Genomic DNA, 72,089 nt, shown 5'->3' with positions numbered 1-72,089 from the left:
AGCTCAAATCCGGGTGATAGCAAATGGTATGACCTCCAACTTCACTATGACACAAGGGGAGATTTTGACCTGGTTGGAGGTGTGTGAGAGGTACCCCATTCGGAGATCACGGGGTTACAGAAGTGCATAGGCAGGGATGGCGCTGTGAGGAACAAGAATTAGATTAGGCCTCGCACGGGGAAATAGATTGTACTTTCTCAGTCAGTGTTCAGCATGATGCAACTAATTAATATGCAAAGAGCGCCCCTATGGCATAAGACACCCTCTTTGTTACATTCTGTCATTTTTCTTCATAATCATTTTCTCTGCTCCCCTTGTAAATAGGTTAGCGTCGGTCAACAGGACCGGTGTCATTTTGTTTAGCCAACTCGTAGCACTGTTTGTAAAAACCTCCATGGCTCTGCATTTTCGCATCTCCCCGTTCTCAGGAGAAATAGCTAAACACATGTAGCGAGCAGCTGCTTCTGCTTTTGGGGCCCGTCAAGGTTGTAGGAGGGGGCCGGCCAGATAAGCACATTCTTGCAAGCGCTGTGCGGACTCTCACCGAAACTACTAGTAGGGAGTCGACCGGCGTGACCTAGCTATACTGAGCTCAGATAGACGCTTTGTGTGCCATATATGGGCATATCCCTTGCCACCTCCTGTACCAACTTGTACTTTCCATCTTAGGTAACGGTTGCAAATTGTGATAGTATATATGTGTTGACCTGACAATGTGCCAGCAGTCTCTCTGCGGTCCTCGGGGTGTGAGGTCGTTGGGAGCTCCTCTGGCAGAGTATTATTTGTTTAATAAACGCTTGAACTTTCTACACTGCCAATCGACTGATTATTGATGAAAGGTATTTAGTAATTGTGCGTATAATCCTTTGGGGGTTTGTGAAATTTCGGTACTTCAGTTGGCGACTCCGCCGGGACTCCACGTTGGGGTCATCCCTCCTTATATGGAAAATAACGGGACATTACGAAGGGTGTTCTCGGTCGGGGGGGTGGACTGACCAAAGAAAGAGGGCTGCTCCGCTTTTCCGATTGGGAGAAGCCTTGACTGCTAGTTGCCCCACGCCGGAGTCCAACGGGTGAAACCCGGAAGAACAGATCGATTGGCAGTGGAGAAATTTGCAATCAGACCTGAGTGCACCAGGTGAGTGTTTTGTCTCGTTTCATGTCGGATATCCTTCTGCATTTGGTTTTGGAATTTGGTGGTCATAGACCACGGAGATCGCGGTATTTTGAAAGGGGGTCTGATGGGGCAGTAGTTAGACTGCATGGGCGGACGCCCCTATTTGGTTTTGATAGAGATATGACTAACACGCCTAAGTGTAACTTGTGAAACGCTCACACCTGGCCGGATCGCCCTCTGAAATGCTGATGGTCAGGCTTGGGTAGCACTCGGACAGATCTGGAGCGGTGCTTGAAAAAGCGGGCTAAGCCAGCATAGTTCGGGAGGTGAACCAAGAAGGCCATTGGATGGTCGGAAGGTCGGTCTGTGGTTGTGAAAAACCTGTGTGGCTATCTCTAGGCAGCCCCTACGGTGAGGCTGTTTTGATCTTTGGTTCTTTAGACTTTGGAATATACCGGTTCTCCACAGACGAGAGTCGACGGGCTCCGTCCTTTCATTTGGGCTAGCATTGGTTCATATTGGTTTGTTTTGTCTGTATTTCTATCTGTGTTCCGTTTTCGTTTATTTGTATTCAGGATGGTCATATGACTTTTAGGGTATGAATGAGTGATTGAGTGAATAGTTGAACATGGCCATGTATGTAGGAGAGTATTGCAAATAATAACTTGCCTTTTTTCCCTTCTACAGCTACAATTAGAACAGTAGTAAAACCATGCCGTGCTTCAGTAAATTATGCTTTGGCTGTACCAGCCAAAATAGTACTAGATTAGAGGAAAGTCAGCCAGCCCCTCCGGAAGGTACTCCCAGCCATGACTTATACTGTAAGCACGGGATTGGACCCTTGGTGTTTAATCGTCTATGGCACAAGTACACCAAAGATAATGTAGAGCTGCAGTGGCCATTAACAGGGTCCTTCGATGAGAAAAAGATCAATTATTTGCAGGAACGTCTGTTCGCAAAACGCAGCAGACAGTCCATGTTCGATACCCTGAGGACATGGCAGAAAGAGGCCACCCGCAGAAGAGTGAGGGCCGAGAAATTGGTAAAAATGAAGCAAGGTCAGACCATTACTCAGAAAGCAATTGAGCATGACAAGAACCAGACCGAGCAGAACATCGAGTACCTAGATCGACAATTCCGGTTGGAGGTAGATAAGAGCTATGTTGTCTGTAAGGAAGCTGTAGATGAGATAGAGGATCTGTTGGACGTTCGCCCCCCTCTGCCATATGCTCCGCAGCGGATATACCCAGCGGTGCCTCTCACGGCACCCACAGCCCCTGTGGCGTCGGCTCAAGAGGGAGCCCCGCCCCGGGCTCCCACCGATGTGCCGGGCACCGTTGCTTCCTCTGCTAGGAACTTAGCCACCCTGATCCCAGACACACGCCACCCCTTGGGGGCAGTGGGTGTCTCCCCAACGATATTAACTATGCCTAGCCCCGTAGGAACTTCCCAGTCAGCTAGCACGACACCCGAGTGCAGGGGTCGGGCTCCGATTGGGGATCCAGAGGGCTCGCGTATTAGACGATTATTTACGAGCGGGTCTGTAGGCTATGGAGAAAAAGAAGCAATAGCTGACCAAGCAGTTAGATGGATGTACAAAGACATATACACCTTAACCGACATATGGAGTACCATGAAAGATTTTGAGCCGGTGATGCAACAGACTGCCCTGCGACACATGTCCCGATTCCTTATTGAAATCTGGGAACAGTGTTTTGGGGAGAGAGGATTAGCCCCACAAATTCTGTATGACATGAAGGACCGTGCCCATAGATTCGAATTGAGCCCAGAAGAAGTTTACAAGAATGTTGACACTCTGGTGGGTTATCGAGGCAGACTCTTTTCACGTTCCCTGAGTTAGGTTCCCAGCACCCCATGAGGGAGGTGCACCCCATTTATCATCCTGAGGTAACTGAGCTGCGTAATGATCAAAACGTAATAACACGGGACCGAGTAGAAGCCAGGTTTCAGGAACAATGGGTTTATACGCCATGGAAACGAAGTGAAGTGTTGGCTTTAAAAGCCCAACTTCCGGACCCCCGAAAGAATCCCACTGCCTATTATAAGGAATTAACAGAGGCAGCGTCCTCCGCTGTCATGACTTTAGCCGATATTGAGTTGTTTTTCGGGTTGTTGGTTCCTGTAGATATATGACGGCAAGTCCACGATACTCCCCACGCGGCCGAGTTGGGGGGCACCTGGGATGAGCTAAAAGCATGGGATCAAGACCGTAAGCCAGGGGATAAGCCGAAGGCTGAAATAATTGCCTTACCAGCAAAGATTATAGCTTATATGCATACCTTGATCCCTCCACGAAAGGTGGATTGGGATAAACTGACTGCTTGCAGGCAAAAGAAAGATGAAAGTGTCTCCGATTTCTTTACCAGATTCGAGGGAACTTTCATCGATTTTAGTGGTCAGGACCTCGCTAGCGAGGGGGGAGTACGATTGTTCGTGAATAGATTTGTAACGAATCTGATGCCTGAGATTTCGACCCGACTGCAAGCTGCCGAAAGCACGTGGACTACGTCCTCCCCTTCTATCATATTAAGCATGGCCCAGTATTACGAACACAGGGAAAACGTGAGTAAGGATAAAAATGAAAAGAAGACTAAGGATCTTAAAACTCGAGTGTTGTTGCAGCAAGTTATGAGGGGTCGAGGCACAGGGAGAGGCGCCAGAGGGCCCGGGTCCAGCGGGCCGGTCTCCAGAGGAGGAGGAGGAGGGGGTCAACCCTCCCGATGGGGACCCAATCAGTGCGCATATTGCTGACAGGAGGGCCATTGGAGAGACCAGTGTCCGTTGTTATTAGAACAGAACGGAGCTGTTCGAGGAAGGGGTCGAGGACGAGGCGGCTCAGACCGCAGTGATATGCACAGAGAAGGAGCTGTGCAGGGAGAACACGAGCGAAATCATTTCGATAAAACACGAGGCACAGGTAGGCAATACTACAATGAAGAGTATGGTTACGAAGATCAGGATAAATTCGGAGATGTATAGGACAGCCAAGGACAGAGTGGGGGGCAAGTCTTGATACCGGTTAATCAGCAAGGACCCTATGTGACAGGGGAGTTGATGGGGACCACCGATAAGTTGCTGATTGACACCGGAGCAATGAATAGTTTGGTTGCTCGCTCGTTGGTCCCAGGGGCCGCTCTGTCCGGGCAAAATAATGTTTCAGTGGGATTTTCAGGAGTTCCTGTAATCAGCCCCATCTCTCAGCCTCTCCCTTTCACGATTGGCCCGTTCACTATGGACTCTCCATTCCTTTTAACTTCCAGTGGTGGAGAGAATCTTTTGGGTTTGGATATGTTAAATAGATTGAACGCTAAAATACATTGCTCCAGATGGTGTTTATTTGACTATTCAAAATCCCGATGTAAGTACGAGACTGTGTTTTGCTAAAAAAGACCCATTGCCGTCTGAATTTGCGGGCATACCACCCAGTTTGTGGGCGACAGGAGATACGGATGTCGGTAAACTGGATATCCCTCCTGTCCGCATTACATTAAAACCCGGTGCTAGATTGCCCCGCATACCGCAATACAAGATCTCCCCAGCGGGAGAGCGAGCTTTGCTTTCTACAATACAAGACTTGATTGATAAAGGGGTGGTTGAAGAAACTGCATCAAACATCTGTAATAGCCCTATCCTGCCTATTTTGAAAAAATCTCCTGAGACCGGGGCCCCTGAAAATGTTGATGTCTATCGTTTTGTGATCGATTTACGAGAAGTTAATAAAATAGTGGTGCCCCAATTCCCGGTGGTTTCGGACATCACTACAATCCTTACTATGATACCTCCCACTGCTAAGTATTTCTCTGTCATTGATCTGAAGAATGCCTTCTTCAGTATCCCCATCCATCCTGATAGCAGGCAGGTCTTCGGCTTCTCATTATCTGGCCAAAGCTTCAGATTCTGTTGCGCTCCTCAAGGTTATACCGAAAGTCCTAGCATCTACAGCCAAGCCCTTAAGGCGGTCTTGGATGACCTGTCCTTGCCAGATGGTAGCATGCTCTTGCAATACGTTGATGATTTGTTGATAGCGTCTGACACTGAAGAGGGTTGTAAAGAAGCCACAGTTAAACGGTTGCACCATCTAGCGGACAGAGGTAATAAGGTTTCCCTGTCCAAGTTCCAATATTGTCGACAGGAAGTGACCTACCTAGGTCACTTACTATCGAAGGAGGGTAGACGTTTATCACCTGAACGAATTACTACCATTTCTAACATGCCTGTGCCTTGTACTCAACGTGAAGTCCGCGCTTTCCTTGGCATTACCTCTTATTGTCGTCAATGGATCCCTAATTTTTCTCTTCTTGCTAAACCTTTGCTACACTTAACCACTAAAGATGTGCATGAACCCCTCCCTTGGACTGATGAATGTCAATCTGCTTTTTCTTCTTTGAAATCTGCTCTGTGTTCTGCTCCTGTCCTTGGCACTCCTGACTACCGTAAACCTTTTGTACTATATGTACACGAGGTCGACGGTTGCTCGCTCTCAGTGTTGACACAGGGTTTTGGTGGTAAGCAAAGACCGTGTGCTTATTTTTCGGCCACATTGGATAACGTGGCCAGAGCACTTCCCAGTTGCCTGAGGGCCACAGCGGCTATAGCGGCGGCCATCAGGCAATCAGAAGGGCTTGTTCTAAATTCTAATTTGACGGTGATGGTGCCGCATGCTGTGGATGCATTATTAAACAAAACAAAACACAGCATCTGACAAGCGCGCGCCTCACGGGTTATAAATTGACTTTGTTTGCTCCACATGTGACCATTAAGCGTTGTGCCACATTGAATCCGGCTACACTGTTACCTCTCCCTTCGGAGGAACAGGCGAATGATGTCTATGATTGTATCTTCAGGACAGAAGAGGAAACGAAGGGAAGAATCGATCTCACTGACATTCCCTTATCTGAACCCCAAGGGGAATTGTATGTGGACGGTTCTTGTTTTAAATTAGCAGATGGCACAACGACAGCTGCATACGCAATTACCACTCTAAAAACAGTAGTTGAAACATTCCGAATACCCCATCGATCAGCCCAAGCTGCTGAATTGATGGCTTTACTACGGGCCTGTGAGCTAAGTGAGGGATTAGAGGTCAACATATTCACGGACAGCCAATACGCCTTCGGTGTGGCCCATAGTTTTGGGAGATTATGGAGGGAGCGGGGGTTTCTCACCTCACATGGTCAGAAGATACAGAATGGACCCTTGGTATTACGATTACTTGCAGCATTGACTCTCCCCAAGAAATTAGCAATCGTAAAATGTAGTGCACATAAAACAGTGGTGGATGAAGTAGGAGAGGGTAATGCTTTTGCAGATCAAGTAGCTAAACAAACAGCCCAGTCGATGGTGTCCTCTATGTATGTAAACTCCTCTGCAAGATGGGTGGGGGAGTCCGACTTGTTTAATAACACTATTGAAAGTGTGCAAGAAATTCAGAAAGAAGCAACCACAGTGGAGTTAGACAGATGGGAGCAGGAAGTAGGAAGATTGGACGAGAATAACTGTTGGGTGGATTTGACAGACAAGCAGCGATGGTTGCTGCCCAATGCTATGGTACAGGCTGTCGTCACTATGGCCCACGGACTAGCTCATGTTGGAGCTAAAGGCATTTGTGCCTTGTTGGACCCCGTTTGGAATAACCCCAATATACAGAGAACAGCTGTACGTCTGGTCCAATATTGCATGGTTTGCCTGCAACATAACCCGGGGAAAGGAGAACCTGTTCTGAGTGGGAATTTTGCACCCCCAACATTGCCATTTGAGGTGCTCCAGATGGACTACATCCATATGGAGCGCGTCAATAACTTAAAGTATGTACTGGTGGTGGTGTGCGCCTTCAGCAAATGAGTTGAGGCGTACCCTACTAAAGAAAATACTGCGCTAGCCACCGCAAAAGCCCTTATAAAGGAGTTTATCCCACGCTTCGGATTGCCTCGCTTGATCTGGTCTGATAACGGCGGGCATTTCCATGGGGCCCTTGTGCAATGTATATGCAATGGGCTCCAGATAAAACAAAAATTCCATGCAGCCAGACATCCCCAGTCAGCAGGGCTAGTTGAAAAATATAATGGGATATTGAAATTAAAGATGGCGAAAATCCAAGAGAGCACTGGTTTAAAATGGCCTGACACCCTCCCATTAGCTCTTATATCCCTGCGGGTCACCCCTCATTCACGCTCTGGCCTATCTCCCTACGAGATAGTCTTTGGGCGACCCGCTAGTGTGTGGGGCGTGCCTAGACCAAGATCATTTACTGATGTTGAATACCCTATGTTGATTGATTACCTTTATACTTTCACTAAAGAGCTTCATTCTATTCATCAGCAGGTAGCATCTGTACTGCAACCTCTGCCAGAGGGCCCCGGACATCGCCTGGAACCCGGCCAGTGGGTGCTGGTCAAGAAATACGATCGAGACTCCAGCTTGGCTCCGAGATGTCTGAGCCACACCAGATATTGTTGGCCACGCGGACGGCAGTGAAAGTGGATGGGAAACGACACTGGATCCATGTGTCGCACCTAAAAAGAATCCCTCTTCCACTTCCTTATGACCAGCGACACCCTGAAGGAATCCTGACTCAGGAGGGCGAGAGAGCTGTTGCATTTGTACCGTTCTCCGACGCTCGTGAAATCGGAGCGGAAGGAGAGATAGGGCCGGACGGGGCAGTCTCTGAAAAATCGGCAATTGCCCCTGGCCCTGTCCATGTTGATTTGGTCGGCAGCGGTCCTGACGAAGGTATTGCACCTTCCCCTTTGTTATTCCCTGATCAGGAAGTGCCCGGTCATGTCCATTACAACCTGCGGCCAAGAAAACATCACAGTACCTCAGATGACACTGTTAGGAGATAAGGAAAGACTTGGATAAAAGTAGGGTTTGCTAGTTTCTGATCTGTGGTACTGAGCGAGACACTGGACTGAACTAGTTGAGAGCTGGAACATTGATATTGTGCTCTGTTCAGAAAGAAAGACTCTGTTCTTGTCACCGGCCAGGTTGCTTGAGCAAATTCCTTTCAGAAAATCTGCATCGTGGGACGTCGTAGGATGTGTACGCTGATTAAAAGTCTGCCTGTGAGGCTTTGAAGGACACAGGGAGAAGAACCCTCTGGCAGGAAGGTATTTCTGGCCCAACTTAGTTACTTTGGACTTTTAGCTAGGAATGTACCCTTTTGGTCATCTTGTACTTGAGGAAGAATTACCTTTTGCTCCTAGGTATTTGCCTTTTTACGAACCAATGTTTTCCAGTTGGACCACACGTGTGAAAAAAGCTTTCGTAGTTACAATTGCAGTGATTTTAGCAATCTTTATGGGGTTTTTTATATACTTAGAATATAAACACCCAATGCAATCAATGATGATGTCGACTGTTGCCCCCCCGAGCATTTTATATATACTTTAGCACCCCACAAATAACGATATCGCCAGACCTATGCGAAAAATGTATTTGTAGAAATGCTGCACCAAACGCACAGCACCACCAACACCACTGACTGCTGGGTTTGTGGACTTCTGCCTTCTGTTGTACACAATCATGATCTGTTCCTCTCGTTACCTCTCTCCTATTTAGGGAGTTGTGAAGCTTGGTTCAAACTGTTTTCCGCCATGTACAATCATTATATAGAAAATTACAAGCAGTTTGTTTACACTGAGAAAGACTATAATATGATTTTAGCGTATATTAGGGCACATCAGGGATTTGACCCACAAGGCAATGGGGGACGGGATTCTTTAGATCCTCAGGCTTGTATGAACCGGTATATGGAGGTTCGGAATAGTACTTGGTTGCAGGACGAACTCTATGATTTTAATCAATTTAATTCCACCCAATATTTCCAGCTTTTTGTCGATCGAAATGTTACAAGCGTGCGCATTGTACCCATTCCTATTCTGAATACTTCCTCCGATTTCTGTGTACAAGGAATGGGGCATGTACAGGTTGGTGACAGTGTTTGTAATTATACCTATCAGATGAATATACTTAGCAGTCCACCTTTGTTGACGCCACCCAATGTGTATTTCGTATGTGGGGAAAATGCTTACACTTGGTTACCCCGTGGTTGGGCCGGGCACTGTTATCTGTCCTTCCTGTACCCACCTGTATATATAGCACCGTCTGATTATCATAGAACACATCAGTTACACTCAACGAGAGCAGTACTCAATAGGCCACGTAGGCAGCTCATAGCAACCGAAGTTGATCAAACCGACACCTCCCTGGAGCAGTTCACAGACTTCAGCAAAGGCTTGGTCCCATTCTGGGGACCGATCTTTAACAGCAGAGAAATAAGACGGTTGTCTAGAATAGTAGAAAATGTCATTAACATCACTACTGATATCATGGCCAATCTAACGGTTGAGCTTCAGGCGACCAGACTCGTGGCGCTTCAGAACCGTATGGTTTTGGACGTTATCTTGGCCTATCGAGGAGGAGCATGCCGGGTGATCGGCAGCTCTTGCTGTGTTTACATTCCAGACTCAGCCCCTACTGTTCATTTGGCCATTCAGAAGCTCCATCGCATAGCAGCAGAGATGCATGTAGACAATGGGTCCTGGTCCCTGTCTGGGTGGTTCTGGGGTCTTCTGGGTACTTGGAGTTGGAAGGTATTACTGATTTTGGGTGGAGCGGCAGGTATCGTTTTGTCTGCTGTCTCTGCCTACAGTGCGGTCCTGCGTGCGATTCATATTGTGCCTCTAGATTAACAGCGGCTGTCACCCCTTCAGCGACCCCCACCAAAGCTCAGATGCTCCAGCAGGAGGTCCATGAACTTATGAGAATGGACGAAGATCTCTTCGACGATTAGTGACCTATGTTATTAGCTTCATCACGCTAAAAGTAGGGTTTGAGGAACACGAATTAGATTAGGCCTCGCACGGGGAAATAGATTGCAGTTTCTCAGTCAGTGTTCAGCGTGATGCAACTAATTAACATGCAAAGAGCGCCCCTATGGCATAAGACACCCTCTTTGTTACGTTCTGTCATTTTTCTTCATAATCATTTTCTCTGCTCCCCTTGTAAATAGGTTAGCGTCGGTCAACAGGACCGGCGCCATTTTGTTTAGCCAACTCGTAGTACTGTTTTAAAAACCTCCATGGCTCTGCATTTTCACATTTCCCCGTTCTCAGGAGAAATAGCTAAACACATGTAGCGAGCAGCTGCTTTTGCTTTTGGGCCCCGTCAAGGTTGTAGGAGGGGGCCGGCCAGATAAGCACATTCTTGCAAGCGCTGTGCAGACTCTCACCGAAACTACTAGAAGGGAGTCGACCGGCGTGACCTTGCTATACTGAGCTCAGATAGACGCTTTGTGTGCCATATATGGGCATATCCCTTGCCACCTCCTGTACCAACTTGTACTTTTCCATCTTGGGTAACGGTTGCAAATTGTGATAGTATATATGTGTTGACCTGACAATGTGCCACCAGTCTCTCTGCGGTCCTCGGGGTGTGAGGTCGTTGGGAGCTCCTCTGGCAGAGTATTATTTGTTTAATAAACGCTTGAACTTTCTACACTGCCAATCGACTGATTATTGATGAAAGGTATTTAGTAATTGTGAGTATAATCCTTTGGGGGTTTGTGAAATTTCGGTACTTCTGCTGGGATCAAGAGGCAGACCTCAGGTCCTCAGATTATTGGGAACTACTGAGCCGAGGAATGCAGTGTTGCAGTCTCTCTCTCTCTCAAATACCCAATGGAGAGTATGTCAAATGCTAAGTAGAGCTTCCCATGCTGTGAGCTGGGGCAGCTGGGGCTAGTGGACTCCCTATATTGAGAATCATGTTTAATTGCTACAGATTACTCATGTGAAATGTGAGAGGCCAGAACAACTACGTAAAATGTTACAGAGTCCTGTCTTTCTTAAAGAGAGAAAATGAGTATAGCATGCATACAGAAAACTCATAAACTAGACTCTGAAGAGAAGAAATAAAGCTGGGTAAAAAAAAAAACATGGAGAGGCCAGATATATTTGTCTACATACTTAGTATATGCCAGGGAGGTGACTGCCTGAGGGGCCACTGGGGTACCTTTTCTGACTCGCATACTCAGAGGCGGATATGGAGGTCAGATAACTTTTCCTGCGGGGTGTCCTGGATGGGAGAGAGCCATGTATTCTCAATGTGCATGATCTCGTGGTCCACAAAATGGATGTCCCAATTGTGTGGGTGGGACATTTTAATTGAGTGGGTTGGCAGATTTTAATTGCGTGCTTGTTAGGTATCCCCTCCAAGCAACATACGAAACCGAACATGTTGGAGCCTTGAAACAAAAAAAGACATGAAAGGTGGTGTCGATATCTGGAGGGAGATCCACAGTGCAACCAGGGAATATTCATGCCGCTTTCACATAATACTTACAGCAGATCAGATTGTGGGCATTAGTGGCTTCCCTGCTTTGGAATATGATGGGAGCGACCTGGGCAGATTCCTTCACCTGGAGTTTACCTTTGGGGGGTTTGGAAGACCAAGTGTGTTGAGAGGAGCTGTTGGACAGACTGACTACCTATTTGGAGACCAACTGGGGATCATCCACTACCAGGGACAATGAGTGGGAAACTTTGAAGATACGTAACAAAGAGTATAGGCACAGGCGCACAGCGCGAGGTTGAGCAAGTTGACTGAAGGGAAAGTAATGGTAGGTTGAAGGAAAGTAAAGGTGCTCCTACAGGCGACGCAACTGTCCAAATGCGTCGACTAATAAACTGAGTTGAGTGCGCTACTTACACGTAGGCGCATCCCTGTGAGTTGGGCACACTTGTGGAGTTCAGCCGAGCTGACTCAAATAAAGCTCAATGAAAGGTTCAAAAAACCAAGTTCAATGGAAAAGTTTCATCATTTGTTGTGTTTTATAATTTCAAAGTTTCTTGTAGTATAGCGTTACATCACGCATTCAATAAATTCAACATAATCCAAATTTGTTTCAAGAAATGCTCCAATGCATTTCGGACTGTGATAGTCCTTTGTCAAGGAGCGCTGCGGGAGGATACAAAAAATGCATCTTAGATCAACGGTACAAATTAAGGTACAGTACACTGGTGCGGGTTGATGTGCTCGAAAAACATGCGTGCATGCGGGTAAAAACGGTGCGGGTTGACGTGCTCGAAAAACATGCTTGTGTGCGTGTGGAAACCGGACCCGTGTGAAAACGGGACAAGGAGGTGAAATGGAGAGTAAGAAGAAACCATAGCCTGTGACAAAGGGTGATAAAAGTAATGGAAAGGTCAGGGGAGGTTTGAAGATGTTTAAACAAATCTTACGCGTGAAGATGGTCATAAAGCGACTGTATGACAAAGGTATATGGGGTGAAACTAGCAGATCTACAAAGGCTGGAAGCTAGCTCTAAAGAGGCCCGCCTGAGAGTGCTGGAAGCCAGAAGGGCTCGGACCTCTCTATGGAATAGACAACAGTCTGACATTAAGAGATTGAAAACAACGTCTCCACATGGAAGGGGACAAGCTCAGTCAACTGTTAGCTTGGGTATTGAAGAGGGAGCTTGCTTTAAGTCACCCAGATGGGTAGCTGGTGGCATTAACAGGAGGTTATCAATTTTATATTCCGTGAAAATCTGCAACAGATGTACCGGTCCATGGACAGTGCATTAGTTGAAGCTATGGACCAGCTTGTTACGACTAGCCCCAGATGGGGATGGGTTTCGGGAAGAACTTTATCAAACTTGCTCCCCCTACTCACTGAAGGGTTATTTGAAGTCTTCAAGTAAGCTAATTAGAGGGATGCTCCCCACCCCCATGTGGAAGGGTGTGATCATGATAATGCTAAAGCGAGGCAGGGACCTGGTGAATCCCACTTCCTACAGCCCCCTGACAATGCCTAATTCAGACACTAAGGTGTTCTCCAAAATAATAGCATGACGGCTGAGATCCTTGGTGGGGAAAAATAGTACATGAAGATCAATGTGGATTTATCCATGGCCACGAACCTACACAGACTGTTCCATTTCCTACATTGTGAAAAATAAACAAGACTGGCTTGCCCTCGTGCCAGAAGGCTTTGCCAAGGCATTTGACATGCTGGACGGGATATATCTGATGGAGGTCTACAAGCGATGGGGTTTTGCTACTGCTTTCCGCAGCTGGGTGCTTTTACTATACGTGGACCCCATGGTTAGTCAGGAGTGGGTGATTTGTTTCTGTAGAAAGGGGCGTGGAGCACGGCAATCATTAGCGGTGCCCACTCCGACTGCTCGTCACTTTGGCCCTTGAACCGTTGGCGATTCAACTCCCGCAGGATATAGGTTACTGGCATAATAGGATCAGAAATTCCATGCATTTGACTTCACTTTATGCTGATGATGCTCTGTTTTATTCGATGCAACTGAGGGAATCGGTCTAAGACTACTGACCTACCTGGATAGGTTTGATAACCTCTCAGGCTTGAGAGTTAAACACAAAATCCTCTTGTTTCCGCTGAGCAATCTGACATGGTGCCCTGCGGACCAACTGCCTGATTTTTGTCTTGTTTGGGAGGTAGACAGGTTCAGGTACCTTGGGATTATGGCGACCCCGACAGAAGAAAATCAGTATAAGTATGATATGGCGAAGGTCCTGGAGGGATTACACTTAGTACGGTTTAAGAACACACCGCCATTATAAGTTCTAGGAAGATTGGCGGTGGCCAAAATGGTTTTCTATCTCGCTGCCCCTACATTGTGCAGAATTCTCTATCCCCATTGTGCCTTGAAACATTAAAAACACTAAATAAACTTTTGATATCATTGGAATGGATGAGGAAAAGCAGAAGGGTTGCCTTAGCCACACTTAAACTGGACCAAGAGGAGGGCGGGCTGGGTCTACCAGACATGCAACTCTACATCTACGCAGGACACATACAACATGTGGCAAAATGAGCCACGGCAGGTGACGGCTGGGAGAAGTGTCTACTACATGGGCACCTCCTCAATGGAGTACTGATGAACTTGTCAAAGATAGCTGGGCAGTATTCGCACACAGTAAGGAACACAGCTGTATGTCTGGGATAGACTAGTCACAAGAGTTATCCACTATTTTCTAGTTATTTGTAGCAATACAAGGTGTTACAACCCTTGACGGGCATACGAAGAGGCATGTCACTCGCATGGTGTCACAAGAGAGTTTTGCCTCACGTTAGGTGATCTATATACCGGGGACTTTATCAACTTCCAGGAGTGGAGGAAAAAAGTTTTTGTAGTATGCTAGGCCTGTATGGACTGCCTGAGAGATCTTGACTGACTTCCCAATACTCCTCCACAAACAGACACTCTTTAGACTATCCTTAATCTGGGAACAAGAGGACACTTAGCGACTCAGCTCTATATAGCCTTAAAAGCAGACAGGGTACACATGGTTTGCAATCAGAGCGGTCTGGACAGGACGAATTAGAGGAACCAATCACTGATGACAATTGAAAGAAGGCCAGTGCCCTGGTAAAGGGGGTATCTGGAAACGCAAGGTACAAATTGATTCACTTCAACTACTTTCACTGCACGTATCTCAAATCTATTAGAGTGAGCAGAATCTATCCCGGCCCACCTGTCAGAGATGTGGATCGGGGTGCGACACTTTTATGCACTTAGTGCGCCTCTGCCCAGGAGTATTGGCATATTGGTGGGAGGTGATGACACGAGTACGGAGAGTAACGGGCCTGTGGGTTGATTTGTCACCATGGTCATGCTTTCTAGGTTAGCAGAAGCCAAAAAACAGGGAAATGCAGTTCAAGTTCCAACAATTATCACTCCTATCAGCAAAAAGTTAGATAGAGATGGGTTGGTTGGGGACCAGGAACCCGATCGCTCTTTGGGTCAATGACACTACTTAGAGGCCACTGGCTGAAGAAAAGCCCATTAAATGACCCATACAGATTAAAAAACTGGCAGACGACTTGGCCAGTTGGGCAGCAACTTTGAGCGCAGTTAGAGGGGAGCACATACCCAGGCCTTCACTCTCAAGGCTCAGGTAAAGGGAGTTAAGCATGGTCCTGTTTGATAGAGTTTAGCGATGGGTAGGCAGTGAACACTCTACTGAGGAACCTGGAGACCTCCACGGACTACATGGACATGGAGCTTCAGCTATTATGTATGGCAAAGGGAGGGAGGCGCCTCGAAGGAGATTTCAGGGGGGGGGAGGAAAGGAAGGAGGGAATTGCCATGTGACACTTTTTTCCTGTATCTGAAATACAACTGTTTATTGTATGAAATAAAAAAAAAGATTTCTTTTAAAACGTGCCTGTGATCAACTGAGCTGTCTCGTCCAATGGAAAGGATTAAAGGGTATACGTGGGAGAAAAAGATGGCACATTTTTGCATTAACCGTCATGTAGAATTGAAGTGCAGACTAAAAACCCTTGGTTCAACGGAATATTGAACGAAGATAGGCGAAAATTAAGACGTGCAGAAAGAAAATGGAGACAACACCCGTCCTCCCCGGAGCTGAAATCCCTCAGAAGGATCAGAAAGGAATATAATAAAAAGATCATCAATTCAAAAAAGGAATTTATCAGATCGGAACTGGATAACGCCAAAAACAGACCACGGAAACTGTTTGCGATTATAAAGCTACAATCTGGCAAAATCTGCCCAAGGAGTCACTAAAACACAACTAAGCTGTGAGGAATTCTCAACCTTTTTCAACAACAAAGCCAACGTACTGGAAAAAGAACTTAGGATCGCTGCAGATAACCCCAACCACAATACAACATCACCACAACATGCACAGCACTCTGCGAACAATGAGACAAAAAACAAGGCATACTGGGACACGTTCACATTACTAGACCAGAATGAGGTTACCAAAACGCTCGCTGCCACTAAACCAAACAATCACTTCAACGACCCGCTACCATCAAAATGCCTAAAAGAAATCAGCCATATAATGATTCCAATTTGGACTGAAATTATTAACGCCTCACTTTCCCAAGGGGTCCTCCCAGATTGTCTCAAGACAGGACAAGTAGTCCCGATCATCCAAAAACCCACAGCAGACCCAGCTGATCCAAATAACTATCGCCCAGTGACCAACATCCCTCTTCTTGCCAAATTAATAGAGAGATGTGTACAAAATCAGTTAAGCAGACATATAGACAACTTCTCTCTATTGGATGACTGCCAATCGGGCTTCAGAACTGGCCACAGCATGGAAACAGCAATCCTTCACATAGTCGATGATGCACTTCAAGCACTAGATCGCAACCAATCTTGTCTACTCATCCTTCTGGACTTGTCATCGGCGTTTGACACAGTTAACCACGAAAAACTTCTAATCAGACTTCACAACAGGGTGGAAATTTCAGGCACTGTATTGAATTGGTTCAAATCATTCTTACAGAATAGAACTCAGAGACTCCTAGTAAACCAATCTCTTTCCCCTTCTTGCCCAAATACAATTGGAGTACCCCAAGGATCAACTCTATCTCCTTCACTGTTTAACTTATACATCGAACCACTTACAGAAATCCTACAAAATTCTAAAATATCTTACCATATGTACGCGGACGACACGCAACTTTACATCAAGATCGCGTCGCTGGAAGACACTACCATTATGACTGAGGCCCTCAAAATGTCGCTAAAATGGCTATCTTGCATCACCTCAAGCTAAACGCTAATAAAACTGAATTCTTACTCATCGCACCTCCAAAGAATCAAGCAGAAGTGAAAGAATGGTCCAAAATGATCAAAGCGTTGAACTGCACCCCGACGCTAGTTGAATCGGCTAAGTCTCTCAGAATCACACTGGATGAACACCTTGATATGAAAACCCACATCCAAGTAATGGCAAACAACGCACGCTTTCATCTGAACTACTTAAGAAAAATGAAGTCATTTATATCAGAGAACAACCTAAAACTAGCTGTGCAATCACTGGTGATCTCAAGAATTGAATATGGATGCACAACACTTGCAGGCCTTCCAAAAATCTCCACAGCTCCCTTAAAAGCATGCCTCAACGCAGCGGCTAGACTTATCACAGGATCGAGGAAATTTGACCACATCTCCCCTCACCTGAAAGCTCTAAACTGGCTACCCTACGATGATAGAATATAACAAAAAATGGCATGTATCGCCCATAAAGCGATTCATCACAACATACCCAGATATCTTGCCCAGAAAATAAAAATGGCAGGAGAAAACAGACCTGTCCGGAGTGCCAATCTGCTGATGCTGAGACCACCTATCTTCAGGAAGAAAAAAACTTAGGAGAGATCATTCTCTGATGCAGCCCCTAGAATATGGAACTCCCTTCCTGCGAACATCAGAAAGATCTCGAACACTGCAACATTCAAGAAGGAAACTAGGACGTTTCTCATGAACAAATTCCTCCAGTAGGTAGGCAATTTGCCATTGGCGACTCAACAGTGAGGGTCATTTGGATAACATACTGGGAATCATATAGATCATGACCCACAGCAAGAAGACACTGATGGCAGTCCTGCATCTGCCCTTTATATGTTCTTTCCGATATATACTATATTGTTACAGGTTACCTATGTGTGTGTTATTCACAATGCTGTTCTTACTATATACCATGTGATGTTAAGCGCTCTGATATCCAAGGGTCTAGTTTGCGCTATAGAAAACTGTTATAAATAAATAAATAAATAAACTTCCAGTAAGACTTTAGTTGAAACTCACACTAAACTTAAGCACTGAATCAAAATGTGCATTCCTGCGTAAGCATAAGTGACCCCCAAATAAACAGGTGTATACGCAAATGCAGCAGGTCAGCCATCACAGTGTTCTATTCTGACAAATGCACAGGCATTTTGCTACGGAACTTTCCGCAATAAAGCCACTTGCTGTGGTGATAGGGACATCTTTGTTGCTGTAGAAAGACGAACAAAAATAAAACTGCTCTGGTCACGGAATGATGATCAGACAGTCACAAGCAAGAACGGCCACAAACACAATAGGAACACATGATGGGAATGTAGATATATTTATTTGTGTCAAAAAACACCTTATACAGCAAAATCTTTCTTTAACATGTGTTAATCTTAAGAACAAGATTATAGTCTAAACATGGAGTGATTTCTCTCCAATGCTCAGGACAGCCAAAAATGACAACAAAGCTATGAGAATAACTACAATTAACATGACATATTCTGGGTCCAGCAAACTCAGGTCAGGACAGACAGACAGAACATACTATTCTCAGATGCCCCTAAACACCGCTCCAAGCACCCTTAATTACTGCTTCGATGGAACGACAAACAGGAACTAACAGAACGACAAACAGGAACTAACAGAACGACAAACAGGAACTAACAGAACGGCAAATAGGAACTTACATATGGATAGAAGGCTGGTCCAATAGTACTTTGGCAAAACTTTTAGCAGACTGTGGATTTGTTAAAGCAGGTTTTAACCTCCCCCTTGACATCATCATCCTCCAATACCTATGCAGACTCCTTCCCTTCCATGGTGTGTTGAGCTGTGCATACAAAAGAGCAGTTGCCCAATCACAGGGCAACAGAAAGTACTGCCGGTCTGCCCCAGCACTTGGAGGAGTTACACCCTATAGTCTGGACGCCTCTGCAACGGTTCATTGCTAGATTCCACCACAACACATTTTGTTAGAGCTTTGATGAGAAAAGCATCAACCTGGGTTAGCCCCACCTGCCCCTCTACACCCAGAGTGCATAATTCGGAGACAGCTCTTACATGATGCGCACTTCAGCACTCAAGGCCTGGGGTTCCGTGCTCATGTAAGTGTAGGCACGCAATTTGGGACAGAAAACAAATCCGGCAAAGGGTTTCTACCTGAAAAGAGGAGTGCAATTAGGCCCGAGTAGTACAGATTTACGGACACATAACTGCATTAGAGAAAAGCGAGGGGAAATTACAGGAATCTGGAGATCTGAGCAAAAAAGTAAAACTTTGGAGAAATACAATATTAACAAAAAACACACACACAAATAAGAGCACTTAAAGGAGTTGGAGGAGAAGATGTACTGTGCCAAGTACAGAAAGGAGGGCGGGGGGAGGATCACAGATCACTCAAGATATGTTTGGGAGAAATCACAGGGCCCCAGAACACTTGCACCATGTGTGGGACAAATCAAACAGCCCCAGCAAAGAATACAAAAAAAGCTACACTCAGCAACCACATGAGCAGTGCATTGGGGCAGTCACAAACAGAACAGGCAGAGGAAATCAGAGTCTTCTGGTGAAGGATGTGGGACGGACATTGCAGACATGGTATCCAGCTGCAAGGAAAGTCAGAAGACTAGAGAAGGTGTAGACACCCAAGTAGTGGATTCACAGTGCTGGACACCATTACTTTTTGTCACATTATTTCCCATGTCCATAGAAGAGGTTCGGATTTCCTTGGTCCATTAGTTGACGGACCATTTGTGTAAGAGCAATCACACCAGTGGCGATGAGAACGATGATGAGAATGAAGAGGAGCAGGGTAAGCACAAGGGCTGCAATGTTCAAGCACTTCGCAGTCGAGCCGTAACTCTGGGCACCATTCATGTCCCCCACAACCTTTCGATCCCGTGCCTGGGAAAAGAGGAAAGCAGTTAGAGCCGCAAATAAAAAACAAAGTAAATCAAGAACACTGGCAATAAACAGGCCGGTGGATGCTCAGCCAGGCATAAGTGCACTGGAGTGGACATTAAGAGGATGGGGATCCCAGCAATGCTGCTTGGGGATAGGATACTAGCTCTCCGGATGGGGATCCCAACAGTGCTGCTCAGGGATAGGATACTAGCTCTCTGGATGGGGATCCCAACTGTGCTGCTCAGGGACAGGATACTAGCTCTCTGGATGGGGATGCCAGCAGCACTGCTCAGGGATAGGATACTAGCTCTCTGGATGAGGATGCCAGCAGCACTGCTCAGGGATAGGATACTAGCTCTCTGGATGAGGATCCCAGCAGTGCTGCTCTGGGATAGTATACTAGCTCTCTGGATGGGGATGCCAGCAGCACTGCTCAGGGATAGGATACTAGCTCTGGATGGGGACCTCAGCAGTGCTGCTCAGGGATAGGATACTAGCTCTCTGGATGGGGATCACAACAGTGCTGCTCAGGGATAGGATACTAGCTCTCTGGCAGGCGATCATAGCAATGCTGCTCAGTGATAGTATACTTGCTCTCTGGATGGAGACCACAATAGCGCTGCTCAGGGATAGGATACTAGCTCTCTGGATGGAGACCACAATAGTGCTGCCTAGGGATAGGACACTAGCTATGCAACACTTCTGTTCACATTGTTTATCACTGGTGCATGGAAGTCTTGATCCTGGCACTAGTCCAGCAGGCGCTTAAATCATGGAAGAAGTCAAAGACTTTTATAGATAATACAGTGGGGATATGGTTTCAGTTGCAAGTGTGCTGTATGTGGATTCATCTGACAAATAAATAAAGATTATAACTGAGCACTAGAAAGCTGTACATCATATACTCGAAGATGTGACTAGGAGCACGAGTGGGAAAGGGGTGTGTATCCTTGGTGTTCATCTTGTAACTAGCAGGGAGGATGTAGATCCTAACACAACATGACTGTGGGATGGTGTGTGGGCCCTAACAGCAGGGAACAGGCTCTAGATCTTGCCACTTATGCACTAGGATGAGGATTCTAGGAAAAGACCACTCTGGCAGTAGGACATGGAACTGGAAATACTGGTACGATGCACTAAAGTGGATTAAAAGCAAACCCTGACACTATTGCACTGGTGTGCAGGACTGTTATTGTGTACAAAGATAGGTGGGCGTGTGGAGCCTACAACATGTACCTTGGGCATGATCATTTAAATCTAGGAATCTTTTATCGACGGGCAGGAGGGTACATACTTGAACCATGGATATTGTGACTTTTCACCAAAGTGACTTGTTGATTCGCTTTGATTTTTATTGCTTAAGAATACGACTTTTTAATGTGTAGACTCTTTTAAATGCTAATGTATGAGCTGTGGTTTAAAGACCAAATGGTCCAAATAAATTATATTTTTTAACTGAACTGAAACAACAGAGTAAATGTGCCACGCACTTTTTGCAAAGAGTAAAATACTTATATGTGGATGCCTAGGCACATAGAGAACACACGCAGAACCTGAGGGAGGCGGACTCCAATGTCAGGGTCCTGATTCACATGTGCCCATTAGCTTCCCAAAACCTTTGAATTCTTTGTCTTTCCCTCCAGGTCGAATGTACAGATAAGTACACATAAAGGGATGACGAACAACACCCAGTCATCCTTTCTTCAGTGATGCACACATTAAAAGCAGTCATCAAAAAGTAGATGAGTTAGGAACAAATAGAACACTAGACCTAGAAAAAAAAATTCTTAAACAAAGCCAATCCGAGGTGTGCATCCGGTCAGCGCTTATATCACATAGTTTGCGCTTGAGTGCCTAAGGTAGCTGCAGTGGCTTCCCTTCAGAAGATATCCAAAGGAATGCGATGCTAGAATGTCCCCAATGGTTCCTTTGTTTTACTGAAGAAGCATAACTACACCAAAGAGAAGCAGCACCTTCAACTTTACAGCATTCCAAAACGCAGGAGTCTACTCACCAGGTGACAGAAGGTCTCATTCGCCAGATCAGCCCCCACGTCAAAAGCTCTATTTTCTTTCTAATGGTTCATAGAACCAGGGGTTAAAGTCCTTGCAGCCACAGAAGAGGATTTTTAGTCAAGCCTGGGCAGCACATGCGCCGCTCTACGGGGCATGCTGTAGTTGAGTAAGTACTTGAAGCCCCGCCAATATTTTCCAATGGCTTGTCACTGTCCTTTGTAAATGCTGCCTTCTGATTCGTTAATAGGCTTCTTAGTCCTTCCTTAGTACTGCCTGGTCTTCATTAGTAACCTCCCTTGGGTACTGTCCCTTTTACTTCTGTTACACAGTAGGTCTTATTTAGTCTGTAAGCATTATTTTCTTTAACGATTTTATCCTACTGAAGGCACAACATGCTTTCCTGCAACCATCAGCACACCATGCACGTTTTCACTTTCCAAGCAGCCCGGGACAATGGTGGCCGCTTCTTTGAAGTGAAATAGGTCTCGCACTTACAAGAGAATGAGCTAATGGCATTGTAAATGACAATGCCTTTTATTTATGTTTTAATTATCAAAACAGATAAATAAAAGGCATTGTTGTTTACAATGCCAATAGCTTAAACTCTCTCAAATGTGAGACCTACTGCATTGCAAATGCTTGTTAAACAAGAGATCATAAAGATTTCCTGAGTCGCACTACGCCTGACTAAGACAGAAGGCACACGCTCGGTCTGGGAGATCTCAAAGGAGACCGCGGACTAGACCAACTGTTCACAAAGAGCTGATTGGGCCACTGAGGGCAACAGAGTCACTGCTTCTTATCCCTACTCCCACATTGGCACTGAGTGGACTGGGGGTCAAGTGTGCCCTAGGGATTCCTGAAGCGTATTGTTTAGGAGGGATGAATGACTAGCTTCCATACCAAAGACACAAACCAGGTACACTTCGCCATGTCTAGAGAAGAGAACAAATCCACTTTGCATGTATCCAAGTCTAAAAAATTTGAAGATTTCAACACTTATCGCCCGTTGGTGAAACTGCGTGGCTTAACTTGAGAATTCTAAAACTGAGACCAAACCCTTTTCGTACTTCCTATTACAACTGGAAGGAGTAACTTTCCTAGTACAACAGTGAAGAGTAGAGACAAGTCTATCTCCTGGGCTGCTACTTGAGCCAAATCATTGCCATCTTTTCGCAACACACTCTTGCTAGGAATATTACCTTCAAGTCCAGAACGTGGAAGTGATTGTTTATGTTCTTGAGTGACCACAATCGTTCAACTTTAATGTGTACAGCTCAGCACCCACCAATATTCTGAAGAATCCACTGTAATGGAAACTTCCAGAACCAGAAGGAATGAACACTGTTAAAAATGTTGGAACTCTGCAGCATCACAGCTGGTATTTTTTTTGCAGTTTTGTATAGCGCAAACCTAGTCGAAGGTATTGGAGGGCTTTACATGAGCACCATCTACATTACACAAGGACACATTACCTCACCATCCCCTCCCTCGCTTCCCTTCATTACAAACAAACAGGGGCCCTGCGGATCCTTCTGCTTTGCTATCAGCATCTGAGGCTCAGGCAATGATTGAGGCTGATGTGGACAGAGCTTTGGATGACAGAGCTAAGCTCAGGCGCAGGGGCTCCCGTCCTGATTTGGGTTCGGTGGCTTCCTCCACTGGAGACTCCTCGGCTTCAGAGACTTACTGCCCTTCCACCTCTACTGGGAAATTTGTGGAGAAATATTCAGAGAAGTCTTCTCTCCTAAAGGTTCTTTTTGAGGGTAAATTGCTGTTTGGGGATCGATTGACAGCATGATTACCAAGGCATTCAAGAATCGTAAGCACGGTCTGCTGTACAAAGGGAAGGCTTATTCTTCTCACCATCAGTACTACTATCAGAGGGACCCAGAGAAGAGGCAGACTATTCTGCAAGGGGTTCAGGCTCTTCTACTGAAAAGGGCAATTGTTCTGGTTCCCGTAGAGGAGCAGGGAATGGGTTGCTATTCGATTCTTTTTCTAGTTCAGATGGTTTACGGTGGTTCCAGGCCAGCTCTGGATCTGAAGAGAGTGAATGGATGTGTCAGGACCATTTAAGATAGTGATCTTACAGTCCATAATTCCCTTGGTCGGATTTACGACTTCCACAGACCTTCAAGTCGCCTACCTCCATGTTCCCATAGTTCTGGTTTAGGGGTTTCCATGGTTTGCGATAGGGGACAGCCACTTTCAGTTTGCTGTATTGCCATTTGGTCTGAAATCCCCCCCACCCCCGAGGGTCTTGAAGAAGCGGTTGGCCCCTTTGGTGGCAGGGGGTCACTGTCAGGGGATCTTCCATCATCCTTACCTAGACTATTGGTTGGTTTACGCTCCCACAAGCCCTTTGGCTCACAAGCACATGAGGGTTTTACTGGCCATTTTGAAGGGACATGGTTTTCTTTTCAATCCAGACAAGTACTGCCTTGTTCCGGCCTAAGACAGTCTCTTCATTGGGGCAGGTTTCATACCGGTGAGGGTGTGGTCACTTTACCTGAAGTACGGATGGTGAGGATCCGGTCCCACATTCTGGGTCTTTAGACCAGGTCCGCCCAGGTGGTGGAGCATTGGCTTCAGTTCAGGGGGGGTTCGGCTGCAACAGTGTTTCTGGTTCCCCGGGCTCGCTTTCATTTGCACAGATTAAAGGTTCACATCCTGGCGCATTGGTCACCCATTTGTCTAACCCTATCGTCTCCGATTCCTCGCTCCCCTCAGATCCAGGTGGAACTGGGTTGGTGGCTTGTCCGGGAACACAGGGAGATTAAGTGAGTTTCCCACAATGACAGGATGTGGAGCTGATGCAGAGACTCTGACCTGGCTTCTGAGCTCCAAATTCGGCAGCTCTGGCCATTAGGCAACATCCTGGTCTAGTCCAGGTTGAAGCGGGTGGCCAGCAGGCTCTGTGGTAGTCAATGAGTTATCAAGGGATGCTGTTAAGACGGTCAGCCAGAACCCCAAAAGCCAGCTGAAACCTCCACACCTTGGGGCTCCTTAGCCCCACAAACAAGTGAAAGTAAAGGCCAGTTTAGTCTCAATCAGTGTGAGTAGCCATTTCTGTGCATCAACCTCCAAGCATACTAAGAAAAGTAAGGGAAAGTAAAATAAACAAGTAAGGCAGAGCCACGAGGTCTCAAGTATGAAAGGCGTCAGCTGACCTTTCAGCTTCACCAATGCTTGCTGCTGACACCAAACAGCATGATAACATACATGTGTGCATGTATGAACATGCACGCACCACGACGCTGAGGAGGCATTTTTTTCTACTTTTAATTTACTGTTCAAAGATGGCGGATTGGAAACTAAGTGCAGCTGCTGGGCCCTCCCCAAAGAAAAACGAAAAGAAAAAGGGGAGGGTCAGAAGAGCAACCGAGAAGTGGATAGGGAAGCAACAGTGAACAGGGAGGGAAGCGGGATATACACAACAAAGACGAGGGGCAGGAATGTGGGGCACCAACAGACGAGCTGGGGAGACAAAGGAAGAGAGCGATACAGGGCGTGCTGGGCAGGGATTTGAGGGGGGCAGAACACAGGAGAGAGAGGAAGAAAACATTAACTCCCATAGAGTGCTAAAGGTAAACGGGAAAACGTAGTTCCCCAGCGGGCAGTGGCGCACACAACTCATCTAATCAGAAACACAGATCAGTTTCCGTTCAGGCATGTCTGTTTATGAAGCCTCTTTGCCAGGATGTGCAGGGGAGGGTATGGGCCATTTTCTCTGCCAAGAGCCTCTGACAGACAGGACTGAGATCCGGGTGAGGCAAAACACACTGGCTTGCATCAGCCAGAGCTTTGAATTTGTGATCTTATTGCAAGCAGTCGAAGCAGATTTGGGAATTTGCCAAATTTTAATGGCCTCCTTCTAAACATCCTGCCTGTGCATGCAGACAGTCTGCGGGCAGAGATTGTTTAGAATCCTCTCTTTTTGATGAAGTGGACAACTTAAAGGCATAAACACCATGGGGGGACTGATCCACCGACACGTGAAAGAACATAACATGAGAAAGGTTACGCGTCAAGTCAAGTCCCGCCTTTGGCTGTGCATTGGCACCAGTGTCTGCACCAGGACGGAGCAAAGAAGTGATGGGTGCAGAAAGACCCCAGAAGGGACACCAGAAGGGTCAGAACTAATTCCCTCCTTCTCAGACCCCGCCAGGAAGTTCTTTAGTCATTGTAAATTTGTCACATATGTTTATATTTTTGCTTGTACATCCTGTGCTTGCTGCGTTTGAAATTGTGTTCCTTTTGCCTGCGTTGTTTTGATTCTATGGCCTGCTATTGTTCGCCAGGAAGTTCTTTAGTCATTGTAAAATGTGTCATATTTTTTCTTACTTTTGCTTGTACAGTGTGTTCATGCTGTGCTTGAGATTGTGTAATGTGTGCCTTTTGCCTGCGTTGCTTCGACTCTATGGCCTGCTATTTTTGTTTGTTCCATTCCTGCAACAGTTCTCTCATGTAACGGAACTGGTTCTACTGTACAGTGCTCTGACACCTTGGGTAGAGTCCATGCTATATAAATGCATTAAATAAAATAAATATATAAATAAATAAAATAAACAGCACCCTACTGCGCGCCCCCAGTGACCTAACCATGCACTGCAATAAAACCACCACCACCACTGCACAGTCCTGTTCCACACAGGAGACTAGTCAACACACCAACACATTCTAGGTTGCTTTATGACGTGAAACGACAACAGTTTAAAGAAGTTAGATCGAAGGGGCCCCAAAAACTACTATTTGAATTATAAAAGTATGCCTAAACCTAGCTGAAATCCCCTGCACCTAGTGCTCAATTTGTAAAAGATTGGGTGCCGGAGCTCAAATTTCTCCACTGCCTGCTATTAGTAACAGGGGCGCCAAACAGCAAGACTGCGTAGTCTTGACTTCACCTCAGTCCTCTTCCAGTCCACGGCCAGACACTTGCTGCCCTTTTATCTCACTCTTACCGAGCACTGCTTTATCTCTTGATGAGGAAAAATCAGTGTCGGTGCCCAAAAAAATGCTGGTGGGATCTACCGGCAGACACCGGCGCAAATTAAGCAGCGCCTGCATCAACAATATTTCCGATTGGAGTTGCATATTGAGCATTATTTTGTTGTTTCTTTCACGTCCATTTTCCATTTTGTTACTAACAGACGCAGGTGGTCCCTCTGGGCTGGATGTGCACGAGCATCACAGTTGCATCTCTCAGCAAAGGCTTAGGGAACTGCGGAACAAGTCGACGTGTTAAGCTGGTGGAAACTCCGTGCGTGGTGCACCTACTGATGGAGCGAGATAGAAAACAAAATTTTGTTTAATCTCGTGAAGTCACATTTCCATAACATGAATAATAATATTAATGATTTGTGATATGTCGTGCTAATACAACTTAGATTAAACTTTACACATGGGGGGACTAACATGTGTGCTCATAAACGTGCATAATTGTTGCATCTTTTTGTTCGTGCAAAATAATAAAATAATTTATTGTTTTCGTTTTTGTCATTACTAACTGCTGCAAACTTAAAAGAAGCATGTGCTTGTTTTGCTTTTCCTTGTCTGTGTGATGTCATTTCTACTATTCTAGGTGCATTTAAGTCTCATGGAATAACGGAGACTGGTAGATATAAACGCTGCTTTATTTGTTTGCATTGGCTAGGTAACATTTTGATTAATCGGGTGGGTTAATTAGTAAATCTTGGGGTGGATACAGAATCTACATTATTTCTTACATTAATACTTTTCTTGTGTTTGTTTTATACTAGAAAACTTAAGTTGCCTGCTTTTGGGCCTAGTCACTTGAGTCGCAGAAAAGAGCTGACTTGTAATTCTGCAAAAGTCACGAGACGCCCATTCTGAAATAAATTATTCGTCAAAAGCTGCGTTCACAAAGCAAAAACTAATCTGCTATCGTCATTCTGTCGGACATGGCCAAGGTCGAAAGTGAACATTTTGTCAGCCTTAACTTGGCATCCGCGGAAGTTGCTTGGACGTAGTGAGAACAAAATTGAACATTTGTTGCAAACTCAGGAAGCTCCTGGTTTCACGTGGAAGAGACAATGGTCTTTATGAAACATGATCTAATGGAACTTTTGGAAAGTGGGTGACATGTCACTTGTCACTCTCAGCCAATGGGACGTCGAAGATTTCTGAAAACTTTCCTTTGCGTAGTTTAGTTAGCGTAGAAAGGTATAAAAAGTCATGCCCCTAGGGATGGGCTGGCTGCTGCTTTCTGACTTTCCGATGAGGGTGATGTGCTGTCGGACTTTGCGTGGAGCACGTAAGAATCCTCAAAGAACTTTACTTTAATTTCTATCTATTTAGCTCAGTTAGGGAATTAGGTTTTAGAATTGCTAAACTTTATATATTCACTTTAATTTTGATTTACTTGCTTAAATTGTATTTTCTCATATTTCTTTAAAATCATGCTTGCTTTATTGCTAATAAAATTCATTTATAAAACTATCAACTTATATACCATAATTTAGTAAATAAAATCTTACTTTTGACAAACAAGCTGGTCTTGGTTATTCAGGAGTGTAGGTTACTATTAGCTAGATCACGTCGCCAATGGTGGTCGTTTAAATAGTCAAGTTTTATTCTAATGACAATATTCTTTCCGCAGATGTATAAATATGTATATAGTTTGTAGATAATGTGTATATAGATTTAATCTGACCACCTGATTCAGTAGGCCCAAAATATGTCAGGTTTATAAATGGGTCCATATTTAGTATAGAATTTTGTTTATAGGTTATGAAGTTGGGTAGCGTTGTTTATGATATATTTTCTATAGGCCGCTGGATCAATTCTCTGGTAGCAGAAATTGATGGTTGCTAAGGGTTACCAAGGTAATATGTTGGTTGCTAAGGGTTACTAAAGTGTTATGGTATGGAAATAGGATCGATGTTTTAACACATGTTAAGTTCGTTTTTCGTGCTATCTGTAAGCTATACCGGTATAGATTGTGTGGCGAGAAATTAGTCACGCAAGCCATCTGTTCTGTTTGTAGTGATATCGCCGAGTATCACAAGAGGTATCGCCGTGTACCATAGTGTTGTCGCCGAGCAGCACAGTTTTAGGGCTAGGTCTGAATCTTGTAAAGTGAAGGTTTTCTAAGAAATTAAAGCAGCATGAGAATAGGGACAAAGCGCCTTCCATAAAACTCACTGTGATGAGAGTATTAGTTATATCCGAGCTTGAGTGAAGGGTAAATTAGCGTCGGTGCATGATTATCTATAAACAGGTTAGAGTCCTGTACGGGTACATGTTTCATATCTATAAACAGGTGAGAGCCCTGTACGGATAACGTCGTTATTTTGCTAACGGTGCATGATCTCTATAAACAGGTGAGAGTCCTGTACGGATTTCATGTGTGTTTGAAAATTAGGGAAATTTCAGTGTGAAAGTGCGAGTTTGAATTGTATTTTATGTTCAAGTGGAACTCTTAGAACTTTCACTTCGCGGTGGGTTCAGAGCAAAGCGAGTTCATAATTATACGTGTTAGAAGGGTGGGGTAAGGGTTACTCTACTGACAATTGAATATTATCCTTAGTGTGAATAGCGCCGTCTATTCCGAAGTGTGGATACTTGAATGTATGTAAACTATCCTAAATAGTGAAACGAACAGATGTTGTCCTTATAGTCATCGTTAAGAATTAATTTACACTGAAAAGTGTTCTTAAAATGGCGCTGTGAAAAGATTTTGTGAAGGAGGGGTAAGCGCCAGGAGTGAGAAACGAGAAACCGCAGCTGCTGTGTACGTCACAGAGCCGCGCTGGGATTGGGTGACCTACGTCACAAGCTATATTCTGATTGTTGGTTGAGCAGAAAAGTGACGTAGCTCAACTGTCATTGGCTTGTTAGTGTGTTTCGCGCACGGATTGGTTGTTTTACGGAACATCCCGGAAACATTTTACGAACGATTTTGTGAATTAGATTTAACTCTTAAAAATGAGTTATCATTTTAAACATGTTGAGAAAAAGCCAACATTATTTCAGAAGTTTAAGAATTTATTTTCACCTGACAAGAAAATCGAAACGCGAGGTGGTAAACTACTTCATAAGTATAAAACACCTGCAGCGTATATGGAAGGTGAATATGGATATCATACTGTCTTATGGTTCGATAGTTGGAAACGCTATACTAAAAACGACGGTGTTTTAACTTGGCCTGATGATGGTTCATTTAATGTAAAAGTTTTAAGAAATTTACGAGAGAAAATGAATGCTCTTGTTCCGAAACCGAGACCAACTCAATTTGAAGCTTTAGTTGAGTGGGAAGACGAGATGTATCAATTACAAAGAGAAGCTAGTGGAATTAAAAGACCTTCTAAAAATCCACCTTGGAGAAGAGAAACTCATGAAGATAGATTGCGAATGTGGAGACAGGGAAACATGAGTGAAGGATTGTATTTAATTCATGAAATGGTAATGGGTACTCCTACAGGGAAATCTATGGAAAGTGAATCTGAGGATGCAGTTATGGAAGAAATATATACAACTGCTAGAAAGAATCAGCCTCTGAGACCTCCTAGATCATGGTCTACTCCGGTGGTTTCTACTGAAACTTCACCGAGTGCACCTCCAATTAATGAAGCTCCTAAACTTTATCCTAATAATTGTGAAATCATTGAAACTCCTAGAAGACCAGAATTCGAGAATGCTCGAAATGAAGGTAGACATTTTACAATGACTCCAAGAGCAAGAGAACCTCCAAAAGATTATACAAGAGAGACAAGAAATGTTGAAGATGTTGATTATAATGAATATTTAAGATCAAAAGAAGAATTAATAAAAAGAATGACAAAAGGCATGGAAGCTGTGACAGTTCCAGTAACAATTGGTCCTGTTCAGCCCGTATTTGACCAAAAGGAAACAAACAAAACTGGATTAACTATTCCTTTAAATACAGAAATTCAAAAGGCTGCTGAAAAATTTTATTCAGATTTATCTGAAATAAACACTTCTAAATCGAGGATGCCTGATTTAACCTTTAATGAGGATTTATCTCCAAAAACACCAATGGGTGCTATATCAGATATAGGGAGTCCTGAAGTCAGGGTAACCACACCAAAACTTGATGTGGCCAAATTAAAAGCGAATATCGAAGAATTAATAATTGGAACAATTGGTCCAGATAGTTTAAATTACTATCGAGATGATGAACTACTGTTCATTTGCAAAAGCATACAGTGGAAAACGAAAAATAAATATGATCAACTAGAGGATCTAGCAGCAGAACTTGAAATCGATGTGAGTAAACAAAAGAATTTTGCAAAGCATTACAGATTAGACTTTTCAGAAAGTGACATTGAGAGTTTAAACTCAATGGGAAGAATAGTTCATATTAAAGATTTAATCGTCTATATCAAAAAGCTAGGAGAACTGAATAAATGGAGAGTAAAATGGACGAAAAAGAAGGAAGATGAAAGATTGGAAAAATTGTCAAAACAATTTCCAATGAGAGAAATTGCAGGTGGAGGATATGTTCATGTTCCTTGGTCGAGACAGGACATTCTGTTATTCACAAATGACTTTCCGAAATTGAGGGAGAAACCAGTTGAGTGGTACAGACAAGTCGATAGATTCATCAAAGTGTCAAAAGTTCTGTGGATTGATTTAGATGGATTTTTTGATATTGTTGTTCCATCAGATCTTTGGACAGAATGTAAAATATCGATTAGTTGGCCAAAAACAGAACCTGAGAGAATCAAAGAAACAGGTGCTCCAAATCCACTTGTAATGGATTTTTATGAAAAAGTAATTGTTTGGATGAAAAACAAAATTCCACCCAAAGAAGTCGATTGGGTTAAAATAGAAAGGACAGAACAGGAAACAAAAGAATCAGTTCATTCTTTTTATGAAAGACTACTGTTAATCTTTAAACAATACAGTGGTTATGAAAAATTAGATGAAAAAGACATGAGCCATTTTGTCTATAGATTTGTTTATGGACTAAAACCTGAAATTGGAGAAATGATCAGAAATAGTATTGTCGGATGGCAATCACTATCTGTAGATGATATTCTAAGAAAAGCAAAGTATTGTAGCGATGAAATAGAAGTAAAACAGAAGAAGCTGAAGGAGAAAGCCATGTGGGCTCAGGTAAAAGTGGCTGAGCAACAGATTGCCAGCATGGGTAATAAGAACACTAATTTCGTTCAAACTGGAAATTCAAACCAGATACAAGGAAAGTTTAAAAATAATAATTTCCCAAAGAAATTTAGCCCAAAGATTGAGGAGTTGAAGCAAAGATTACCTTGTTTTAATTGTGGCGAAATTGGACATTGGAGAGACGAGTGTCCTCATCCTCCTAAAAACTTAAAGAATCCCTTATTGAATCCACAGATGCAGAATGGTGTTGACCTGCAGCGACAGCTACAGATACAACAGGGGTTAAACGAATTTAATATTCAGCGACAGTTACAACAACAACAACAACAACAGGTGAATAATCGTCAAGACCAATTGCCACAACCACCTTTTCCGAATTGTGGGGGAGTTCAAAAATATAATCCAAACGTGGGATTTCAGGGAAGTGAACAGGTAATAAAACCACAAAAACAGCAAAAGCAACAAAGGGTTCAAATGCAAAATGCTTCACAACAATTTTTATTAGCAGAAAGTCAAGACAGCGATTCTGATGATTATTGTTGACGGTGCCCGAGAGAGGAGGAAGAGTGTGTTGTTGGAGCCACTCTTGAGGTTGACCAGTCTGGTCCTTTTGTAAACGGGAAAGTTAATGATGTAGACATCACTTTTCTAGTGGACACTGGTGCTACCCGTTCTACTGTTAGATCAGTGGAAATTGAAAACCTACCTCTCTCTGGGGATACCATCCAAGTTGTCGGAGTAAGTAATCAACAAATTAAAACTGACTTAACTGATCCAGTACCAGTTGAAATTGGAAACTACAGAGATAAACACAGATTTGTGGTTTGTAATAGTAGTCCAGTGAATTTATTGGGCAGAGACATCCTATGTAAAATGAATTGTAGAATATATTGTTCTCCTGATGGAGTTGAGTTACAAACAATGGAGGAAGATGGTTTATACAGAATGACAATGATGATGATGGAAGCAGAAGAAACAAAATTGTTTCCTGCATTTGAAGAAAAGGATTTACCTGAAGAACTCAAAGAAACAGTGAAATCTGAAATATGGGATTTTACTGGAAATGAGATGGGTCTGATGAAAAACGTAGATCCAGTAAAAATTACATTGAAACAAGGAATAGAATTTCCAAACACTCCACAATATAAAATGAAAACAGAAACAATTGAAGGTATTACACCTATAATTGAAAAATTAATCAAGCAAGGTGTATTAAAGGAAATGGAGAGTAGCTCTTGTAATTCACCAATTATGGGAGTTAAAAAGTCTAATGGAACATTTAGAATCGTACAAGATTTGAGAAAGATTAATCAAATAGTCGTTCCATGTTGTCCTGTGGTTCCAAATCCAGCAGTAATTTTATTTCAGATTCCACATGATGCTGAATGGTATACAGTCATTGACCTTTGCAATGCATTCTTTACTGTTCCCTTACATCCAGACAGTTATGAAATTTTTGCTTTCAGATTCGAAGGTAAGACCCTCGGATGGTCAAGAATCCCTCAGGGCTATACAGAAAGTCCTTCAATCTTTAACGAATTGTTAAAAAGATCATTAGAAGACCTAGACTTACCTGGCAGGTCTACGCTAGTGCAGTATATTGATGATTTGTTAATAGCTGCAAAGACAAGAGAAAATTGTGTAACAGACACGATAATTCTGTTAAATCGGCTTGCAGAAGAAGGACATAAAGTGTCCCCTGCAAAACTACAGTTTTGCAAACAAGAAGTAAAATATCTTGGTCACAGAATTGCAAAGGGAAAAAGACAAGTAACAATAGAGAGAATAAAAATGATTCAAGCAATGTTACCACCAAGAACACAAAGACAGGTCAGAATGTTCTTGGGAATGGTTGGTTACTGTCGACAATGGATAAGTGGATTTTCAGTAATTGCAAAACCACTACAAAGACTGACAAAGTCAGATGTAAAAGATCCAATTATTCTCAATGATGCTGAAATGGATTCTTTTGAGAACTTGAAAAAGAGCTTATGCCAAGCTCCTGCTTTAGGTATGCCAAATTATGAGAAAGATTTCGAACTGTATTGCAGTGAGAGAGAAGGATGTGCATTATCTGTGTTAATTCAGAGACATGGAAATTTAAAGAAACCTATTGCATACTTCTCTGCAGTTCTTGATCCAATTGCTAAAGCATTACCAGGTTGTTTGAAAGCAGTTGCAGCTACAAGTATCAGCCTCGAACAAAGTGAAGGAATCATTATGGGATTTCCTGTGAAAGTTTTTGTGCCTCATTCAGTTGAAATATTATTGACAAGAGGTAAGACTCAACATTTAACAAGTAGTAGATTGACAAAGTATGAGAAAATCATACTGGGAGCAGATAATGTTTCGATTTCAAGATGTTTAAATCTGAATCCTTCTACATTACTGCCTGATTCTGAAATTGTTGATGACATTGAAACAGAACATGAATGTTTAGATGTCATGGAATTCTGCACTAAACCAAGAAAAGACATCAAAGACAGACCTTTGTCTGAATCGGATTTTGTCTACTTTGTAGATGGGTCATGCTTAAGATCCGAAGGAGGTGTCTTAAAAGCTTCATATTCAGTTTGTACAGTCGTAGATGTTGAAGAAGCATCATGTCTTGAAGGAGTTCGTTCAGCACAAGTGGCTGAATTGATTGCTTTAATTCGTGCATGTGAAATATCAAAGGATATAAGAGTTACCATCATTACTGATAGTCAGTATGGGTACGGAGTTGTGCATGATTATGGACAACTCTGGTCACAGAGAGGATACATGACATCAGCAGGATCACCAATTAAAAATGCAGTTTTCATTAGGAGATTAATTGAAGCAATACAATTGCCAAAAGAAATCGCCATTGTTAAGTGTGCAGCGCACACTAGAGGAACTGATTATATTTCCAAGGGAAATGCCTTCGCAGATGAAACAGCTAAATACTGCGCAAGGAAAAATTATTCATACAATCGGGAGAGGAGTAAAGAAACTGATTCAAATTCATTAATGCTAACAACTGTTGTAGAAACATGGCATGAGATTAGAGATTTACAAAATGAAGCAGAAGATGAAGAAAAAGACTTATGGTTAAGATCAGATTGTAGACCACGTGAAGAAGATGGAGTGTGGGTTTACAAAGATGGCAGAGTAGTCTTACCAAATTGCTTGATTGCTGACATGGCCAGATTATATCATGGTCCAGCACATCTGGGAAGAGATTCTATGGTTAGACTTTTCAGAGAAACATGGTTCAATACCAAGTTTAGAACTATTGCTGAATCTTTTTGTCAAAGGTGTTTGTCATGCCAACAAATGAATCCAAACAGAAAATCAGTGGTGGGGACAGGAATAATTGGTCGAGAGGGTGGTCCCTTTACCAGATTACAAATGGATTTCATTGAAATGCCCTTACACAATTGTTTGAAATATGTACTTGTAATTGTATGCTTATTTTCGAGATGGGTAGAGGCTTTCCCTACACGACATTGTGATTCAATTACAGTGGCAAAACTAATGCTCAGAGAAATCATCCCAAGATACGGTTTTCCAGTCACTATTGAGAGTGATGGAGGAAGCCATTTTGATAACAAACTGATGAAGTTAATTTGCGAAGCTTTGAGCATTGAGCAGAAAATACACTGTGCATACAGACCAGAGGCATCAGGAGTAGTTGAACAAATAAATGGAACAATTAAAAACAGAATTGGAAAAATGTGTCTTGAAACAGGTATAAAATGGACTGATGCTCTTCCACTTGTTTTGATGTCATTAAGAAGTACACCAGATAAAAAGACAGGTTTGAGTCCCCATGAAATTTTAATGGGAAGAGTTATGAGGCAAGCTTTTGTACCTGTAGGTAAACTGTTGAGCATAAATGACAGTGCAAATTTGGATTACTGTAAAAGGTTATCTGATATGGTAACTTCTGTGTCTAATCAGGTGGGAACTGAAGCTCAATCAGATGAAAAGGTTTTGACACATGATCTGAGACCTGGCGATTGGGTCAGAACGAAAGTACATCGGAGAAGGAATTGTCTAGCTCCTAGATGGCAGAAACCTAGGCAGATAATTTTGATCACTACTAATGCTGTAAAGTGCAGAGGATTGAAACGTTGGATTCATCCTAGTCATACTATTCCAGTACCAACTCCTGAGAGTTCTGATGTTGAAAGTGATACCACAGACGATTCTGATTCTGAGGCAGAAGGCGAAACAGAAGGTGAAATAATTCCAGATTCTGAAGATCGACAAGAAAGTCGACATCTGGAAACTGTACCAGTGAATGGAAATTTGACAAGAAAAGACTTGGAAATAATTGAAATAGATTCTGAAGGTGAAGAGAATCTGTTAAAAGGAAAGATAACTGAGGATTCGGTTGTCTCCATTGAAGACAAAGAAGCAGAACAAAAAGAAGTTTCAGACCAGGAGAGTATCGAAAGGCAGAGAACAAACTCTGAAGTAAGGAACAAAAATCCGAAATCTGGGAAGTTGGAGGTAATTGAGGAAGAGGAGGAAGACGAATTACCGAGTACCAGTGATGGAAGACAAAGTGAAGTTCCTGAAGGAGTGAAATTGCCGAATAGAGAAGTTCCTGAGTCAATTGAAATTTCAGACTACGAAACTGAAGAAAGTGACGTGGAAGGTGAAAGTGAAAACAGAAAGAAAAGGACTTGGAAGTCAGAATCAAATAATTCTGAACCAAAGAAGAAGTACGTGAGAAAAGCAGACTACTGGCCAGGTGGAAGATTGAGAGTCAGATTGATCAAAAAGCCAAAAGAACAAGTTGAAGAAATCAGTAGTCAAAAGAGTCCTGGAAAAGAAGTTGGAGTTGGAAGAAAAATTGAAGTGATATCGAGAAAAGGGAAGAGAATAATAAGACCAAACCAAAAATACAAGTCTCCTGAGTGGACTTACTTAGTAATTCCACCTGTTTTTGACATATATGATAGTAGTGAAGAAGAAAACGAAATCCAAGAAATTAGTGACAATGATTGAAGTACAGAAATATTAAATTGGCAAAAGGCTGAAGAAAATTTGTTAGTTGACATAAGGTCGAAGAAAAACTGTTTAGTTGAAGAAAACTTATGTATGACATAAGGTCGAAGAAATCTTGTTTAGGGTTTAAAAAAAAAAAAAAAAAAAAATAAAATAAAATATTTTAAAAGGGGGGTGTATATAAATTTAGAATTTTAAAATTTATTTTTATTTTTGAGGCTAAAATTAATCAAGAATGCCTTATGTTAAGGAGAGCACTTCAAAGTGTTCTGTTTTTAAAAGATGCTGTAAGATGACTCTGGTGTGTCTGCTCATTTTAGTTCTGCTCTGGTTAGTTCTAGCTGTGATTATCCCTTTGGAAATGAATAGAGAATTACACAAAGTTAACATAACAAGCAAAGCTCTGGTTAGCCAAACTAAACATAGTGCGTCTACAAAAGTTATTGATCATCAGCCTAACATTCATCAAGATAAATCAATTGGTGATTTTTCAAGTAATACATTCACAAAACTATTGAGTGAATATGTTAAGGTAATGGATGCAAAAGACTGTTACGTCTGTGTTAAGTTACCTGCTTCTGTTTCTGAGGGAGTAACATATAATATGCTTCCTCTCACTTATGCTGTAACATGTAGTGTATTAACTAGTTTATTTTATCAAACTGGACGTTTAGAATATTACTATTCAAATTATGATGAAATTTTTGCAAATATTAAGATTGATAATGCTTTAAATAAGCATAAGAAAGCAAAACAAATGAGAGAATTTTTCCTTGTTACTAATGAACTCACTTACGAGTATGCTTACAAGAATAATCTAACATGTAAATTAAGTGCTGAAGGAAAGAAATTTTTGAATATGGTTGAGGAGAGAAGAGCAATTTATAAGAGGAATGAATTAGTCAAGCAGACTAAGTCAGCTTTCTGGCAAAAAGAGGATGAGAAATTAAATGGCAAAATGCTTGAAAATATTGCAATTCACATAGACAAACCAGTTAGTGGAAAACTTTGCATTAGAAGAGATAATACACTTTTTGATAATTATTTTGTAGGTGCAAGTAACTGTGAAGATACTTATCAGATTCTGGGAGGTTGGGGATTTAAAGGTGGAAAAGATCCTATCTTTCCTGGGATTTATTTTGTTTGTGGTGACAAAGCCTACTACAACCTTCCAGACCACTGGTATGGAACTTGTTATGTGGGAATTGTTTTTCCTAAAGTGTTTCATGTTGACAGAGATTCAGAAGGATTGTTTAAAATTCATAATTATGTAAATAGAGTTAAAAGAGAAACTTTTACTGAAGTTCTGGGAGATATTTTTCAAGCTGTAATACCTTTTGTTGGTATAACCCTAAATGCAGGGAGAATCAGAAAATTGTCCACTATAGTTGATAGATTATCAACTGACACAGCTGATGGATTTCAATTAGTGAATGTTGAAGTTATTGCAATTAGATCTATGGTAATACAAGACCGCCTTGCTTTAGACATACTCCTAGCAAAAGAGGGAGGAGTCTGTGGCATTTTACATGTACAACATTGTTGTACATATATACCTGATGAAAGTAAGAATATTGAAATGTATATTAAAAATATTACACAAATGCATTCAGAGATAATTCCTTTAGAAGAAGATGATTTTTCAGGGAAACTTTCAAAAAGGTTTCAAGCAATTAAAAACTGGTTTCATAATATCGGAAGTTCAATTCTTGGCAAGATTCTGGCACCTTTGATTATAATAGTATTCATTTTTATTTTGACCAAAATAGGTTGTTTATTACATAAAAGAAAGAAACAGTTGAAAGAAAAGAAAAGAATCTATAAACTCAGAAAAGAAGAAGAAAGAGAGATCGAATTACAGGAGTTACATAGAGAGCGTTATGCTAATTCCAAAGATTATGCAGAAACAGACTTTTAGGTTTACTGATACAAATGAATTTGAATCGATTTCTTAGAAATTTAAATTATCAAAATTTTGAGTGCTGGTGTGGTGATTTGTTAATCACCAGATGAGGGAGTTGATGGAGCGAGATAGAAAACAAAATTTTGTTTAATCTCGTGAAGTCACATTTCCATAACATGAATAATAATATTAATGATTTGTGATATGTCGTGCTAATACAACTTAGATTAAACTTTACACATGGGGGGACTAACATGTGTGCTCATAAACGTGCATAATTGTTGCATCTTTTTGTTCGTGCAAAATAATAAAATAATTTATTGTTTTCGTTTTTGTCATTACTAACTGCTGCAAACTTAAAAGAAGCATGTGCTTGTTTTGCTTTTCCTTGTCTGTGTGATGTCATTTCTACTATTCTAGGTGCATTTAAGTCTCATGGAATAACGGAGACTGGTAGATATAAACGCTGCTTTATTTGTTTGCATTGGCTAGGTAACATTTTGATTAATCGGGTGGGTTAATTAATTAGTAAATCTTGGGGTGGATACAGAATCTACATTATTTCTTACATTAATACTTTTCTTGTGTTTGTTTTATACTAGAAAACTTAAGTTGCCTGCTTTTGGGCCTAGTCACTTGAGTCGCAGAAAAGAGCTGACTTGTAATTCTGCAAAAGTCACGAGACGCCCATTCTGAAATAAATTATTCGTCAAAAGCTGCGTTCACAAAGCAAAAACTAATGTGCTATCGTCATTCTGTCGGACATGGCCAAGGTCGAAAGTGAACATTTTGTCAGCCTTAACTTGGCATCCGCGGAAGTTGCTTGGACGTAGTGAGAACAAAATTGAACATTTGTTGCAAACTCAGGAAGCTCCTGGTTTCACGTGGAAGAGACAATGGTCTTTATGAAACATGATCTAATGGAACTTTTGGAAAGTGGGTGACATGTCACTTGTCACTCTCAGCCAATGGGACGTCGAAGATTTCTGAAAACTTTCCTTTGCGTAGTTTAGTTAGCGTAGAAAGGTATAAAAAGTCATGCCCCTAGGGATGGGCTGGCTGCTGCTTTCTGACTTTCCGATGAGGGTGATGTGCTGTCGGACTTTGCGTGGAGCACGTAAGAATCCTCAAAGAACTTTACTTTAATTTCTATCTATTTAGCTCAGTTAGGGAATTAGGTTTTAGAATTGCTAAACTTTATATATTCACTTTAATTTTGATTTACTTGCTTAAATTGTATTTTCTCATATTTCTTTAAAATCATGCTTGCTTTATTGCTAATAAAATTCATTTATAAAACTATCAACTTATATACCATAATTTAGTAAATAAAATCTTACTTTTGACAAACAAGCTGGTCTTGGTTATTCAGGAGTGTAGGTTACTATTAGCTAGATCACGTCGCCAATGGTGGTCGTTTAAATAGTCAAGTTTTATTCTAATGACAATATTCTTTCCGCAGATGTATAAATATGTATATAGTTTGTAGATAATGTGTATATAGATTTAATCTGACCACCTGATTCAGTAGGCCCAAAATATGTCAGGTTTATAAATGGGTCCATATTTAGTATAGAATTTTGTTTATAGGTTATGAAGTTGGGTAGCGTTGTTTATGATATATTTTCTATAGGCCGCTGGATCACTACTCAAAACACCGGAAGCAGACGGAGAAGCAGAAGTCAGCTCTACTCAGAGTGAGTCTACTTAGGTAACTTCCGGTGGACCTGTGCATTGCCAAAGAGCGCCCTACATGGAGAAGTGCCCGGAGATCCGAGCTTGGCCCGGGTGGTGTGACGTGGCTGCGAGGTTCACGGTGTATGTAGCGGCTCGTTTCTTGGATTCGAAGATTAATGCAGGAAAAGGGCAGTTGTGGCCGACACTTGTCCCCTCACACAGGAATATACAATTTCAAATACCTTTCCAGTGCACATGGCAGCCTTGACCACTGCGCAAATCAGTAATGCTGCTTGAACCTTGGCGCTTCTGTACTGGACCGGGGGTGCAGCTTGAAGTGGTGCAGCACGTGCAGTCGCACCGGGCGCCAGAGGCCTGAAGGGCCCGCTGATTATAGCTGTATTTTATACTTCAGACTGCAGCAGGGCAGGCTTTCCTTCAAGCCCCAGGTCCTTGAACACACTGGCCAGGCTCCTGCTCAGGAATAGAGCAGGAAGTGTTTTGTCTCTTTCTTTTCTGGGATGAATGCAGTCTCCAACGAGTGGGACTTAAGCAGGAGAAGTGGGTTGTTCCGGGTTAATGTAATTTAAAGAGGGAAGAAACCGCTAAAACGGTCTCTGCAGGAGAAGGTGCGGTATATGGCCTTCAGATTTCAGGTATGTTCTGACACTGCAGCCCCCCACACCCACAGGAGGGGCACTCCTGGTTAAAGGATTGCGGTGTCCCGAAGTGAAGGGTCACCCGCCTCCTCTCAACCCTCGTAAGAAGCCATATTGTTTGGATCTGGAGTCACCATGACAACCCCCATCTGGTGGCATCCTGAATGACTGTCCAGGGATCTTTCATAGGCTAACCAGTTTTCCCTTTATGAATGACTGGTCTAGCACCAAGAGCATGTGCTCATGTTGCGACATGTCTTTGCAAACAACAATGCATGTTCTTTTATTTTGTACATTTTATTCTGCACCAAGGAAAATGTGAATATTACCAATTTCAAGGCTACTTGGTCTCAGACAAAGTTACCCTGCGTTTTTAGCATTACAATTTTTAGAGAATGAAAGTCTTACTAGGGCCATAGCTTTATATTTAAAACGTGTCATCTAATATAGGAAAACTATTGGTATATGAACTTTTCACAAATATGCTATTTATAGCAGGGCTATTAATTCACGCTATTGTCAGCACGTTTTAATGTTTTCTTTAAAAGTTGAATGGTTTATAATATCATGTGGTAAAATGGGTTTATGATTTTTATCTCCACATCGAATAAAGCTTTTTTTTTATTGAATTGACTGTCCAGTGTGTCTTGCAGCACCAGCCCGCAAGTGTGTGCAAGCTGAAACATAACCATGCACAATATTATGGGGCATAACTTCAAAGTGTGCTTTGAAGGAAAGGCATGTGTTTGTCTTCTCTCGAATAAAATTCAAGATGAATAACCTACATATTCGATTAGTTTCATTAATTTATTTCAAGAGGAATAACCTGCAAGTTTGATTCTTTCATTATTTTAATGCATGAGGACTATTTACTTCTTGCACCCATGATGACTGATTACTTCTTGCACCCATATACCGAGACCCTGGTATCTACATTTCTATGGCAGTGTTCCCAGGCAGCTTTTGATTCAGGCTCAGGACAAGGACAACATTGAGGACTACGCGATGTCCTGTAGCAGCCCCCTCCAAGCCTGCGTTGTACTTTAAGAGACAGCGTAGAAGCATTGGTGGGCCAGGAGAGGGGGCTGAACCAAAAACACCTTCCTGGACCCCCTTTGGCAGAAATTCAAACAACATTTGCAATTCTAGAGGCAGATCTAAAGTGAAGGAGTATTCGGGGTTTCTTGTAATCCAGAGGGTATTCACGGTGGAAAAACATGAAACTCAAAGCCCAGCTCCCTGATCAGGTAGAGATGGCCGTGACAATCACACTAAGGCCAGGGCTGAGCAATAGCTCAATGCCCCAGGGTCACCGATCACCTCCCCCAGTGTCCTGCATCCCTCCTGATCTTCACCCATGTTGAAAAGTTGCTGAACCTACTTGAGACTGAGCGTCCACAGCCTGGATTATGCGTGCCGTGTAGATTCACCGGGCCAGAGTCCGTTGCTGTACGGGGGCTGAGCAATAGCTCAATGCCCCAGGGTCACCGATCACCTCCCCCAGTGTCCTGCATCCCTCCTGATCTTCACCCATGTTGAAAAGTTGCTGAACCTACTTGAGACTGAGCGTCCACAGCCTGGATTATGCGTGCCGTGTAGATTCAACGGGCCAGAGTCCGTTGCTGTAGGGGGGCTGAGCAATAGCTCAATGCCCCAGGGTCACCGATCACCTCCCCCAGTGTCCTGCATCCCTCCTGATCTTCACCCATGTTGAAAAGTTGCTGAACCTACTTGAGACTGAGCGTCCACAGCCTGGATTATGCGTGCTGTGTAGATTCAACGGGCCAGAGTCCGTTGCTGTAGGGGGGCTGAGCAATAGCTCAATGCCCCAGGGTCACCGATCACCTCCCCCAGTGTCCTGCATCCCTCCTGATCTTCACCCATGTTGAAAAGTTGCTGAACCTACTTGAGACTGAGCGTCCACAGCCTGGATTATGCGTGCCGTGTAGATTCAACGGGCCAGAGTCCGTTGCTGTAGGGGGGCTGAGCAATAGCTCAATGCCCCAGGGTCACCGATCACCTCCCCCAGTGTCCTGCATCCCTCCTGATCTTCACCCATGTTGAAAAGTTGCTGAACCTACTTGAGACTGAGCGTCCACAGCCTGGATTATGCGTGCCGTGTAGATTCAACAGGCCAGAGTCCGTTGCTGTAGGGAGGCTGAGCAATAGCTCAATGCCCCAGGGTCACCGATCACCTCCCCCAGTGTCCTGCATCCCGCCTGATCTTCACCCATGTTGAAAAGTTGCTGAACCTACTTGAGACGGAGCGTCCACAGCCTGGATTATGCGTGCCGTGTAGATTCAACAGGCCAGAGTCCGTTGCTGTAGGGGGGTCATGTTCAGAGCTCAATGAAAACAAACAGTGGCTGCGTACAATGTAACACGCGGGGTACACCCTGACCTCAATCCCTCCCGCGGTCCTTGGATTGGCTTCAAGCCTAAACATGGTCTGAGGTTCTGGCCTCATCCACTGTGTCCTCCCAGAAAGTCCCAGTAAAGATTACTTCAGCGGAAGCACTTGTAGCCACACTAAATCCTACACACGACCAGACTCAATTAAACGTACTACTCTTGCGCTCTAAAGATGTTCAAACGCAGCTCTCAAAACGGAACGAGCAACGGAAAGTAGCCCGCTCCTCCTAGCAGTGGAAACAAACCAAACAAGATTGAAATAGCAAGATGAGACCTCCAAACAGGCCAGGCCTCCAATTCTGGTGGCGACACCTCTCCCCATCCCATGGCCTCAATCTTGACCACCTCAACCTTGATGTTCCTACTCTGTGTAGAACCATGTCCATCTCTCTGCGTGGACCACGCACTGCACAGCGCACAGAAAGGGAGGTGTAACAGAGCCTCCCCTCACTTGCACCGAATTTAAATGGAAAAACAGTCCCCTTCTCTGCTGTAAAAACACACATAAAGCAAACATATATAACCCACCTATCGTGTACTTAACGCTGCATATGTGGCTGCGGAGGAGAGCGCCAACTGAGCCAATGTACACAGTCAGTGTGAAAGTAGCCTTTGAACGACAAACTGCATGATGTTTTATCATCAAAGCCCTGAGTAAAGTATGAGAACACACATTAATAACTGAAACGCATACTCTAAAGGCAGGTTCGGTCCTCAACAAACTTCCTACTTGCACTCACTAACCGGCTCGACCAATGAACTCTAAATAGACTTGAGTTTTTCCCTCCTATTTTTCTCTTAGCTCACTGAAGCAGCCTTGAATTACGTTCTATTTTTTTCTCACTTGTTTAATCATTGACTACCGGTCCAACCGCTATGTTCCCATGTACGCATGTTGTCTGTACCAGCCTTCCTTCCTTCCAATGTACACCATTGATTACTGGGCCATATGTATAGACGTCGCCATTTTGGCCACTGGAATGATCTCATTTTTTTCTTTATTCTTCAAGTGATGTGGCTTCATGATCGGGGTGGGGGATAGAAATGATCAGGGGCGAAAGGAAGGGTGGATAAATAGATGTGAACTCAAGAACTTATACTTGAGGGACGGGAAAATGTCCATCCTTGGCAGAGTCACTGATCTGCCTGTCTTGCAGATGTAACTAATGCAAAGAAAACCTTCCATAACAGCCACTTGCTAGTAATCTGAACAGGTTTAAATTATGACAATGTGCTCGGTGAGTGTGCGAAGGTAAGATCCTTCAAGCATGGTTTCCCCCAATTTTTGCTGGCGTCATACTTTTTTTTAATTAGTTTGACTGGGATGCTGCTGATCAGTACCCCAGTGACAGTGCATCCTTTCTAAATTAGACTTGGCAAATACTTCTGTACCTCCACAATTGGCTACTGGTGTACCTTTGTATGTCCCTAGTCTATGGTACTGAGGTACCCAGGGCATAGGTTTACCGGGGGTCTCCCATGGGCTGCAGCATGTATTATGCCACCCACGAGAGACTACTCAAACTGTGACTACACGCCAGCCATTGCAGACTGTGTGAGTAGGTGCTGGCAACACTCAATGCAGATATAGGTTTTCTTATATCGGAGCTCACTACACTTAAAACCTATAAGTCACCCCTACCGCAGGCCTTTTAGCCCTGAAGGCAGGGTGCTTGGTTATACGAGTGAGAGTGCCCAGGCATGAGCAGGACACCCCTACACACCGCAGAGTTGATTCTTCAGGCTTTGTAAGTGAGGTCAGCCATTTTAATACATATAGTGGACATCAGTCATTGCGAGATGTCTAACTATATAACGGCGGCACCGAACCCGGTCATGTTTGGTATCAAACATATCAGAATCATACCCAAACACTGATTACAGTGTTGAAAGTATGATTCTATGTACTAGGGGGCTCCCTTGGGGTACTCTCTTCTACTGCCAGTTACAGCCTTTCATGGTCTGAAAGCGATGACTGATGCCAACCAAAGACACACATCTGCTGTCCTGCTGCTGAGCCAAGCTTCAAATGGGGAAGGTAGAACAACAGGTTTCCTGTCTCAGGGAAGTGTGCCCCCCCCCCACCCCCAGACAGGATTTAGTGTATTGGGGTGGGGCCTCTTGCCAGCATCACAAGACTGCTTTGAAGGGCACATTTGGTACCCTCCTTGCGTACTCCAGTTGGAATCAGTTCAAGGAGGCCTTGGATCCCGCTCTGGCATGAAACTGGACATAGGACACAGGAGTATCCTCCCCTCTGTCCAGCCCCTCCTCTGGGAGGGACCTCCTCGAGTTGTCCCAACCCTTTCCCTTGAGTACTTATGGCTTACCTGTGGGTGCCTCTTCAGAATTGACGTGGGACAAGACTCAAGCCTGAAACCACGTCACTCTTTGACCATCTGGACACTTGGACTACAAGTATTTGCCGTTGTCTGTGCTTCTTCCAAGATTTTCAACAGACCTGTGGGCATCAAGGACACCCAAAATAATCTCCCTTGGAATGAAGGAGTCACTCCCCTGCATCTGCAGGGACCAACACAAAGCCCTGTCTGCTGCTTCCAACGTCCCACGGACTTCGAAAGGCTCAGCAACGCAGGTGGTGATTCTGCAACTCCAGAGGCCTGACCTGTTCTCTGCAATTTTGAGGCAAGTATACCTCGTTGGAACAGCTCGGACCAAACCCCCTATGCACAGTGTCGACTTGCCGTTGCCATGGCTTGGTGGCTTGGCACTCCAGAGATCTTCGGGCTACAAGAAGCTCCAGCATCTCTTCTTGCCAAGTACAGCATCTTAACTGCATCCTCTGCACCGTGGGCCGGCCTTCTTGGTGAGCTGCTCGAGGTCCTCTTGTGACTCCTGTGCCTTTGGCACATGGGTCCTCCTGAAGGTCTTCTCCCCTGTTTCTGTGGGCTCCCCTGCTTGCTTGGGGCCTGCTCTGACTCTCCTGTTTGTGGTGAGTCCCTTGGACTTCGCTGGTTCTAATGTTGCTCCTTTATCACCATCCACGCCTATCGCAGCTGCCAAGGATTGTTGGTTCTCCCGTTGGACTCAGACCCCCTGGTTCTCTACTTACAACGTGGGACAACTCATGCACAGCTCCTGGTCTTCCTCAGATTCACCTGGTCCTCACAGTTGCAGCGACAAGGTCACCGTCATCACTTCTGCATCTATGGGCATGGCTCTCCGGTGCCTCCTGGTCACCTCCGAGTGCCATAGACTGTCCCCTCTGCTTGCAGGATTTTCACTTCAAGAACCTATGCTTGGATTCCACCAGACTCGTGCCCCTTCTTCACCTGCGGCATCTTTACTGACGTCCTCCATTTCGGTCTACAGCGGTTTCTGAAATCACATCACACCTATGCATCCAGCTTCCCTGGTGTAGGTATCCTGGTTCCTGGGGTATCCACAGGTGGGGTGACACTCTGACCATCTGTCTTTCACGGGGGTTTCTTCAAGGTCCACTGGGAAAGGTCCTTCTTCAAAACTGGAACCCTGACTTTCCAGCGGACTTCTTTTGAGTACGCAGCAGTGTTTCCACTCTGCACAAGCCTCCGTGGGGTTCCTGGGTACTTACCTCAGGTGGTTCCTTGGGTCCCCAGCTCTTCTGGGTCTCCTGGTCCACCACCCAACTATGGTCGCAGTTCGTATTCCACCTTTTTAGTATATGATTTAGTCTTCCCCTGGAGACGACTGTGTATTGTGCTTACTAACCTATGTGCAATGGAAGTATTGTCTAGTTGTATGATATCTCTGGGTAGGAGATATACTAATGCGTTAGTGAGTTTTGTGTAATAAATAGATTATTTTTTATATACACCGTGTGATTAGATCTGGTAAAAACGTTTATATCAACTTTTATATCGCTCATCTACCCATAGGTGTCTTGGCGCTTTCGCAGACATGAGCTACTAAGCTAGAGCATTGTTGATTTCTAAACAACCAGGTCTTAAGTTCCCTACTGAATGCGAGGTGGGTGGGTATGGTCCTGAGATACAGTGGGATAGAGTTCCACAGCCTAGCCGTGCATGAAACTCCTTCCTCCCCAGATCACTTTCCTGATTCTTATGGTGGTATTGAATTTTGTATTGGTAGATTGCAGAAGTCTACTTGGTGAATGGCAGTTAAAAGCCTTCCACAGAAATGTCGGTCCTTCTCTGTGCAAGGCTTTATGGGCCACAGAGTGCCTTGAATTTAATTCGCGTCACGCCGGGAACCAGTAAAGTTCCCGAATGCCTTTGGATATCGACTGGTATTTAGAGATATTCAAAGTCAATCTGGCTGCTGCATTCTACACCGCCTGTAGATTACCAAGTAGTTTAACCTGGAGATTCATATATAGGCCATCACAATAGTTCAGCTTTGATAAAAATTAGTGAGGAAACAATCTTTTTGGTATTTATGGGAATAAAAAGAAACATTTTGCACAAGGTTCTGATGGTGAAAATGAGGAGGATGCTACTTTTGACACATGGGCCTCATATCTGAGCTAATCATCCACGATAAAGGCAAGATTTTTTAGCTTTAGTCATCTGATTAACTCTCATTCTGGATAAGCAGGAAGGCTGCTCTCCACAGCTACCACTTAAGTGAACTTTCTAAGGTTGTCCAAGTCCACTAAAATCACCATACGTGTTGGGTTGCCTGGATTAGTGCAAGGTGCTTCACTTAAATAAGATTACACCATATACTAAGCCAGGCTCCTACAGTAAGCAACTGTGTTGCACTCCCAAGCCTGAGGCTTATCTACTGAATTAAATTTCACAGCATTTCAAGTGGACAGTGTGGTGATCCCAGAAACTCAAGGCAACAGACTTGTGTTTCCCCCAATAGGACAAGCGATCTAGGTCCAGGTCATCTTTTTGGCTAAATAAAAAGGCTGCGTTTTCTGTATTAACAGTTGTTTGCCCCTTTAAAGGGCACGGGTTTTGTCATCACTAAGTTCAAAAACATTTTTCCACAACTCAGCCTTTAGAAACATGGGTATTTTATGAAAAGTTGCTTACCAGGCCTAACCATCTGAAGTCATCCTGTGCTGTAAAGCGCAAGAGATGGATACAAAACTGTTGAAAAAGAAACTCTACAACCTGTGGCATAGCGTGGGTTTGGCAGTTTTTGGGTCAGGCCTGTATCCTTCTACTTTTCTTTTTACATTTTGCACCCCTAAAAAGGAAACTAAGAATATGGGCCTGGGCCTGGGACAACCGCCCCCCCCCCCCCCCCCCCCACACACACAACGCCACTATCTGCAACGTTTCTAATAATCCACTAAGCTGGTCTACTAACTACAGCTCTTGTTACAAACCGGCCCTTGATGCAGGACACTGCGGGATGTGATCGGTGAGCTAGGGGCATTGAGCCGTTTCTCGGCCCTGGGCTTAGTGGGATTGTCACAGCCATCTCTGCCTGATCAGGGAGCTGGGCTTTTGAGTTCAATGATTCTCCACCTTGAATGCCCTCTTACATGTGGTGGAGTGGTGATGGGAAATAATAAATAAAGACACTTACCTGCCCCTGAGGCTGCCGCCTCGGTGCTCCTCTCCCTCCCGACGCTGGTCACGCTACACAAGCTCCCAAGGGTCAATCGCGACACTGCCCTCATGCTAGTAATACTAATTACCGGCATGATGTCAGCGCTGCGATTGGCCAGAGGTGGCTGACTTGACGCTCGCTGCCTGTGGCTTTTCTACAACCAAGCTGTGCAACACAGCAGGGTTGGGAAAACATAAGTGGGAAACACTCCTCTCTACTGTGACGTGATGCTCAACGGGTTGGCCCCACCCCTGCTCTAAAATAAAATGGTTTTATCGTAATTTTTTTTTGTATGGGGCGACGCTCCTCTGCCATAACAGAGGAGCCGCCCCTGCTTTACCCCAGCTAACCAGCAGGAAAGTGCTGGTCTCCCCCTTTCAACATGATGAAATTGGTGTTCAGTGGTGGAATCCAGGACTTGTGTTCTGCAGAAACACTCAATGATTTAAGTAACAAGCAAAATTCCCTTTTCAACGTGACTCCAAGGATTCATAGTAACCCTGACAAGGACTGTGTTTATTCTTTGTGTGCAGTCACGCGCACCAAATAAAAATCCACATTTTTTACACATTTGGAACGTTGCTTCCCAAGCACTTCAATCACATCTATTTTTTTTACCACAGATCATCCAAGCACTCAAGCAAAGAGTGAAAGCAGAACCAGAAAAAATGCAGTACGGGTTCACAGAACTGGACTGTCAGTTTATTCAAACATGTCCTTTTCTCTGAGTCGCAGGGCACTCGATGACTACTGGGAATCTGTGTTGTACACCTCTGGTTTCCTAGGGTCTCAGAAATGAATGCCCCTCAGGTGGATAACCACGTTTTTCAACGTTATTTTCTAAAGACACCAAGGGAGATATGAACAATGAAGTGGCGGAGCGTGTCATTAGCCTCTTTGGCTTAACGACAAGCTCCGCCACTTCGGAAACGCAAGGCTGCACCATATTTACAAGAATGTGGTGCAGCCTTGCGTTTCCCCCTGTGATGGCGCTAAGTTTAAAAACTTAGCGCCAACGCAGGCACCCTTGCACCAGAGTGCAAGGGTGCCTGTGTGCAGGAGGAGTATTGGTTATGTGTAGGAAGGTGTCCCTTCCTGTACACAAACAATCCTAAAAGGCCATTTTGTAACTTTCATGTGTGCTGCCACGTGCAGCACACATGAAATTTACAAAATGGCATTTTGCTTTTTTCATGTGGGCTGCACACATGGAAAAAACAAGGAGAAATAATTCATTTCTCCTCGTTTCGCCAACTTAAGACCAGGATTTTCCTCGTCTTCATTTTGGCGCTGCCTCCTATGTATGTCACCCTTGTACATAGAGGGCAGCTCAAATACAATGGGTGTTGCAGTGGAATGCCCACCACAACACCCACTGCACACCCCTTATACACCAAACATAGCGTGAAAGGGGCCTTATGTACAAGACAGCGTTAAGCCACATTAAGTGGCCTAACACTGCCTTGTATATAAGGCATGACCCCTATTGCCACGGAAACGCCACAAAAAGTGATGTTCCTGTGGCTATAGGGTCTTGTACATATGCCCCCTGGTTTCAATACCCAATGTTTACTCTAGCAGATATAAGTTGTTTTGGAACAGACACCGTTGGACAGAAATCCCACACAAACTTCACTCGTACCAGAGATATTACTTTTAAATTAATCGTCTTTAGTTACACACAGTGGTGTCCAGCAGCAAACAAACTGGTGGGCGAAATTTAACCCACTGACACTGGTTAAAACAAAACAAGATACAACCACAGCAGTGCCCTTAGGCTCAGTGCCGAAGCCCTCAATCATGGTCAGTTTTAAACAGTGTTTATAACAGGCCAGTTAAGGCTGAAGGCACTGCGAGTTACTCACAGTGCCTGTCAGAGAGTCCATTTTAATTAAAGAAATAAAAGATTTACTTTCCTATCTCAGCACTCGGTGGCGCATCCAGTAAGTTTCCAAAGCTTTGTGCAACTCCCCCTCTACCAATCCTGGCGCCACTCTCATGCTGCTCAGGCAGCACGAGAGCAGCACCAGGATTGGCTGGGGCGCCCTGGTATGACACTCCTTCAGGCCCGAGCTTGTACTCCACCCAGCTGTCTAAGACAGCTCGGGTTAGAGTGTTTAAAGTGCGCATGTCAGGCTGGCAGTCAAAAGACAGCAGCCTGAAGTGACATGCGCACTTTAAACTGATGTACACTGTGCTAACTGTTCCGCCCTGTTCTCTCAAGACTCTACTGCTTGCCTAAATGAAAAATAAAACGGTAATAAAGTGTGTTTATTACCATTTTACTTTTCATGTTTCCCTTCACTTTCAGCGGCGATCGACGCTATTTTGCCATCACTGAGGGACCGCCGCTGGACATCGAATGTCTTTTAAGCCTAAGAGTGTTATACAGTTCAAGTAGTAATGCTCTAGAATTTGAATAACTGGTGTATTTGAACTATTTCGCCCTGGAGAAGTAGATTTTTCAGTTCTTAGCCTGTTAAAAAAAATATAGCTTCAAATGTTTGAGGAGAACACTTTCTGTATCAGTCTTTTTGTTTGTTTATCGTTCTTGTCACCGGGGCTCATAATAACAGCACCAGCTTCCTGATTCACGGCCGGGCTTGGCTCCGCCCCCAACCTCCACGGACGACCGGCCGGGCTTGGCTCCGCCGGTCGGACTAAAAACTACAGTTCCCAGGATTATTGGCTCCACAACGCTGACGCCACCACCCAGCGCGCCAGGAGGCGCTTAAAGCTGCGTCAGGGGCAGAGTCCCCTGTTGTTTGTTTATCGTTCTTGTCACCGGGGCTCATAATAACAGCACCAGCTTCCTGATTCACGGCTGGGCTTGGCGCCGCCCCCAACCTCCACGGACGACCGGCCGGACTTGGCTCCGCCGGTCGGACTAAAAACTACAGTTCCCAGGATTATTGGCTCCACAACGCTGACGCCACCAACGAGCGCACCAGGAGGCGCTTAAAGCTGTGTCAGGGCCCTCGTCCCGCGAGGACGCGTGCGGGACGCGCCGGACGAAGCCCGGACAAAGGGCGGACAGTCTGTGACAGTCCGTGACTGACCGTAACTGGGCTGGGCCAGGACCTCTGCCTGCATTTTCCTTAGGCCATAAGTGTCACTTATTAAGTAAGAAATATCTTTGACAATATATTCTGGTATACGCTGTAGATCATTCTAATTGGTTACCTTTTTTTCGTTTGGGGGTGATACTTCCAGTCGGATATTAACTACTGCTTTTCAACATGTCTAAACAAAGGTCTGTATCTGTACCTAATACTATGGATAATTATCTAGTCCAGGTTGTGAGCAAAATTAATAGCACAAGATGTATATCGTTGGGATTGAGTTCACCACCTGTCATCTCCACGCAGAGTTTTCTCTCAGATCCTACTGCTTTAGAAGTTCCGGTACAAGTATATAGTAGTGATGCTTCACTTACTGAGTTATGTCCTAATGCTGATCTTAATCTTGACTTGAATACATCCCCTGCTGTTAACTTAGATGATGATCCAGGTGATCAGTTAAACATGATAGAAGTTGATTCACCTCCCCCTGTATCTGTACCTGTGACTAGACCTATAAGAGCATGTAGAAAGGGCCAGAGTAAACGGGGTGGGTTACGTTCCAGTAGGAAAAAAACTGTATCTCCATTGAAAGCCGCTGCTATAACAGAAGTGAATGGAGAACAAGTCGAGAAGGAGATATTGGGTGACGATTTGATTAACAAGCTAGTGAGTATGATTGACTCAAAGATCAAATCAATAATTAAACCTTTGGTAGCTAAAATTGACCTATTAACAGCTGAGGTAAATAGATTAGGGGGACTGTTAACACCTTGGCTGCTAAGGCTTTTCCCGCTGGGTGCTGACTAGATTGGATTCCCATTGTTCATGACAAGGTCAGCTCATCATAAGCACAGGTCCAGTAAACTGCATGACGAGCTGACCTTGTCATTAGCATGGAAGTGGTTAAACAAGACAGCGGAGGAGGTGGGCAATATATCAACTCTAGTTACAAACAGGGTTATACCATTGATAAATACTCCTAGGGATGGGATGGGGAGCAATAGTGATGATGTGAGATCAATTCCGCCTCCTACTCAACAGGTAGCAGATAAAGGTACACGGGTCACAGCCAATGAAATTATACCATCAAACCCTATAGGGAATGGTGTAGACCAAGGCCCTGTTCAACTTATCGTAGAGGCCTCTCCTCTTGTTCTGGTCTTGGCAAACGTCCCTCCACTAAAATCAGGTCAAGTAGAATCTACTTCTTCCTTGATTACTAAAGCTTACCACTGGTTATGTAATAACATGTTGATATCTCCGAGAGGAAAACAACAGCTAGCAGGGGAGATTACTATGGCAAGAAGGGTGGACTGGATAGGGACTAGCGCAAAAAAACTGAAAGGGGATTGTGTAGTGCTGCATTTTTTAAGCCCAGAAGTACTCCCTGAGCTTCTAAGACATATATTTCCCCCCCAACGTAGGAGTGCTGAGATCGTTCCGTTAACTTTGGATTTTTTTCTATAGGAGAAGTAGCACAGTGAATCCAAATATTCTAAAAACAAAATGGAACTTGGTAACAAATAACTGGGGTAGGGTTGCACAATCAACCGAATGGGGCATTAGCGTTGAAAATAGATTTGCAGCATTGTCAGACCTGAATGAATGTGATTGACTTGAGAGGGTAGGTAGTGGTATATTTAATGTCTTTGCTGAGATAAATACAACATACACTCCTATTGTTGAGGATTTTGGCTTTTCTAAAGTTACCTGCATCCTCCAAGGAAGTCCAACAAATGACACAAACTATCTGGTTAGTAGCAAAAAGATTGAACCCTCCAAGTTACCCCCCAATTCTATTGTAAGTCCTAAGTCTGATATGTGTGCTGCTGCTTCTGTATCGGGTACTAACATTGAGAATACCTTTGTGCGAGTAGATGGTTCTGATGGAGAAGAAAGTGTAATTAATCCTCTATTGACGGACCCGGATGGCACTGTGGACAATATGGGGACATTTTTTTCATGGAACATTGCAGGCCTGGGTTCCAAATTGGACTCTGGAGATTGGCTCCGATTTGTCAATTCTTTTGATATAAGTATATTTCAGGAGACTTGGTCATGTGAACCACTTTTTGCTCAAGGATACTTGAACTATTTTGTGCCAGCCCTAAAAGGCCCAAGGGGAAGACCAATGGGTGGTCTAACCATTTGGCTGCGGCAGACATCCAAATTGGTTGTTAAAGTAATAGAAACCGGGCACAGAGACATTCAACTAATTACAATCAATTTTGATATTTTGGGTTCAATAGACATCTACAATGTATATGTGAAGAGTTCTAGGGGTGGGAGGTCAGAGGTTTTGGCGGCCTTGGGCTCCCTGCTTGATGTTTACTCCCGGGACAACCCGACTGTCATTGCAGGCGACTTCAACCGAACATTTGAACCTCTAGTGGCAGACGAAGTTTCCCTTGGGGGTGACGAGGATTGGCACTGGGGGGTCCCGAAATTAGAGTTGAAACCAGTTGTGCGCTGGACTGAGGATGTGATTAGTATGAATGCCTTATGTTTAGAGAAAGGTCTTAGAGCATTAAATGGTAGGACGAAAAGTGACAAAAATGGTTCCATGACATTTGACAATGGACGGTACAAGAGCAGAATAGACTACGTACTCTGCAGTTTGAAATTATGGCCTCTGTTAAGCGACATGGAGATTGTGTGGAGGAGTGAGAGTGATCACAATCCTCTGTGTATTAAGCATAAATGGTGGTCATTATCCAATAGGACCATCTGTTCCAGTGCCCTTGTCCCACCCCAAATTGTCCCTAGTAATAATATGCGAAGGCTAAGATGGACAAACGTTGTAACTAACCAACAGGCCATTAACAATATTAAAATTGAAGTTGATAAAGCTATAATAGCTATGGAACAGTTTAATCACTCCGGTCCTGCGAAGAGGGGTCTGACTGAAATCCATGAAACTCTTTTCACAGTAATTAAATACCATTTTTTGAAGCCTGTAAAGGGCAATGGTGAGAGAGTACCCAAGAATGCAAAATGGTATAATGCCCACTGCAGGGACGCAAGAAATGCCTTAGGTGCTGCTCTAAAGGGTAGGGATACTATGGCTATTCAATCTGCTAGAAAGAAATATAAAGCCAGTATAGTGAGTGCAAAGAAAGCCTGGGATGAGCATCACTGGTCCGAACTAAAAAGAGCTAGTGACAAGAAAGACTCTAGATTGTTCTGGAGCATTGTTAAATGGGATGGTGAGGGGAAACCCAAACCCCCCAATAATAATGTTCCGGAAGAAGAGTGGATACAATTTTTAAGTACGCAGTATGCGGAGTCAAAGCAGTTTACATCTAAAGCGGATATAAATTACACCCACTTTAAAGATAATTTCTTCAGTCCACAAGAAATCCTGGGGGCCTTGAGTACTGTAAATAGCGGGCGTGCACCAGGCATGGATGGTGTTCCTGCCGACGTCTTTATTAATGACAAGGAACGTTGATGTAGGTACATCTGCCTCCTTATTAATAGTATTGCAAGGGGTGCAGAAATACCGGCTTCCTGGCAGGGAGCAGTAATTATACCAGTGTTCAAGAAAGGCGATCGATCCCAGCCTGGCAATTATAGGCCGATCAGCCTTATTGACACTATACAAAAAACAATAGGGCGTGTGATTGTGAATAGGCTTCTTGACTGGGCTGAGGATAATGATGCTCTGTCACCATTCCAAGCGGGTTTCCGCAGGTCGACAAGTACTGTGGATCAGGTTTTCCGTTTTACCTTACTACAGTGGAAGAATGTGGTACTGGGCGGAGGCAGCCTATATGCAGCTTTTGTCGACCTGCGGGCTGCCTTCGATCTAGTGCCGCGGTTGAAGCTGTGGTCTGTCCTCAAGAACCTGGGTGTCCATGATGACTTATTGACTCTAATAATGAGGCTCCATGAATCAACATTCGCTAGAATTCAGTGGGGGGGGGTCAGGGCTTGGAGACAGCGGACTTCCCGGTAGAGCGGGGAGTCCGGCAAGGTTGCTCAATGGCCCCCACACTTTTTGCACTGTTTATTAATGGAGTCGTTTCACGTATGGTATCGGCAGACTTGGATGCCCCTTCACTAGCTGATATTAAAATACCAATATTAATGTTAGCTGATGACACGCTTATCCTATCAAAAACCCCAAGTGGTCTCCAGCGAGCACTAGCTATTTTTGATCTATTCTGCGGTGAGCATGGTTTGGAGGTCAATGTGACAAAACCGAAACTTATGACTTTTAATCCCCATCCTAGTTTTAAATCCAAAATTATTATGAACGGTCGACCCTTAGAAGTGGTGAACACTTTTACTTATCTAGGTATGCACATCTCAAATAGGAACTCTTGGAGTAATCATATAGATATAGCTACATTGAGGCATAGGCAACTATCAGGTGCTATTAGAAAGTCTCTGACGAAACCTATTAAGCCTGCTTTGCAGGTATATGAGGCAAAAGCTCTTGGCTCTGCACTTTACGGTGCCGAGTTATGGGGCTTCGAGAAGGTGGCTGCCTTACAAATCTCGGAAAATAAGTTTTTCCGGTCAATAACTGGTGTCCCGAAAAGCACTCCCTTGTTGCCTCTCAGGTATGACTTGGGTAGAAAACCGGTTGCAGACTTGGTCAGACTTCGACCAATTCTGTACTGGAGAAGGCTCTGGACCACGCCTGAGCTTTCGCATTATGCTGAGGGGTTTTTAGACATCATTAAAGCGGATACATTTCATAACAAGCATTAGAAATGCAATCGGGCTCGGATTTATTTGAGTTTGAGCTAATGGCATTGTAAATGCCAATGTCTTTTTGCCATGTGTTATGGAGTGTGTGCATGTGGTGTGTAGTGGAAGTATGTTGGTTGAATTGTAATTTTACCAATGGTGGCATGCTGTGCTTTATATGAATATGTTTAAAAGTAAAGTGTACCATACTGCGATTGCTTGGTGGAAAAGTGCACTGCCGGCTGGAGGTGTGTGTGCCTGGTGGAAGGGTGCACTGACGGCTGGTGGGTGTGTGCTTGGTAAAAGCGTGCACAGATGGATGATGGTTGTTGGTGTTTGTGCATGGTGAAAGCATTCATTGACGGCTGGGGGTGTGTTGTTGTGTGTGTTGTTTTCTGTGTGCTGGTGAGTGTGTGCTGGTGAGTCTGTGGGGGTGAGCCTGGGGAGTGAGTGTGGTGGTGAGTGTGTTGTGTTGAGTGGTGACAAGTGTGTGGTGTTGAGAGACTGAGGTGTGTGGTTTGTGTGTGCGTTATGTGTGTGTGGTGTATGTGTGTGTGGTGTTTTCTGCACACACACACTGCCCCGTAACATTCACACACTGCTCACCCGCACACTCCCAATGTCACCCTGCATAGTCACACACTGTTTACCCTGCACACTCATTCTGCACACTCACACAATGTGCACCCTGACACACTGTCTCTGCACTCACTGTCACTCTGCACTCACTGTCACTCTGCACTCACTGTCACTCTGCACTCACTGTCACTCTGCACTCACTGTCACTCTGCACTCACTGTCACTCTGCACTCACTGTCACTCTGCACTCACTGTCACTCTGCACTCTGCACTCTGCACTCACTGTCACTCTGCACTCACTGTCACTCTGCACTCACTGTCACTCAGCACTCACTGTCACTCAGCACTCACTCTGCACTCACTGTCACTCTGCACTCACTGTCACTCTGCACCCCCACTCTGCACCCCCACTCTGCACCCCCACTCTGCACCCCCACTCGCCACTCTGCACCGCCACTCTGCACCGCCACTCGTGAGCAGCGTTCTGAATGAGCTCCGATCTCGCCCCAGAGAGGCCAAAGAGTGAATGTGTGGCTCCATTTGCTCCAGTTATCGAGCTCCCATTAAAATAAGTTGGGGGACGCCGTCCACCTGCGTGGTACCCCGACTAGAGCCCTGGGTCGGATGGAACTCTAGCCACCCACCCTCAGTGAGCGGGGCAGACCCAGATTGACCCTTCCTGAAATGGAATACCTTCCTCGCCTCCCTCGGTGGTAGTGAGAAAAGAGGGGGCGGAAAACAGACGCAAAATACCCAATTACAACCCCCTTTGTGGGCCCATCTGGCTTTTGATATATAACATGCATACAGCTACACAACAAAATAATACAATAAATGCAGTTAATAGATCATAGACACACCTATAGAACGACGCCATTCTAACGTGGATCCTATACATAAGTGTGCAGTTGGGTCTTCAAATGTACAGTAGCCGTCTCACCACCGCATAATTAGAAACGCGGATAGAAGTTGTTTGGCAGCTTCCTACGTTGCAGACAATGGAGGCATTCTTACTGCACACTGACAGTTTGACCTTGACTGTGCAGTGCTGGTCCGGAGCCTTTTCAGTCCGTCAGCACAGGGGACACATTTCAACCTTGACATAAGAAACCGCAGGAACGAATACAGAGAAAGAGCAATTCTTGGGCGTTATAAATATATAATATAGCCAATCAGCCGGAGAGCAGCGATGCGCCGCAGTTTTCTTTCCGCTTTCTTCTGGACATCAGCTGCAGCGTAATTCTGCACACAACCCGCGGCAAGTAAAAGACACACAAACGGAGGAAGCAGGGTTTAAACTTCGACAAAGATAGAGAGCTCTGAGAGCGGCAGAAGCTGCAACGGTGTGCACAAACCAGCAAATGACAAGTCCTGATGAAATGACGACTCTGCTTCGTACCCCGTATTTCCGGTGCCCAAATGTAAACAAGCCCCGGAGACCACCGCAATGATCGGCATGTCTAGACCTCAGTGACATACGAAAGAAATTAAAGCGGCGCCATGACCGTATCCCCATTTATTCATACAACGCAACGTAGTCATAACATGCAAGAACAAGGAAGCTGCGCGCTGAGCGCTGCTGAATGGTGAACGCGCCCGGCCATCTGGATTCACTTACGGAGGCACCCTGACAGCTCCTAATTATAATTAATGTACTTCTTTGCGCGAGCACGAACGAAAAATGCCCAAGATGGCGGAACAAAACTACATTTACCCTATCACTTCAAGCCTATTAAAACGACAACACAACGAACACGAATCACTGGCCAGATGACAGAACACGCTAAGGAATGTGTGGAATTTGTCTCGCCAAAGCCCTAGGAGATACTTCTTTTTTCTCTTCTTTAACATTAGGATCTCGAAACTCCTCCCACTTTCAGTGGGGAGGAGTCCGAGCCCTAAAAACAGGTGGCTTAATTCCTTGAAAGCAATTTTGAATGACCTTGGAATGGGCTTGCTCTGGTCAGATCCAGCTGGGTCAGTCTTCCCTACTAAAAGAGCTTTAAAAGAAATCTATTGGGAAAAGGTAGCTTCCCGGGGATGAACTAGCACCAGCTTAGGATCTATGACTGAAGGATTTTTAGAGGCTAAGTTGTACCCTTCCTTGGAACCTTACTGGGACTGTATAACAAGGCCAGGTGACCGAAAACTCCTATTCCAATTGAGAGCAGGTTCTTTGCCGCTTAGATCTTTGATTGCTAAATGGGAAGGTGGCGCAAATGTTAGCTGTCCTGTTTGTGGTTCCGCTAATGAAACGAAGGGTAATTTCTTGTGCTGCCTATCTGAATCCAAGACGTGTATGGTTAAAACCGATGTGCAAGAATTTAGGGACTACCAGTAGTTTAGCTGCTTTGCGTATTCTATGCACCAGTAGTGACATGTGGATATTAATAGCAACTGCCAAATACCTTGGATGGGCATGGTCGATCAGACAGAGACTGCTAGCCACTTGACTATTCTCTGTCTGGTATACTGCAAGATTAGACTGGATGGAGACTGCTAGTCATTTGACTATTCTCTGTCCAGGTAAATTGTCCGTTTAACTCATCCACGATATTTTTCAAGTAACTAGTAAGAATTAGTTTTTTAAAACTTTTAAATGGTCAATTATTGATGTATGATATTTTTAAATCTTGGATTGTAAATTGAGTCATGAATTGTAAATAATATGTTTTTTTATCTCTTATTGTAATTGATTGGCAATCTAAATGTATTTTTAAATTGTTTCTGCTTTTATGAGTGAAATCTCGAATAAAGCATATTTTGACTTTATCAGTCTTACTATAATTTATTTCCAGCCCATGCCCAATGTAACTAAAGATGCCAAACAAAATGATACATTGTTTCGAGTCCAACTATGATATAAATGCATTTTCTTGCTGTTTTTCATACCTTTGGCACCCAAATACCCTTACCCACCCTAACCCCTAAAAATACCCTGACCACCCAAGTACCTTATCCACCTTAAACATACCCTAGCCAACTAATAACTTCACCCACTCCTAAACACCTTTGCCCCAATATAGATATATCTATTTCTATATATATATATATATATATCTATTTCTATATATATATATATATATATATCTATTTCTATATATATATATATCTATTTCTATATATATATATATCTATTTCTATATATATATATATATATATATATATATATATATATACACAGATAGATAAATAGAGAACTAGATAGATATTTTACACACTTACCTGTGAAATACTTATATTTTCCTTGTAAATGCATAGGCGTGGTAACATTTTGAGTGGCAAAGGCATGTGTGGCAACATTTAGCGTGGTAAATACATGCATGCTTTAAGGCTGTTTCCCTGTACGGACTGTTGCAGAATGAGAACAAACTGCCTGATCTAATAGGACACTGTCCTGTGGCTTATGCGAGTCCAAATCTGTACTGAAGATTTTAATGCAGAAGACGCATATTTTATAGCTTCCTATAGAAGGAGGATATTTAAACATTTCTCGGACACTTTGGAAATGACCGATTCAGAAAAGGGGGTGGTGATGAACAGAGTGTCTGATTAAGCAGACCACCCTTACCCAGTCCAAAGATCAGGGCTTGATCCATCACCGTTATTTAGCTCACTGCCCCATCCCAGCTCAGAACCTGGCTATATGCAAATTAGTCTGTCCCTGGCCCAGTGCATCATGGGAACAGGGCAGACCAAACTACCAAGCCAATTCTTCACCAGAAAGGAGACAAGCTACCGGGGACCGGTTTCTGGCATTTCAGCCTCGTCGGCCCGGCTTGCTTGAATCCTGATGGAGCAGTGAGCAAGGGACTCATGTCTGAGTATACCCTGCCACACCTATAGTGGCCAAAAACGATTCAGAAAAGGGGGTGGTGATGAACAGAGTGTCTGAATTAAGCAGACCACTCTTACCCAGTCCAAAGATCAGGGCTTGATCCATCACCGTTATTTAGCTCACTGCCCCATCCCAGCTCAGAACCTGGCTATATGCAAATTAGTCTGTCCCTGGCCCAGTGCATCATGGGAACAGGGCAGACCAAACTACCAAGCCAATTCTTCACCAGAAAGGAGACAAGCTACCGGGGACCGGTTTCTGGCATTTCAGCCTCGTCGGCCTGGCTTGCTTGAATCCTGATGGAGCAGTGAGCAAGGGACTCATGTCTGAGTATACCCTGCCACACCTATAGTGGCCAAAAACGATTCAGAAAAGGGGTGGTGATGAACAGACTAATTTGCATATAGCCAAGTTCTGAGCTGGGATGGTGCAGTGAGCTAAAAAACGGTGATGGATCAAGCCCTGATCTTTGGACTGGGTAAGAGTGGTCTGCTTAATTCAGGCACTCTGTTCATCACCACCCTCTTTTCTGAATCATTTTGTCCACCATAAGCGTGGAAGGGTATACTCAGATGTGAGTCCCTTGCTCATTGCACCAACAGGATTCAAGCAAGCCGGGCCGACGACGCCTGAAATGGCAGAAACCGGTCCCCGGAAGCTTGTTTCCTTCCCAGTATAAGAATTGGCTTGGTAGTTTGGTTTGCCCTGTTCCCATCATGCACTGGGACAGGAACAGACTAATTTGCATATAGCCAAGTTCTGAGCTGGGATGGTGCAGTGAGCTAAAAAACGGTGATGGATCAAGCCCTGATCTTTGGACTGGGTAATAGTGGTCTGCTTAATTCAGGCACTCTGTTCATCACCACCCCCATTTCTGAATCATTTTGTCCACCATAAGCGTGGAAGGGTATACTCAGATGTGAGTCCCTTGCTCATTGCACCATCAGGATTCAAGCAAGCCGGGCCGACGACGACGCCTGAAATGGCAGAATCCGGTCCCCGGAAGCTTGTTTCCTTCCCAGCATAAGAATTGGCTTGGTAGTTTGGTTTGCCCTGTTCCCATCATGCACTGGGACAGGAACAGACTAATTTGCATATAGCCAAGTTCTGAGCTGGGATGGTGCAGTGAGCTAAAAAACGGTGATGGATCAAGCCCTGATCTTTGGACTGGGTAAGAGTGGTCTGCTTAATTCAGGCACTCTGTTCATCACCACCCCCTTTTCTGAATCATTTTGTCCACCATAAGCGTGGAAGGGTATACTCAGATGTGAGTCCCTTGCTCATTGCACCATCAGGATTCAAGCAAGCCGGGCCGACGACGCCTGAAATGGCAGAAACCGGTCCCCGGAAGCTTGTTTCCTTCCCAGTATAAGAATTGGCTTGGTAGTTTGGTTTGCCCTGTTCCCATCATGCACTGGGACAGGAACAGACTAATTTGCATATAGCCAAGTTCTGAGCTGGGACGGTGCAGTGAGCTAAAAAACGGTGATGGATCAAGCCCTGATCTTTGGACTGGGTAAGAGTGGTCTGCTTAATTCAGGCACTCTGTTCATCACCACCCCCTTTTCTGAATCACTTTGGAAATGACCAGCAGACTTACTATCGCCGAGAGAACACATATAGAAAAAGATAGTGAGAAAGGAGCCAGGCAGCATGGGCTGCTGTTACCACTGAGCAGCAACTCTGCAAGCACTGACCGAGGAAATCATTCATTTCAAGCTCAGCTGAGTTGTGGGCTGGGCCGAGCGGCAGGCGCCGCCATAGGGATTCTCTGCATGGAAACCCTCTAACCCAAGCCTCATGGTGTCCCAGGAAAGACCGTCTGGAACTGAAGCACGTGTGGTGTTAGGTGCACAAACATGCAAGGGGTGTTAGGAAAATCGTGTGGGATTGTGGGTACCCTTGCCAAGGCTTTAAATGGACCGGGTCCTGGCGGTACTTCGTCCCGGCAACTCTAAAAATCAGGTGCTGAGAACGGTCCCCATTGGGCTCTCCACTGCTGCCCTCACCCTCAGGGGGAAAAACAAAATCTCACCTCTGCAACAGTGCCACCCCTGATTTTGCAACTCCAAACAGACTTGTCACAGTTCTTTCACAGGCTCATCATTTCAGAACCTTTCTTTTTCTGCGGGTTTATATAGCGCGAACTCGACCTGAAGGTATCGGAGCGCTTTACATGAGCGCCAGTTCTATTACACAAGGACACACATTTGAATCACGGGATGCACAGCAGACCCTCGAGCCTGCTTCCCAAGCCCCAAAGTCAGCATCTACCCATTTTTCAATATAATATAGGACACCATAGTTGTTGTTGTTTATTTATCTTATGCAACTAACAACTATTGACAAAGCCAATAGTCCTGGCTTGTAGGTATAATGGTAAGTGTTGTATTATATATCTGTATGCAACGACAGAAGTAGCTAAATGCCAGTCAGGCCGCACACTATGCTAAGCACTGGTGTTTAGCTTGAGTGGTTTTAAGCCACGCCCTTTATTACCTTGTCTCCGCCCCTTTGAGAGACCCCGATTTTTCCATCCCACTTAAAGCCCTGGCCTTGCCACCAGAATGCAGAGGCTGCAAAAAGATGGATGTAGAAGACAAGACCTCACTGACTGCCTTTTAAAAGTGCACAGAACCCTAAAGGGTCTCTTGGAGCTGACATCGACACCTGGACTCCAAAGGGGCAGCTGAAGAGTGGGGTTTTGTGGTGTCACTTAGGTTGAAACTATATTTAATCAGTACAGATGAACGCACTTTTTTTTTTGTCATCGATCTCTGGAACGTTGATATTTTTCACTGCCGTTTTGTCAGTTTTTTTTTTTTACTTTCTCCTTTAGATTTTACTTCCATTTTAGACAAATGACCGCCGGCCTGGACTGCCTCCACTTATGACCTTGAAAGAAAGGCAAAACAATCTTTGCGCCTTCGGGCTGAAACCCGGTCATATCATGCCTGTCAAACTCTTGCCTCAAAAACTCAGGTGAAATAAATCCTTTAAGACGGCGATCCCTTAAAAGGTAGATGGGGAATTAAAGCTTCAGGGAGGCGAAACATGTTTGAAAAGTGGGCGACTACATCAAAGCCTACTGAGACATTTTTTTAATCAGTCTGAACAGAAGTTAACAGGTATCTTATACGGGCACCTACAGAGACTGGCTTGTTAGGAGGTGAGCCAAGGCAGGTGCCTCGCGTTCAGTCCTGGATGTCTCGTGCAGACCCTCGGCCCCTAGTGGAGCAGACTCCGAGGCTTGGATCTGGCTCTTACCAACACACATTTAAAAGTAGGCAGGACAAATGAATGCTACTTATAAATACAGTATAATCGGCGTTAATTACATTGCTTTTCCGAGAAGGGCTGAAAGCTAACCATCTACTGAAACACATTAAAATGTGCCTAAAGGAGCACAAAGCAGGGTGCACGGGCAGACACGGTGGGTTCGTGGGCTCAAGACACGGAACGCATGAACGGTCAACGCAAACGGGCACTAGAATTAAATGGATTAGGGATGCAGCCAGGTTCGACGCACGGGGTGTAAAATATATTAGGGTCCATCTCCCGGATGGGGATTGAAATTTCCAGCGACACTTTCAGAGGCACAGACGAGTCCGAGACACATCTCGATGGGACTTGGAAAACGCGGCACGGACTCACCTTGACGGAGAAGACTAGCGCCATGCAGCCCAGGCAGCAGAAGTTCATGTAGATGGTGTTGAAGACGGACCAGATGAGGTGGTCCCTGGGCGGGTTGTGGTAGGTGGTCACGTTCACCACGGTGGAGTTGACGGACGACCCCTGGCGGTGCGGGAGGATCCCCACCTCCATCTCCTCCTTCAGGGGCTCGTAGGGGCTGGTGGTGTAGGGGTATGTGCCGGCTGGCATCTGAAAGTTGCCGTTATCCATGGACTCAGAGGACGGGATCTGGGGCCTGCGGCTCTGAAGTTTGCAAACCTCCCACAAAGCTTCCCGTGCGTCTCAGTGCGCAGCGTTGAGGCTCAGTGAAGGGGGGACGCGGTGCACGCACTACAGGCGAAGTGCAACTCCAGTCAGAGGCGGGGAGAGGGAGGCGCCTCCCCAGACAAGGGAGGAGAAATCCCAGCACAACAGGTCGAGTGAGGAAAGGGCGTGGCCCGGGTGCTCACAAACCACTGCCAGTGAAGGAGTTGGGGGTGCCAGCAGCAGGGTGGGGGAAGGGGGAAGAGGGAAGTATGGGCGAGTGCCTGCGTGCAGCGAAAGGGGGCAGAAAATAACCGGCACACCAGGCCATAAAACAGACGTCAAATCGGCCCAGACACTGATTTATCACAGCAGTCCATCGGTCACGGCCTGATGTCCTATAGCCTAGGCCAGTCCGACCCTCAATGGGGAATCTGCGATGGGGGAAGTACGGGGAAAGAGGAGGAGAAATGGCTGCACTTTAGACGTCAAAGTGAAGAACGGGCTTAGATATTACAGCGCTTCCTATTTACTTGGGAGTACCATTTTTGTAATCAAGAAAACGGCTTTATCTCCTTCAACTGAGTACAAGTTAATGGCAAATTAGATTGTCTCAATTTTTTTGAAATGTTCCTTCATTTCTGTCCTCAAATGGCCTGAGAGGTCCAACTCACATTTGTTTTCGAATAATGCTGGGCTGGAATCACATGCTGTCTCTCTTAGCAGTCTCTTCAGGGAGCTCACCATCATTTCGACTTAGCACCTTCTGTGGTCTCATCTTCACTCTCCTAACCAGCAAAAAACCCTTCCAAACAACAATGGGATCTCTCGCCCAGAAAAACATCCTCACCATCCCACATTTTTTTAAAATCACTTTAATTCAACAGTGGTGCAGATAGGCTGCCAATGTTGAAATGCAAGCCTAGAAAATGGGCCTCACTCCTGGTTAGGGCAGAAAGAAACAGTCTTTGGGTGAATTTAGCCCCCCCCCACCCACCACTGCACCTGTTTCAGCATTGCTTGCTGGGGCCTAGGACTTAAGTGGGCTCAGCCTCCAAAACCACCTAGTCTCCTCAGACAGTTGAGAGGTTTGCACACTGTTGAATGAGCAGCTGTCAAATTTTCTGTTAGATTTTGGGGTCTCTGGTTGGCACAGGTAAGGACTTGTAACAAGCAGGGACCCTCTCCTCTAACCAGGTTAAGGGGATTACCCTCTAAAATAACCCCTGCTCACCCTCTAGGCAGTGTGGCGCGATCAGACAAGGCTTATCTCAGAGCGTTATGGGTTAAGCATTTGTGAACATATACAGTAACTCAATGACAACACTACAAATGGACACCACAGTAGGCTTATATCAACAAGCATTGGAAATGCAATAGGTCTCGCATTAGGAAAGTTTGAGCGATTGGTATTGTAAATTACACTTTTTTTATTTATGTGTTGGTTTTGAAAATAGCTAAATTAATAGCTTTGTCAGTTACAATGTCAATAGTTTTAACTTTTGCAAATGTGACACCTATAGCATTTGTAATGCAATGTGTGTTGTATTTATGTGACTTAGATGTATTGATATTACAAATAACAATGGCTTTTAATTTTGTAAATAATGTGGTGGTGGATGTGGTGGTGGTGGATGCGGTGGATGTGGTAGTGGTGGTGGTGGATGTGGTGGTGGATGTGGTGGTGGATGCGGTGGTGCAAGGCCGGCTCTAGGCTCATGGTGGCCCTGTGCAGAGAGCGTAGGTGGGGGCCCCGGAAGAGGGGGTCCGGACCGTAGTATGGCTAAGATTGACGGCTCTGGGATCCAAACGGCTGGCTGGCTGGGAAAGCAAGTGAAACTGAAAACAACAATGCTGCCATTATTTGAAAAGAAGTGAGTCGCCGGCTTCGCCGTCACTGTTATTTCTCACTCAGCGTTATCCCCAGCACAGCATGCTCTCACTCGAGCAGGGAAACCAGCACCAAGCATGCTTCAGCTGCCTGCGTCACACCCCGCACTAGTACCATCTTCTCTCTGAAGTTATTTTTTGCATGTCGGACTCGGAGTCAGAAGAAGGGCAACAATTTATTTTGGCTTTTATTTCGGCTCCCACTAGACTACCTAGGATGCAGTGATTTAAGATTGCAAAAGATGAGTTGCGACTCAAGAAATCTATGTCTCCAAGTGCCATTGCTAGCCGGGGTCGAAGCCGGAGGCCGCCAAATCCTGCCAGGGGGCCACCAGTGCAGTGCTTAATTTGTAAAAAAATAAGTGCCGGGGCTCTCATCAGGAGGCAGCTTGCACCAGCCCATTTCTCTTTTTAGTACCGCCTAAAACAAAACCATCTACTAACCATGAAAGTGGGGTGAGGACGTTGGCGACGTCGGAGCGCGGGAACCAGGTTCGAGTCTCACTCAATCTCCCCCTGTATATGAATGTGTCCTTAACTAGTGCTCCTGAAAAGTGCTGGTGCTGAGCAATGGAAAACACCAGCTCACATTAGTCACTGTTTATAAGGTGCAGATTAGAGTGAGATGCAGTTTTCACATATTTGTATGCCATTCTAACTGAAAATAAATATGGCCCATAACACGTTATGTAGTGCCACTGTACTAACAGACATACATTATTACGGGGCAAAGGTCAAATTCAAGTTTTTACCACTGAAAGTTGAAAGGATGAAAACATTTTTTTTACTTCCTCACACACTGGCTGTAACAATTACTTTACACAGGTAAACAACTGTCCTAATACCCATGTATCTCTTCAGTGCAATCTTACACCACTACATCTGGGTTTTAGTTAAATACCACCTTCCATATTCGCCTCTTGTGAGTCATGGCCATCCCCCAATCTCAACTTTAGTAATAAATAGCATATCACACGTTGCATATCTACTCCGCATATATGCACAAAACAAAGCACAGCAAAGAATTAATAGAGGCAACCAAGCACTTTTCATCCACATTTCAAGAATGGTGTGCACTACTTTTTCCTCCGGTATCATCTATGTGCCAAAAAGAGGGTGTGTGATTCTATCCCACAAGGAAAATGGTAATAAAATGCATTGTAACGAGACCCCGGGATAAGTAAGTTTCTGTCTGTGAAACACGCAGGTGGCCTGGAGCTGAAATAGCACCCTGCTTAAGGGGAAGCTGTCAGAGGCATGGAGCTCGAGGTGATGTTTTGGCAGGCCCTGGGCCACTCAGTAAAGCTGTCTCTTCCGGCTTCACTTTTTTTCACACATCACAAACTAGGCCCCACTGCATCTGTAGAATTAGCAAAGGAGAATTTCCTAAATGGGAGGGCCCGGGGCACCTCTACATTCTGTCACCTTTTGCCCTCTCTGGACTGTAACCCACCCCGAGCTGGGAGAGACCCTGGGCTAATCACAGAATGGGACTTCATGTGAGCAGCCCCCACGAGGAACTGGTGGCGCCGAGTGCCCGCTAGCCAAAGTGCTTGTGCACGTGCGGCAGAGGGGTCAAAGGCTGATGAACAGATTGCAAGAATTCAGTTGCTGGCAGAATAATACGCTTTCTCATATCTATGCAAGATGGTGCTAACAGAGAGACCAAGTGCGGTGTCAGGAAAACCATGAAGCATTAACGTAGTCTGCCCGGCCCGAGACAGGAGAAGGCTGGATGAAGGGAAGCAGGAGCGGGTGCATGGCCTTTAAAGTTTAAACCTGTTTCCCCGGACTTAATCGCCAAGCTGGAGCCGGAGCTAACCTCGGCGGGGACCTTCACATACAGTGTCACGCCACCCAACACGCTCCCCACCAAAAAGGCAGCGTTGCTACAGGGTATACAAGCGCTATACAAAACTTTAAAACATAACATCGCTGACATTGGTGACCTAAAAGGGTTTTACATTAACCTGATCTGTGCTTTTGTCTGTACAGTTAATAGGGAATAATAATAGCGTTCGGTATGGGCCCGTTTTATTGCCAGTTTTGAATTCCTGCCACGTTTGAACCCTGCCAGAAACTACCCTCCTTAAAGCCGCGAGCCTACATATGGAAAGCTGTGGTAGGTGCAGGTCTGACGTGACCTGAAGCCCTTTCGTGTGTACTGCGAGTAGCCAAGGCCAGTCACTAGCATAAACCACGAGCAGGGCAGCCCCGGACTTTTCCACAGCGCCTCAGGCCTGGAACGCGAAGAGGGGGTTCCCGTAAACAGAAGCGCCGCAATGGGGAAGTGAGACTAGGAATATCTATGCAAATAATGAGAATGAGCTCAGCAGAAGATTACTGCAAAAGGATACGTGTATTTATGTCCTTCTTATTTTTAGGCAATCATTTCACCAAATTCCAGAGTATGAAAATCCAGGCAGTACTTACTGTTACTGCTGCTGGTGATGGGCAGCCGGGCACTGACTGGCCGGCCTGCCTGCCTTCAGTCGATAGGCGGCCTAGGCCTGCTGCTGCCTGCACTCGACGTCGACGTCGGGGCAGTTGATGACTCTTGGCGGAACGGTGCATGCGGGTGTGCCGGGGCAGGGCACTTTGAAAAAAAAATCTACGCACGCGCTGCCTGCCTTTGACCAGCCCTTCCCTCGCAGACAAAATCCGGCCCCCTGCCCAATCAGTGTCTCCCGGCCGGGCCTGCCCATTGCAGCAACACTGAAGGTCTGCAGCCCGCCACGGCGCCACCCTCCGCCTTTTGCAAATTTGAAATGCGCATCACATCGTCAATGAATAAATAAATAAAAAGAGTTGGACGGTCTGCGCGCGCCGAGTCTGAGCCTGCCTGAGGTACTTTAATTGTATATACTGACTACTATAGTAGTCTCTAGTCTACCCACATTCGCATTGCCTGACATACGACGTCCAGAGACAGTGTTGCAGTGGCGTGTTGTTATCTAGACCCGGCCCTGAAAAATAAGTGCCGGTGCTAAGCACCGGAAAGCACCGGCACAACACGAACGATCCTTCCGATCCGATCCTCGTTGTGGCGGCCCCTGGTGTTTGGCGGCCCTGTGCAGGTGCACACTTTGCACATGCCTAGGGCCGGCCCTGGGTGGTGGATGTGGTGGTGGATGCGGTGGTGGTGCATGTGGTGGATGTGGTGGTGGATGTGGTGGTGGATGTGGCGGTGGATGTGGAGGTGATGGTGGATGTGGTGGTGGATGTCGTGGTGGATGTGGTGGTGATGGTGGATGCAGTGGTGGATGTGGTGGTGGTGGATGCGGTGGATGTGGTGGTGGTGGATGCGGTGGATGTGGTGATGGTGGATGCGGTGGTGGTTGTGGATACGGTGGTGATGGGTGGGGTGGTGGTGGTGGATGGGGTAGTGGATGTAGTGGTGGTGGGTGTGGTGGATGTGGTGGTGGTGGATGTGGTGGTGGATGTGGTGGTGGATGTGGCGGTGGATGTGGTGGTGGATGTGGTGGTGATGGATGTGGTGGTGGTGGTGGATGCGGTGGATGTGGTGGTGGTGGATGTGGTGGTGGATGTGGTGGTGGATGTGGTGGTGGATGCGGTGGTGGTGCATGTGGTGGATGTGGTGGTTGTGGAAGTGGTGGTGGATGTGGTGGTGGATGTGGATGTGGTGGTGGATGTGGTGGTGGTGGATGTGGTGGTGGATGTGGTGGTGGTGGGTGTGGTGGATGTGGTGGTGGATGCGTTAGTGGTGGATGTGGTGGATGTGGCGGTGGATGTCATGGTGGATGTGGAGGTGATGGTGGATGCGGTGGATGTGGTGGTGGTGGATGCGGTGGATGTGGTGGTGGTGGTGGATGTGGTGGTGGTGGATGTGGTGGTGGATGTGTTGGATGTGGTGGATGTGGTGGTGGATGTGGTGGATGTGGTGGATGTGGTGGTGGATGTGGTGGTGGATGCGGTGGTGGTGCATGTGGTGGATGCGGTGGTGGTGCATGTGGTGGATGTGGTGGTGGTGGATGTGGTGGTGGTGGATGTGGCGTCGATGTCATGGTGGATGTGTAGGTGATGGTGGATGTGGTGGTGGATGTGGTGGTGATGGTGGATGCGGTGGATGTGGTGGTGGTGGATGCGGTGGATGTGGTGATGGTGGATGCGGTGGTGGTGGTGGATGCGGTGGTGGTGGTGGATGGGGTGGTGGTGGTGGTGGTGGATGGGGTGGTGGATGTAGTGGTGGTGGGTGTTGTGGATGTAGTGGTGGTGGGTGTGGTGGATGTGGTGGTGGTGGTGGTGGTGGATGCGGTGGATGTGGTGGTGGATGTGGTGGTGGAAGTGGTGGTGGATGTGGATGTGGTGGTGGATGTGGATGTGGATATAGCGCATACTTATATCATGACTAAAAATAAGCAAGCTGGTTCTGAGACACTGCGGGCTCTTAACGACTGAGATGAAATCAGCAGCATTCCTGGATTTCTTAAAGTTTGTCGGAGGGGAGGGGGGCCGTGGGCTTTGCAGAACTCATGAGGCAGTTTTATACATTTTGGTTATCCATTCGTTGTGGGCAAGAGATGGGGAGATTACCAGTGACAGAGGGCGCAGACCTTTGCAGCTGTGAGCGCATTCAATTAATGAAAAAAGAAAAGAAGACACGGCCGGTCGTGAAACTGAAAGCACGGCCGGCCGGCCGTGAAAAAGCCTTTGATGCAGCAGGGGGTAATTAGGAGATGGGGAGATTACCAGTGACGAGGGCGCAGACCTTTGCAGCTGTGTGCGCATTCAATTAATGAAAAAAGAAAAGAAGACACGGCCAGCCGGCCGTGAAACTGAAAGCACGTCTGGCCAGCCGAGAAAAAGCCTTTGATGCAGCAGGGGGTAATTAGGGGAGGAGAATGGCTGGGCTGAGGCAGAGCGCAAAGCCTTTGATGCAGCAGGGGGCGGAGCGGGAAGAGCTGCTGGCGGCACCAAGCTGACGATTTGATGCTGTGCACGCGCATTTTAACTAATTGCGCTTGCGCATTGAGTTAAAAGGGCGCATGCACTGCATCAAATCGCCAGTCTAGGTAAGCTCTGTTTAAGCCCCTATAGTCTCGCTCTGCTCAATGCGCATGCACATTGACAGGTGAGACCTAAAAAGTAGTATCTTTTATATAAGGGTTTAACACAAGACCAATTAACGTCAAAAATGATCCACAGTACTGTTTAGGAAAAA

General features: G+C 44.9%; 1 protein-coding gene across 1 annotated transcript; it reads right to left on the bottom strand.

Annotated features, from left to right (window-relative positions):
- Positions 1-18,032: 18,032 nt before the first annotated feature.
- On the bottom strand, positions 18,033-65,294 carry LOC144823101 (interferon-induced transmembrane protein 1-like). The gene is made up of 2 exons (XM_078681279.1): positions 64,736-65,294; positions 18,033-19,616 (listed from the first exon to the last, which is right to left on the bottom strand). The coding sequence occupies exons 1-2, from the start codon at positions 64,982-64,984 to the stop codon at positions 19,404-19,406; spliced, it is 462 nt and encodes a 153-aa protein (XP_078537405.1). The 5' UTR covers positions 64,985-65,294; the 3' UTR covers positions 18,033-19,403.
- Between the last annotated feature and the right edge of the window lie 6,795 nt (positions 65,295-72,089).

This window comes from Lissotriton helveticus, chromosome 3_1 (assembly GCF_964261635.1).
Source record: "Lissotriton helveticus chromosome 3_1, aLisHel1.1, whole genome shotgun sequence".
Classification (NCBI taxonomy): domain Eukaryota; kingdom Metazoa; phylum Chordata; class Amphibia; order Caudata; family Salamandridae; genus Lissotriton; species Lissotriton helveticus.
The sequence above is the reverse complement of the archived record's forward strand: the minus strand, read 5'-3'. Positions and strand labels throughout refer to the sequence as shown.

What these genes read in the sequence shown, in the direction of transcription:
- LOC144823101 (XM_078681279.1), bottom strand. Translation starts at nt 64,984, where the DNA reads ATGGATAACGGCAACTTTCAGATGCCAGCCGGCACATACCCCTACACC. An exon ending in CGCTAGTCTTCTCCGTCAAG is followed by an intron (nt 19,617 to 64,735) that starts GTGAGTCCGTGC and finishes CTCTTTTCCCAG; the next exon opens with GCACGGGATCGAAAGGTTGT.